Raw genomic sequence first — 58,127 nt, 5'->3', positions numbered from 1 at the left:
AAGGTGAAAGTCTATCCAATGATAGAATCCCTCAAGAGTGTTAATTAAACAGGACAATAATAATCCACTGGTGATTTATAGTGAGGTGGATTACTAGAGCATAGTGGTTGGTCTCTGATAGGCATTTATTGCCTACTTAACCATTTAAGTATAACAAAAAAAAATCATTGTGGGACAAAAGGTGATGAATGTTTCTGCTAAAACAGTCCATTAAGATGATTCATTAACATTACAAAGAGGTCTGCAGCCTGTGTGCCACTCGGAGCCTTTAAAAGTCTGGGAAAGTGAGAGGCATTACCATAGGAAATGCTTTATGCTAAATGTGCACTGATAGAATCTAAAGTCCACTTTCTGCAGATAACATCACTTTTTACATTTTGCACTACAAGGTCTGAGGCTGCTTTGTACTTCTCAATTCCTCGAGAATGTATCTTCCTAACAGAGGAGAGGAGCAATAAAAGTCACAATGCTCTGGCATACATTGGCGTCCCTCACACTTCCCTTTGAACTGATGGGCCTGGAATGCTGAATCGCTGGTTGCACCACTGCGGAATGACATGGGAGCCATGAGTTATAGTCACAACAGCTACAGCTTTATTAAATGCACAGCAAATAAAGCTCCTATAATGAACTTTTCAGGTCAAATAACAGCAGATGCCTGCTGTGTAACAGCAAGGTGGTGTACCAGCCCTGACTGCTACAGGAATTGTAGGAGGGTTAAATCAGCGTGTAAATGCGTCCAAAACAGCAAAATAAAGGCTTCAGTATTTTCCTAACAAATTATTCCTGAAAGTGGAGCTAATGAAGCTTGGTTATTCATGGATTCATTTTGCAGCTCTTACATCTCCCCATTGGAATAACCCCAGGTGTCCTCCACCATATCCCACTCCAATCCCTCCAGCCCCCTTCTTCCCTCACCTCCCCCCTGCAAGAACATATGCAGGCTCCCTTATTCCCTGGGGAATACCCTAGCATGCCTTGGCATCTTCTCCCAGCCATTCCTTGACTTTTGTTTTTGATTTGGCAGCTGAATGAAGCAGTGTTTTCACCAAGGAATATCAGAGCAATGTGCAAATCAGTCGAGAGCCTTGCTGCTGTCAAACACAATGAACAATTGCTGAACTCTGCCTTCTCCCTCAGTGGGAGAATTAATAAGGATTCCTTCCTCTCCTTAGATGCTAATTCTTGCAAAACTGGTAAGGACAACTGGTAAGTGTCTCCAAATCATCTACATAACCTGTGACAAATGTGTCAGCATCTTGGAAACTGGGTCAGACAAATAATTAGATTGTGTAAGTGATTTCCCTAGGGAACCAGACTAAGAGGTGTGATAGGATCTGCACTGACCAGAAGTCAGTAGAATCTTGTTTATAGTGTGTGCAGCACCTGTCCAGACTACCTGCATGGTCTCAAAAACAAGCTGGACCAGGTTCTAGGAGCACAACAAGACACTTGCATCAGACCTAATAAATTCTGCCTCTCAGTAGATAATTATCCTGGTTTATTTCTCAGTCAGCAAATTAGCACAGCTACACCAAATCCTGGGCTGGAGATGACTGAGATAGATTTGTTGTCCCTGCATGGCACGAATTGTCACTTCTAGATACTTCAGTTAAAAGTGAAACACTACAGATACTGAGTCTGGACAAGGGATTGGAGCTGAGGGACACATGTGACATCAAACAGAGCTCCCCCCAATACTGTTCCATATCTTCTAACTGCCTGGGGAGTTGGGCGAGGAACATTTAATACCTGGTGACAAATATTGATTCTTCTAGGAAACAAGACACTGACTGCATTCATGATCTGTGACCAGGTTTTATCACAAAGTGTCCTGCCCTGCACCAACCTCATCTACAGAAATGGGATAACTGTTTCCAAGCAAGGCCATTAACCCAGTAATCAAAAAACCAGCGTCAGACTGGTAAACGTCTTTCAGATGAGCTCTGCTGATAAATGAACAGAGGGTGCTGAGGTGTGGAACTGTGTCTGGTGAAGCTCCCCACCTCTGCAAACTCCTTTAGAGTCCCCTGGGACACTTGCAAGTCTCAGTTCTTAGTCAAGAATGCCCAAGGGTGCCCAGCATGGGGAAGAGCCTCTGTGGGAGGATCAGCCTGGGTGTCAGACAGAAGGAAGGAATACAAACCAGTGGGAGGCTGGCAGGAGCACAGGCTAAACCAGAAAGAGAAGCTGAACATGTGTGTCCAGTGGCTTGATGAGATTCAGAGTGGGAACAAGGATGAAAGGATTGGATTGAAAGATCTGCGTTTGCAAAGCAAAGGAGAAGGGTTGAAATTTCCACCTTTCAACGCATTTTCTGATTTCCCCCCCGACACACTGAATTTAACCTAATTTCAGTAAGAGCTGAGAGACAGTCACTAACATCTTATACTTTGCTCTAGATATTCCTTACAAAGTTTCCACAAATTTACCTGCCAGATTTCATCACCTCAGACCACACTTCACATATGATCTCTTCTTCAACCTACAAAAATACTGAAGGTAAGCACCTCACGTTTGTCAAATACAGAGAAAGATCTCACCTCAGAAAACCTGGCTGAGAATTTTTAGACAAAATGCTTTTGTTCTATCAGAAAATGCTAACTTGAAAAAAAAAAAATTTTTTTGCTGATTTCCATGGAAATACAGTTAGGTAAGTTCTGATATTCCATGAGAAAAATTGTTTTGAATGAGAATGGAGTGAAAATGTGAGGGGTGATTTATAAGACTCCCAAAGCCAGAAATATACCAAAATACATACTAGCACCCTACCAAACACAACAGAATAACTGTCTGTTCTCCATGGAGCCATTTTATTTTATTTTTAAAAGATAAATAAATAAACTAAATAAATAAAATTCCCCAGGCTGAAGAGAAGCTGCCTGATGAAACAGCTGGTGACTAAGTCTCACCTACGAAGCACAGGACTCCAAGCAAGCTCTTTTTCAACCCACTACAGAGCCCAGATTTCAGCCTGACAAAAATAATGTTGAAAACATTATGTCAAATGTCTGCTCCAAATCCCATAAAGCACTCTTTGGACAGGGCCCAAGTAAATACCCTAGCCACTGGATGTTGGCTATTCTGGGATGTCTCATTCTTTCTATTCATGTTTTGTTTTTTAAATCATTCTGTGACAAATCTAAAACAAATGTCAAAACCATTAATTTTTTTATACACTAGATTTTTTTTTCTGTTTCTGGTCAACTCTAATTCTCAGTGCACCACCCTTAACTCTTCAATTCATTTCTTCTCTGCGAACTTGGTCCAACTTGCTGGCCTTTAGAAGAGTGAGAGATACTTAGCTCTTGCATGGGGAAAATTAATTTGATTTGTGCATTCTGTATTGTCCTATATCACTGATTTTTAAAATTACTTCACAGGCCTTTGGGGCCCATAAGCTGCTTTTACAGTGATCCAAAAAGGTAAATAAGACACATTGCTTTGGCATGACATAAAGAATTGGCGGCCACCAAAGTCTGCAAATTAGAAAACATTAAATATCTCTGCTTTATACAGTTATACCTGAGTCCTACTGCTGTTAGGATAGGTTGAAAGCTTGCAATAAGCTTTTATTTGCACTGGGATAAAAAAACTATTAACATTATTAAAAACTAAGTGAATCACAACATTTTTTGGAAGAGAGTAAGAAGAACACTTTGGCTCAGGAGATGCATGTATAACCAGATCCATCACTTTCAAGAGAAAGCAATTTTACAACAGTCAAAGTTAATATAAAGTTCATGTTGTTACTTTTGCCTCATGTACCCATATGAAAACTGGACAAAATTATCATTTTGACTCACTTGTTTTTCATTATTAAAAGTTATCCCATCTTTAATGTGATCTCTAAGCATGTGAGTGGCTAATCAAAAGCTAAATAAAATCTGCTTTATGTGGCATTAAACTGTTAAAAATCCATTTAATTTTTTTTTCTGATTGATTAAAATTTTCAGTAAAAACTGTCTTCAAATGAGTTTTTTTAAGAAAAGATGTGACAAAATGAATACTGTACTTTCATGCTATCACATCGCAGTTACCATATTTAATCCCGAAAACTATCACACTCTGGGTCACGCCTACTTGCGTACAAACAAGAAAAATAAAAAACAGATTCATGGAAACACGGCAATGTGCTCACGGATCTCTGCCGTGCTGCTGAGAAAACAGCATTTTCACAAAAGGCAGGGTCAAGTCTCAGCTGCTCCTCCTCAGAACTGTCCTTTAACAGGAGCATTTTTCTCTACTCCCAGCACAACAACCAGTCAGGAGACAATGAGGCTCTGCAGTTTATGAGCTCCCTTGATGGCCAAAGTGCTCTTCCATACCTACCAAATATAGTAAACAGTAAACGCTCAGCTTTTTGTTCTTGCCTCAAGGCTTAGAAACAACTTGCAAATCCTCTCAATTCGCTTTTTCGTCCCCATTCCTTCCATTAGACTTGCTAACAGTATCTTTCACAAAGATTCTTTTGTTTCTACTGAAAATCTCTTAGAGATTTCTTTGACATTTCTCTTTCTCTCAGTATCCTGTCACAGGGCACTGGACCTTCATCCTGGGACTTACCCAAATCCTTCCTTTTTCCAGGACATACTAAAACCTTCCATCCCACACTTTACAAAGGAAGAGTGAAGGCATTATCCCTAACAAAAAACCAAAACCTTAGAGCTATGAACTGCTGAACTCCTCCCAAAAATGGCAGAGCGTCCTCAGACCCTCATCACATCATGGAATTTTTAAGATTTTCTGAATATTCTTACTTTCCTCCATGATTTAGCCTTTACTCAATATGTACATTATGTGTTAATGGATGTTCTCTCTTCTCCTCCCTCAATTTCTCCCTGCTTCCAAATAAAGCAGTAGTCTATGCTTTAAGTTAGAAATACCCTTATTAAAAATCTGATATTAAAACACAAACCTCAACTTCTTTCAAAAGAAACTGGCATTTCTACTTGCAAATGTAGCCAGTGTAAATTCCCCAACTGTCCAAATTAGGGATGTTTGCTGTCTGACTTGTCATCATTTCCCAATTACAGACAGTAAGATGCTCTGTAAACAGGTTTCTGTTGAAGTGGAAGGTCTCCTGTGCTGTTCTCCTCATGTATTCAGGACATGGAAATAGGGAGAGGAATAATCAGGAAGTGATTCAAAATCTCCATAGCCCTCATCTGTGTGAGGACACTGCCTGTGCTGCACGTATCCTGCAGTTACTCAGCTGGAAGAACAGGAGTTTGGTCCTGTGTGGTTTCAGTTTATCATCATAACTTCAATTTCTGTACACATTAAACAACTGAAACCTTTCCCCTGCTCATGATAAGAGTGCTATTCACGAAGATGGTTTTTACCCCCAAAACAAACGCGAGGATTTTTCTGGAATGTAAAAATCTTAACTTCTCTGGATTTTACATTTTCTGATCTCAACAGACAGAAACTTAACCCAAGGAAATAAGTTAAATTTTTATATGCAACTCTAAATAGTCTATTTTATAGCTCCTTGATTTAAATAAACAAAAAACCAAACATACAAACTGCTTCCTTCTGCTCTTTTCACGACAATCCAAATATTTAGTACTCTTTATAGGATGCTAACTGTGGAAATCCATGCTTTTAAATTATGCTTTTTGGGTGCCTTGAACAACAAAAACAACAGATTCTCTCTTGCGGTCAGACCACCAGAGCGGAGTAAAGTGCAGCAACTGGGAGAGTTTCTGCCCCATGTTCTGCTCTGCTTGTCCTTTTGAAAGGGGGCTCAATGAAGAGCCTTGTTGAGACCTCCGCTGGTGCCACTGTTTATAGAGGGGGTCATTAGGAACAGTTTAGTCAGAACAAAAGGGGTTTTGTTTCTATTGTCCCGCTTGCAGTTTGACGATGTCTTAACTGAAAAATTATCTTAATAGTCTAACAGTATATATTCGCCTATGGGGGTCAGACAACTGCAGAAAGGGCTTTGGATGAATGCTGAAAAGATGCACTTGACAAAGCCAACTCAGTGCACGCTGAGCACCATTTAGGAACCGCATTTGTTCTGACTGAAAACTTAGAAGTGCCAGTCTCGGAAAGATAAACTCCCGCAGCACTGCACTCGGAACTGAAGCCCCTCCACAAAAGGGGCAGCGGTGACACCGAGCGCTCCGCGCCCAGCCCGCGGAGCTCCTGGCTGGGGGCAAACACGGACACCTCCATCTGCTCACACAGTGCGGCACCAACACACACCGGCAGAGGAAACGGGCTCTTCAGGTTGTTTTAAAATCCTCCCGATTCATGATTTTGTGCTGCTGAAGGTCTGGGAGATTGCTTCACGCAGGCACTTGTAATGCGGCAAACCTCCTCCCTGGGCCGGCTGAGCTGGAACCTTCCCCCGGCCCTGCGGAGCTGGGGCCAAGCCCTGCTACCCTGCTCTGCTTGGGAGGGGATTTTTGTGGCCAGGGCTTTGGGGAATCAGATGACACTCCAGCTTCCATCTTCCTTCAGACTGGTTCAGAAACGCTGCTATAAATCACCGCAGATATAAAGAAAGTTATTTTAGAGACAGAACCAGAAACAAAAAAATGCACATTGTGTCTCTGCAGCCCCATGCAGCTTGGAATTGGCAGCTCAAAACTTCCAATTGGAGTGGCTCTAATGTGTATTCAAAATAAACTGTGAAAATAATTGTTCCTATGGAAATGAAATATAAATAAAAGTAGGAGCTGAGACCATATAAGATAATGTTGGACCAAATTCTGTTTCCTGCTTATTGAAATGCACAAGATAAGCCTCGACAGGAGAGAAGCTGCGGGGTGCAGCTGTTGTATATAATCCTGCTTCCTTCAGACCTGTAAAACCAGCAGTCTCCAAAGATCTCTCTGCTCCAGCAACACGAGTTTTATGATTCAGGGGCATGGTACATATGGTTTAGCATACACACCCCAATTTTCCATGCAACCTCCCCTGTTAGGATTACTAATACTTGTGGCATGAGTAGTTTGTACAGCAGCTGTGCAAGGGTTATGCAAGCATTTATGTACACATTGGAATAAAGGCACAAAATAATGGTTCTTTTGAGGTATTACTCTGCACCTGCCTGGAGAGGAAAAGTAAAGCCATCCAAACTCATCCCATTGCGTTCACAGGTTATTTCACACATCAGTTACTTTGTTCCCTTTGAAAAAAATGAATATGTTTTACATGCTTTTTGTTCTGTATAAAAAATAGCAAACATCTCTGCCTTTGGTGAATGCAAAAAGCAGAAAACTGAAAAAGACATAAATATTTGTTAATAAGAAGAATCCTGAATGTCTGTAGGTACAAAGATCACCATGTATTGTAAGAAAATGTAACAGCTAAGCAGATTTTCAGAGGCACATTTCCAAGGTGCTGCAGCACAACTCAAATCTGCTCCCAGCAGTGACGTCCAAGCTCGTGCCCAGCTTAGCTTTTCACAAAAACAAGCCTGAGATCTCAGACGTTCAGATTACAACATTACCAACAAAGGAAATACCTGGGCTCGTGCCAAAAGCGTCAACCAAATCAAGAGTGCACACAATAATTTAATAGTACAAAATTAAATTCCGTTTTCTTCGAGCTGCTTTGGCAATATTGGAGTCTACATTAAACAATATTCCCATGTCTGTATCTATGCTGCAGAAATGGATTAGTTACATGAAGTTTAAAGGGATGATTGAAGTACACTGGTGTAGGTATGCATGCTCATACCAATATATAAACATATATAGAAAATATAGCACATGTCAGCATTCAAATTGTAGATAAATGTAGAATAAATGTAACATTACAAAAGTTTCAGTAACATGAATTCATTTCTAGTGTTCTCTGAAGTAAATAGCAATAAAAGGGTCCCTGTGGTGATCCAGTTTTAGGAAGTGAAGTGCTGAACTGTGAAGGACTGAACTCTGTCCACCTCCCCCAGCTGATGAATATTAAATTCAGTGCCATCCCCCCATTTCATAAATCCCAAAATTCTATTTTAGCTTTCACTGGCATCCTCAGAAGTAATAATGCCTTTTTCACAGCCCAAAACACAGATTTCATTTCTGACTCTCCTCTGATCAGTAGCATTGAGAATTAACACTTAATTTTTATAGCGTGATCCGCATTGTCCAACAGAGCACAGCTCAACTCAAATCTGTTCAAATTCCTGGATTAGAGCTAATATAATGGCTTTATCCATAATGTGATTAACTCCATGTTGGTGAATATGTTCTCAATAATAATGCTGGAATGATGACTAGAATCTTTGATAAGAATGATCCAACACAGTGTAAAAAATACGTGATCTGATTATCCATTCTTATGCAAATACTAATGCCATTATTTTTGCTGTACGAATGTTTTTCATGCAAAGGGCATAGACAAAAAGTTCAAAATTCCCCAAACACATGCTAGTTTAGTGGGACTATTTGGAAAGAGAAAAAAGTTTGCTATAATTTAGGCATTGCACTTTGTTCATGACAAATGAGAGAAGATGCAAAACAGAATGGAAAAGAACCATGGTTAAAGTTAAAAAGAGGACATCAAAGTAGGAAGACAAGGAGCTTGAAACTGATTCAGCAGAAAAGAGGACAAAATGCTTTGTGTCTAATTTTTGAAAAGTCATTAAATGAGTTTCTGAGCAGAACCCACACTTTTTACTGCCCATTTGGTAAAAATGAATGCAAATAGCCAAATTCTGCCCCTGGCATGTGCCTCACATGGGTACATGAGGATGACAAATTCACCAAGCACAAACCTGCACATTTTTGTGCATTTCTTGTTTTTAAATCAGCCCCTTTATTTCTCTCCTAAATACACACTTCCAAATATTCTGTCTGTTTCCACATAAACAAACAAATGGCAGTAGTTGGTACTAAACTCAGGTTAGAGCGTGCGCACAAAGAGATCAAAAAGTTACTCCATTGGTAATGTGGCTTGTGCAGAACCCCAGAAACATTGGGAGTCTGTTTTTATAGAAATTATCTGAAGCAGCAAGTGCCAACAAACAGGGATTACTTCATCACAAGCATTAAGTTTTCCTTCTCAAGAAGAGGAGGCTACACAAAAGAAGTAGAGAAGACTAAGAGGAAAAACTGGTTTCTTAATTGATCCAGGAAGGAGGAGGAAAAAGACAGTGACATGAAGGTGCCAATATTTCAGCAACCTGTGTGGAACTGATCCTACAGGAAGCAGGATAGGGTTTACACAGCAGGCAGGAAAGGAGGGAAGAGAAAGACGTTGTCCATGAAAAAAGGTACAAACTGGATTGCCTTTCTGTTTGAAAGGTATTTGAAATTCAAGCTCAGATCTGAGGGCTGAACCACTGCAGTTTGAGCTGCATCATCCTTTATTGTATCCAGCAGAATAAATGCTGCCCTTTGTTGGGTCCCAAAGCATGAAGGCAAGAGCTGGGGACTTCACATCAAAAAGTTATTCTTTAACAAACTCACCTTCTCATCCCATGCTGCTGGCATGGTTTTGTTATGCTGTTTTAAGTACCCCCCATTGCCAACTATCATGCATTTATTAAAAGATGTACAGGGGCAGCAGGATCATAGAAAATACTGTATAAAAGAGAAAACTTTGCCAAGTGTTCCTATAAAAGCACAGGTTACAGTTGTAACATTGCCCCTCTTTTAAGAGCATATCCTGCATTAAATCAGAATATAGCTAAATATGGCCTAACCCAAACCACTTCGACAAAACAAGAGTGAAATAGTTTCAAACATCACTTTTTCAAGAAATTTGTCAAATCAAATGTTTCAAGGCTTAGTTTTTGTTCTCTGTTCTTTCTCCAGTGACACCTACAACCCCAAGAGCAGTTACCTAAGGTGTTAACGAGTGAGCAGACAAACCTCACACACTTTTCCTTTTATTTCTTTCACAGCACAACACTGAAGTTCAGTCAGTTTTTAAATGGGAGCTACAAGCAATTCCAGTACAAGTAATTTAGGCAGCAGAGACACCTGCTCTCCAGCCCACTGTTCCATCCTTGCAGACTTTTTCATCTCATATCCCTGCCAAAGGCAAGGCTCCTTGTCCTACTGCTGCTTGAAAGGCCAACACTAGCAACTCTGGAAAAACAGTCTACCAGGAACAAAAAAGGAAGTGAAATCAAGTTGTCTGCAGCTGAAAGGGAGAGCAGAGAGATCTCAAATCATCTGTCTGCCCTTCCTACAGCAGCCTGACCCAGACACCCTCTCCTTGCCCCCAGCTGTGCATTCCTGTGGCCTCCCTCGTTCCACCACAACATGGAGTCAGTCAGAACAAGCTGATCCAGCAGAAAATTATTTCAGCAAAAGCAAGTACACAAATGGTTAAAAAAAGAGTATTTTAAAAACAGAATCAGCTTTCTGACCTGTGTGTTGGTACCAGCATTGCAGAGGGGTGGGGTTGCACAGCTGAAGGTCCAGGCTGGGGTGGGATGAGAAAACAAAGATCTTTCTCAGGGGGAGCCTGGCTTTAAATCAGCTTAAATTGATCTAGAAACCACACCCTCACCAAGGAAGAAATTTAGGCAAATTTTGTGGTGAAGAGCAGGTTAGTGCTGCTCCTCAGGAAGTACAAAAGATGTTGGAGAGTTTGATCTTAACTGGGCAGCCAAAATTCGGCTGCTGGGTACTGGTGCTTCCACCCATGGGGAGCGCTGGGAATGCAGCTACATGGCAGATTTTTGAGCAGCACCAGTGAGTGTAGCAAGTGCTTTCTTGTTACCTAAGGTGGATGTAGCTCCACAACCTCTCTGCCCCCTCCATCCTCCCTGAGCTTGGACCATTCCTAAACATGTGTTAGGTCTGAGCTGAGGGCTTAATGCTGGTTCCACCACAATTTCAATAGTGCCATGAGTCATTTCTATGTGATGCCTCAGTTTCCCTGTTATTAAGAGGTGCACATGCATGCATACAAACACATTATATCATTCATCATGGTTCCCATACAGTTTTTTGACTGGCTACCTGCTGTAGCCAGTATTTGAAACATATTTGAAACATAAAGAACTAAAAGAAGTGCTGAATATTAGTTTCCAAAAGAGTTGCAGGATCTGGTGCTGGATACTATCAGATGTTGCTCGTCTGAAAATATTAACGGGACAATCTATCAAAACACTGACCAATCTCCAAAAACACTGACCTGCTTTATCCTCCACCCCTCTTCTTTCTCTTTTGCCCAAGGAATTAATGTCAACATAAACTTAATGTATATATGTATGATTTCTGAGTTTACCTCAGGTTTAATTCAGTGACTGAAATACACCATCCTGGCTTCCCCTTCTTTCCAAGTAAGATTTGGGAAGCATTAGTTTACATTTGTCATCTGATATTATTATTATTATTAATTACTGTTGTAGCAGACATCTACCTGGGCTAATTGGGACTGGAGCTCTGTTACTGTAGATATTGCACCCACTGAGTTGAATTGCTTTAAGAAGCTGACAATCTATTTTAAGGCAATATCCCAAAATGGCATGTACCAGGAGCAGAAGGAAATGGGAAGGCAAAGGTGCAGGGTAATGGAATGGCATAAACCACCCGTGTGGACAGGTCGATAGTTTCATTTCAAGTAAATGTTCCTGGTTTTACCATTCTTAGAGAATATCTCCCCCTTCGGATTTCTAACGCTTCTCCATTAACTCTTCCCACTGCCAGCTGGAAAAAGTGACCCGGGGCTCTGTGCACAGAGACACACATACGTGTCTATGTAGGTGAATATATAATCATCACGTTTTAAATTATTTAATGGAGTTTGTTTTGTCACGGGCAGTCTCTTCTAATCCGAATTAAAAAAAAAAAAAAAAAAAGAGTAGGCAGGAAAAAAAGTGTGTACGCCTGCTTGCGCAGACAGCCGATGTACTCGCATCTATAAAGTCTGTGGGAGTTTGGGCCCCTTCCTTATACATAAACCGCCCTCTCTCCTGGGCTGTCTTCTCCTTAATGACGTTCACGGCAATTTAGGCGCTCGGGACCGGCTCAGCCTCTCGCCGAGCCCGCAGCCTCCACAAACATCCTGAAAAGCAACCTGAGCAGACGTCCCTCCTCGAGGCAGTTCAGGGATTTTCTCTCCCAAGCGGTTTGGAGCGGGCGAGCGAGAGAGAGCGCTTGGGTTTTGCTGCCTGCTCCTCCCACCAGAGACACCCTCCCGCCGCTCCCCGCCGAGCCGCGCCGCTCACACGGCTCCGCCGCGGCGTGCGGGACGCGGGCACAGCGCTCCGCTCCCGCTGCCGCCGCCACCGCCGGGGGAAGCGCCTCGGGCCGCCGCCGCCGCCGCCGCCCCGTCCATGGGCCGGTGCCGCTGATCAGCCCCCGCCGCCGCCGCCGCCGCCCCGGGCCATGAGCGGGCTGCGGCGCCTCCGCGGGGGCTGAGCGCGGGGCCGCCCGTCCGTCCGTCCGTCCGTCCGCGCCCCCCGCGCATGCCGGTGGCGGGGCGCGTCCCGCGGCGGGGCAGCCCCGCGCCCCCCGCGCCGCCCCGCAGCCGCCGCCGCCGCGCCGCGATGCCGGTGGCGGGGCGCGGGCAGCCCGCCTCCTGGCTGCTGGTGCTGGGCGCCGCCGCGCCCGCCCTCTGGCTGCGCTGCGTGCTCGCCGACTTCACGGTGGACAACGAGGTGCACTCCAGCTTCATCCACCGGCGGCTGCGCGGCCCCGAGCGCCGCGAGATGCAGCGGGAGATCCTCTCCATCCTCGGCCTGCCGCACCGCCCGCGGCCGCACCTCCACGGCAAGCACAACTCGGCCCCCATGTTCATGCTGGACCTTTACAATGCCATGTCCGTGGAGGAGGGGGCGGCCGGGGCCGCCGCCGAGGACGGCGAGGGCTTCTCTTACCCCTACAAGCCCATCTTCAGCACCCAGGGGCCGCCTCTGGCCAGCCTGCAGGACAGCAACTTCCTCACCGAAGCTGACATGGTCATGAGCTTCGTCAACTTGGGTGAGTGCCGGTCTCGGCGGGGCTGGGTCCGGGGCAACCGGGCAGGGAACCGCACCAGGGGGAGGCTGGAGCGGGGACCTGGCCCCCGAAGGGAGGACAGAGGCTGGTGGCGCAGGTGGCCCCGGTTGGGAGCTGTTTCCCAGCGGGTCAGGTGGGTGACAGCTCACCTGGGCAAGGAAGGGCAGGTAGCGGCCCTCGGCAGGGTGGCTGCTTTGCCAGGCGGTAATTGAGTGGCATCGACGGGGAGAGGGCTCTGACTTCCCCTCGCAGCATTTGGACAGCCACGAGCCCTCCCCACGCTCCACACACGCCGACACACTGAGGTCTTTGTCGTCTGCTCCCTTTGATAGTTGCTGCGCGTCAGAAATGGGATTTGCAGGTAGGAGTTAAACAGGACGATTAGCCGGTCTGCTCCACATCCCTCCCCGCCAAGGAAGACACGAAACCCAGGCAGGAGCAGGAACGGGTCCCGCACAGCTCCCGCTGCTCCTGCGGGATGCGGAGCCACCGGGGCTGCGGGGACGGATGGTTGGGACGGTTCCCTGCGGCATCCCAGCGCCGCGCTCCCTCGGCCGGAGGGGCTGAGCTGCTCGCACATGTTCTCCTAATGGCTTGGGAGGGATTCCACAGTAAATCCTTATTTACTCCTGCAGCTTTTCCTGTTGACCCCGGTTTATGCCGCTAACTCGCCTCTTTTCACAAGCACATGTGGATGGGTTTATGCAAACGATACAAGAGTTGGCACGCTTTGTATGCGCCTCACTAGGCCTCCCTAATTGGATGCCACGGCCCAATCTGATTTCTATTTGCTCGCTGTAGATTGCACACCCATGTGGACTGACTTGGCCGGGTTTGAGTAAAACATTGTCAGGGTGCGCATTCTATTTTAAATATATAATTATAGACCTGGCTCGCTCTATCCGTTTTTAGACCTCATCATGTGCGGCTCTCAAACCACACACGTACAGATTGGGTGCCTGCAAGTTCAAGGCAGAACCTGAATCGTATTTCCAAAACAAGATCAGCTCAGACTTTGTCCCAAACAAAGGGAAACGCCGAGTGCAAGAGGAGCACACCTCTGGCACATAACCTGCCGGGAAATTACAGACCCCCATCTCCAACAAATCCATTAACACCTTTATGGATGTCACTGTTCTGGACACTTGCACTGTCTGGAACTTCAGAGGCAGCAAAGATTAAATCACCACCTAAACCGCCACCTCTCTAATCCCAGCACTTTAACTAACTTGAAAAGCTCGGCAGCTGCAGAGGCTCTGTGACACACGTTAATAATTATTAGACACGGTAGCCATCCCGGCACAATTCCTGCATGATAAGGAGCCACGGACGCTGTGGGAGAGCTCTAGTTTGCATGAGCTGCGCCTCCTTATTAACTGCCATAAGCTTCACAGTGGGAAGCACGGAATTACATCTGGCCCGGGGGCTGTGCTCTATGAGGGCTGGTGCTTTCCATTTGGAATTACAGTGTTTGTCTAGTCGCTGCTGGATACTTAAGCCGATGAGCAATGATACATTTAAAATCAAATATTTGAGCAGTCAAAAGTACCAATAGCAGTCAAATATTTGACTTTAAAGATAAGGGTGACCTTGCTAACACTGTTCTCTGTGGTTCTTGGGTCCTACACTGAGTGCAAGGAGAGCCCTGAGCAGAAGACAAAAGATGTTCAACTAACAACAGTGAAATTCACTCTTTGCTTTCCATTTCAGTAGAGAGGAAAGAACCCTATGAAACATGTAAGTACATAATGGGAGGGAGTTTAGCTCTGCTCCTCAGGTGTAGTAATTTACTGAATCACCAGTGAAACTGCCGCGCTCCGGTCCCACATTGCCGATGCAAGGAAGAGTCTCCTTGTCAGCTCATGAAAGAGTTATAAGAAAGAATTAATATTTAGGCCACTGATGATTTTGAGTACAAAGGAGTGGAATCGATCCACAAATGTGAAATAAAAGTTACATTTTGGATACGTCTGTGTCTACATGAGAACTTTGTATGGAGCAGGTTTCACCTGTGTAAGCCATAACCCCCGAAAATCGACATCCTGATGCAGTTTGGTGACTGCAATGGATTTATTCATTCATTTCAACCTGCCAGGCTTGTTGTCAGCTTAGAAATGCAAGAGTGTTCTTCATGCAAAATCCTAAATGATTATTTTATTTAATTGCTGTCAGCATGGTCAGGGAGTAGTAAGAGCACAAGCAAAGCCCAGTAGTTTTCAGGCCAGGTGGAATTACGGCCAGCAATGCACATTTTGGAGGTTTATCTGTGCTGTTTTGTTCCCTTGTCAACAGTGCATGCCAGGACGAGTTTAAAAAGGACACAGATCTATAATAGCTTTCTTCATCGCTGTGCACACCTTTCATCCCATTATAGTCATTGCTCTTTCATCTTTATAGGACAAAGGCAGGCTTGTTTATGGAAGTTTTAATGAATTAGAGCAGCCACTCACTCCGTATATAATCAAACACAACACCTGCTTTGAGACGTACAGTTTTCTATGACATTCAGGGAAAATTAGAAGATCTATTGTAGAACTGAATTTTTGTGGAGACTTTCTACAATGATCCCTTTTAAAGCAGAGCTGAATTCCTAAATGCAGACTGTAGTAAACTGTGTCCTACTTTTGTAAGAGATACTCTGTGAGCATTGCATTTCACAGGTAGGCTTTTATTACTATACCAGAGCCATCACAATGAGGAAGTGTCACAGCATAATAAAGTTTCATTTTAGCATGGAGGAAGTAAAAGTGAATAAAGAAATAATACTTTGAAATTTCAGTCAATAAAAAACGGTAATTACAGGCTTCCAAATGCTAATCTACAAAAGCACTTTTTTTGCCTTATTCATATTTTTAATCCATCTAGTTTTACAACTTTAGAGGGAATAATATTTTTTAAAAAACTACATTGCAAGATTTACTGGGCTACATAGTAAAAACCCCAACAACAAACCCCACACACATTGATTTCTATGGAGATACTGTGTATATTTAGTCCAGAAAATTTATGCTGGGTATTGGTAGGGAGGAACCAGAATACAGGTTCTCTGTTTTGAGGGAGCTTTGTATGTAGCAAAGTTTTACTTACTGTAAAATCCCGACAACTAATTAGATTTAGATTTATAACCAGTTAATTTACAGGCTACATTTTGTCTTAGCTTACACCTGTGCTAAGATGAATGGGGAATGGAGTTGTGTCAAGCATGAAGTTATTTGTAAATTAAAAGAGAATTTAGCCACAGTGGTCTGACTAAGTTAGCCAGTTAATTACTGGTTAATTTTGTAAAATTTATTACTATAATTTTAGCATTTGGAATTTAATTTCAGATCCCGTCCAATGCAGTTTACAAACTGATCCATTTTAGGAACTGAAAAAACGCAAAGCATTTTCTGCACAAGTTTAATTTCAGTTTATAAACAGCAGCTAAGGAGTAAACATCCTCTAGATGACTTAGGCCTTCTCTTCTAAAAATAATTGCATAGTCCTTATGCTGGTAAACTTGCCTTGGTAAACAGACTTGCTTAGAATATTCTTAAAAGAGTCGGCACAAGTGATACGCAATTTGTTAATTTGTCTCGTGGTTGATTATAAAATGAACAACGTTGTTTAATCCTGGCAAAAAAAGAAGTGGGGGGGGAATTAGTCATTCTTGGAAGGAGCACTTGAAAGTGGCTTTTGTTAATATAAATCAAGAAGCTGAAGAGCCCCCAAGTTTCCTTTTATTTCATACCATCTGGCTGTCCTTTTTGTTGACAAGTGTTTGGCATAGAGAACCATCTCTTTGCCCTTTAATAACAGGCTTTAACACTGTAGGGTATTAGAAAAAGATTCTATAACAGTTAAAAAATTTCCTTCGGGGAATACTTTATAAAGTGAGCACGGGCTGCAGGCATTTGCAGCTGTAACCTGGCTTGTGTTAAAATTTGGAAGGGGCTGCCTTGCATTCCAGCTCACTACAGGCCTTCATTGGTGTACAGCCAAAGGTTAATATAGATGTCACACAGTTTTTCTTTGGAGAGCCTCAGATATAAGAGTACGAGTACAGCTGTGTTTTTAGTAACCCTTTCATAATCACTTCTTTTAAACCTCATTTTCCTGCTTGTATAAATCAAAGATTTTCAAGGATATTTGACCTGGATTTGAACTTATTTGATCTTCACATATTTCCCACTTGAAACAAAGCAGATTAAAAGTTAGCCCTGGATGCCTGGTCCCGATCACATGGTTTGTCCATACATTAGGCCAAGCCCTTGGCTTTTTTTTTTCCTCTCTTCCACCTAACGATGTTAAAAGCTCTCAAGCCTGAACAGGTACATCCTGTAATTGTTTTGGGCAGTGTGGATATGTGCAGCCCTTGGTGGTGTAACACTGGCTAAGGCAGAAAGCCATATCAAGGTATGAAGGACCATGCAGCAAGTGACCAGCAGGTATTCTCTGAATGTGCAGACCCATTCCAGAGAGAATTTAATTAATTTTCTAATTTCCAGGAGTAAAATAGCAGAGCAGGACAGGAACTATTTACCTCTGCCATGTGGCTTTGCTGGCAGCAGAGAAAGGAGCAGCCAAGGACAGATGTCCTTACGCAAGGAAAAAGGACCTGGAAATTGTCCCCATCCGCTGGCACACAGCAGATTTATCCCAGAGCAGGGTCTTTGCTCTGTTCCCACACAGGCTGTCCTGGGGGGGTGAATCCCCCTCTGTGAGCTGCAGTTTAGAAGCCAAAACACAACAGCTCTCAAAGGGCTTTGAAGGAGACAAGCCTTGATGGCCGGGTCTTGTGATGCCGGTAACGGGAGCTGGGCACCAGTGGAGCGTGCAGGACCTGCTCCCAGTGCCCCCAGTTGTGCCATGCCTGTGTCTCTGTGTGTGTCCCAGCACTCCCCCTGCAAAGGAGCTTTAATGGCCTCTGGACAGGCAGCACAAAACCAGGCACTACATTCCCTGGAAATAAGCCTGAAACACATTTTCGGGTCGGCGGGGAGAGACGTGTGAGAGAAGGTTACACAAGTGGTTGGAAACATTAATTAAAAAAAAAGATTATAACTATTAAAGCCCAGTCAGAGCCGTTGACAGGCTCCTTTTAAATAGGACACTGTGATGTTTTAGTTTAATACATTCTGGCAGTGTCACTGGGGTTAAGGCTAATACTGGGATGTGTGGATCCTGTCATGTTATTGTCAGGAGGAATGCAGGGATTAGGTTTGAGAGTGGCGGTGGGTGAGTGCTGCAGCTGTGTACACTTATTATAAAAGATTTAAGTCCCACTGGTAAAATCAATATATTAAATTGCAAGAGGCCGTGTTTTTAATTAGTTTAAATCAAATATACGGTTAGTGCCATTAGGGCTGCTATCCCTGAACCAAGTGAGGAAATGCTAATATTTATGTGGAAACTGTTAATTCGTGGTTAAAATGATAACACATTTCGTTTTATGCCTCTAAATTGTCCTTACTGGATGAATACCAGTGAGAAGTTGCAATGATGGATGAAGTCGTCTGAGCAAGAACACAAGTAAGCAAATTTTGATAGCGTGCCAGATAAGGAGACTACCTGTTGATATAGAGCATCAAGAGACCATGATATTTTAAACCCTTTCCAGTTCTCCTCTCTAGGGCCTACATCAAAATACTTTTATGAATTAACTACATATATATATCAAAAATATATACCATTACTATGTATAAATAAAATATGCTATTTTATGTATGTATATTTCTTCTCTAAATGGAAGAAACTTCTAAAGAAATGAGAGAGCTGTTTAAATTAGTTTCAGGATGAAGATTTTCCTTCTCAACTGTTTGAAACAAACGAGACTACACACAAGGACTAATCGCATGGATAAAGTTCTGCACATGCTTAAGTTTGGAAAAATGGAAACCCAAGAGAAAATTCTTGGCTAGGTCTTCATTGGTGTAAATTGTCAAATTTCTACTGAAGCTGGCCCTGTGGTCTCATTTATACAACTCTACGTCCAAAGTAATTCCCATAAACTCCCTCTTGATTTACACGAGCACCAATGAGAGCAGAATTGGGCCAAAGAAGTGCCCCTGTGTTGAAATAATGAGCATGCAGTAGTTTCTGCTTGAGCTTCACAGAGTTTTCTCTCCTAATCTTGAAATTGTTTCTGAAGGAAGTCTCCTTTGCTGCAAACAATCAAAACACGAACCAGCTCCTATTAGTCACTGCTTATCATTATTATTAGCCCGATCCGTGTTGTTGAACTACAGCTGAATTCCCATCCTTGCAACAAGCAGAATTTAGCAAATAATGTTTGACAAAAATGTGAAACTGATATTTCTTAATACAAGACATATTTCATATGGAGAAACTTCAGTGCTGAAAGATTCCTGGTATCAAAATATCTGAATCATAGTACAAATAAACAGCGCCTTGTAAAGGCTGCAGGGCCAAATTCCGCGCTGGAGTAATTCCACTGAAGTTAGTGGAGTTGTGCCAGGAGATAAACTGCCATCTAGATTTTTTTGGTGTTGAAGGTTTTGTCAGTAAAAATCTTTGCTACAAAAAAGGTTGCAGGTAGCAAAGATCGAACTGATTCTAATTCAAAAAGCCCTTTTGGAAATCCTTGTTTCATTGATGAGGACCACAAAGTTTGCTGAGCACCCCCCTGTATTTGGGTGTATGTTCTACAATTCCTTTATTTACACGTAAATATACCTGATTTACAGCAGGTTACAGAGAAGCCATCCTGGCTGTGACCCCCACCACACTGTGCCTTGCCCCTTTTTTAAACATTTGTGCCATCTACATCTCAGAGTCAGTGAAAATCCAGACTGAGTGGATTGAATTAATGGCAACTTTGAGACTACAAGTTTTAGTGTAATTGCTTTATTGTTTTGGAACCAAGATGCTTACAATCCAGTTCCTGTGCAAACATGTTTAACGTGTGTTAATGTGTTTCAAAACCAGACCCTCTCCGCAAAACTCTGCTTTTCATTAATTGACATCAGTAGCATGGTACAGTATTTCAAAGCACTGGCCAAATATAAACTGTGTTTCTAATTTCCTTACTTTCCTGTGTTTGGAATGCCAATGTTAATTTGTTCCCATGGAAGAGTGAGAGCTGCCAACCACAGTTTTATATAAATGGCTTTACAGTGCAGGGCTGCCAACATTAAATGATACTTAGGAATTTTCATGACATTTTGTATTTAATGCTCTGTGTGTGTGAGAGAGAGAAATTGAGGGAGATGTATGGCATGTTGAACAGCACAAGCTCTGATGATCAAGGCAAATGTTTGAAGAAATTTATCCTCTGAGAGGAACTGTTACTCAATGTTTCTTCCTGTTTCAGAATTTTTAATAATCTGTCAGATACTACACAGCATATTCCTTGTGCCCAGCAAAAAGCTGTTTTGCAGGGAACTTTGTGGCTAACGATCCAAACAATTCCCCCCAACACCCCCCAATAATTTTAGTTATTTATTAATAGATGAGCAGATGGACTTTAGTTTATGTTGTTCCTCTGATCATTCTGAAGTAGATTGTAAGAATGTGATATTACTCAACGTGAGAAAATGCAAAAGCAAAAAAAGCTGCCACTACTAAGGAAGAGGGGAATTAACTGATTTTAGTTTAAGTGCCAACAGGTAATTTTTCTTTAGCAGAATAGTAGCAGCTAGATAAAATCATTTGCCTTTCTTAAAGAAAATCAAGCATTATCATAATTCTTTAGTGGTATGTCTGCCTTTGTTCACAAACCAAATGTGAAGTTCCCTTTAAACAAAGTTTATTTTAAACTGATAATGGTAAAAATAAGTCTTGTTTATGTATTTCTCCTTTAACTCCTGGAAGATATTCAAAATACAAATTGTTCATGTTTCAGTAGATTCCCCTTAATGAGTGCTATGGTTTATCTCTCCATTTCCCCAGTTTATTGGAACAGGTGCAGTGTCTGCCATCTGTGCCAGCCCCGTGCTATACCAACAAACAAAGTGTTGTTTTGGTTCACTGGATTTAAAAGTCTCCTGAGAGTAAAGAAATGAAAGAGAAAGAATTTAGAAAGTGCCTAGTGAAGGAAAGGCACTTCAAGTAATGTGCTTTGTCACTCAAGTCTTCCCGTAAATTACCTTAAACTATTTCTAAACTGTTTGAAAAATATTATCTGCGGAGGATTAAGTTTCTGTTGCATCTCGGAGGTTCCACACTATTCTTTATCATCCTTATCCTACCACAGTAGCTTCCAAGTTAGAGTGTTTTGTTGTCAGGTTGAATTAAGTTGTACAGGAGTAAAAGCTCCTTTTTTTCTTCTCCTAAAGTGGAAGAACTGTGAATTTTCTTTTTTTTTTTTCTTCTGTGTTTCTGCTTCCACCTCATTTAAGAGATACTGCAAATAGCCATCCAAGTTTAAACAAGATTATGTTGTAATTAGACAGACAAACTCATAATTATTTAAGGGCTAAACCAACAACAACAACCCTTTCAGGTTCATTTTGACAGTGTTTATCCAGTGTATCTGGAAAGGCTTACAATTAAAGTGCCTGAAGGGTGGGGATGAGATTTTTCAGCATGCAGTCAGTGCTATCGGGTCCACCTGGCCTGGGAAACTATGCAGGCTTTGTAGTGGAGAAAATCCCTTAACTTAGATCTTCATGGCAAGCTCTTAAAAGCTACCTTCCTTAAAAAAAACCAACAAAAAAAAAAGGAAAAGGAGGGCAGAGGGAAGGCAGCTTCCCCCTAAGCAATAATTAAAGTGAGCAGGAGCTCTCTCAGTGCTGGGGGAGCAGCAGATGAGCAGATAATTGCACAGAGCATCACCCTGGAAGGTTTTCCCTGCTGCACTGGAGAGCTTTTCAAATGAGCACTGAGTTTGCTGTGCTTCTGCAGCAGCCTCCCCATGCTGGGCTGAATCACAGCTCCTCACAGCCCCACTGGTGTCACCTGAGCTCCTCACAGCCCCACTGATGTCAGCCCAGCATCCTCACTGATGTCACCCCAGCATCCTCACTGATGTCACCCCAGCCCCACTGATGTCGCCCCAGCATCCTCACCCAGCCTGGCCCCAGGCCACCCTGGCAGTGCAGTCAGCAGCCCTGGCAGCCTCTGAGGAGCTGGCATGGTGTGCTGTGCCCAGCCTGGGGGCTGTAAATCAGCCTGAGCCCTGGCCCTGGAGCCCCTGGGCCAAATGCTGCCCTTGGCCACTGCCTTGCCTTGGCGCTGGGGGGGCTCCCCTGGCTTTACCAATTGTTCTTCCCACAGCTCAGGGGCTGTAAAACTTTTTAGAAGAAACCAGAAGAGCTCTGGGAGAAGTGCTAAAAATGCTCATGAAATAATGCAGTATTGGTAGTTGGGAGTTTTAATTCTGATGGGGAGAAGAGTTGTTTCCTGGGTGAGCGCTGGGGATGGGGCTGGCTGTGTTTCCCTGGGTCAGTGCCTGGAACACCCACTGCCTGTACTGAGTCCTTTGGCACCACAAGGGAAAGCAAATTCAGGTTTGTCATTTAAACAGAAGATTAAAAATTACTGTAATTTAGAAATTCTGAATTCTGGTGCTTACATTTGGGTACTGTTCTATTGTATTCATATTTTAACAATTTATTTATATAAGACAATTGTCTGTAATGCCATGAATGATAACCAGTCATCACTAAGAGGAATCCGCTCCTAATTGTATTTGTTCTACCCACAAGCTGCTCTTCCCTTGGTTCTCAAGGTTAAAACTTACTGCTTCTTCCATCACTAGAAATATTCTGAACAATTTAATCGTGCTACTTTTATTTGTTTATTACTCTGCAGTCATTATAATCCCACAGGGACTTTTTAGATGTTAATAAAGAGTACTGCACATCACTTTTCCTGAAGCTTGTGTGGCACTGTAAACATTATGCTGAGTTTAAGTTCCCCTTTCTGACCATATCCTTAAAAAATCCAGCATTTGTTAAGAGAATGGAGGGAATTTTTTCTTTTCTTTTTAACAAAAAGAAATAAAAGAGGAGGGGAAAAAAAGAAGTAACTTTAGCCTCAATCTGCTAGCTACATAAAACAGTAAATGTTTGGTTGAGGCAGGGAAAAACCAGAACTGCTAGAGACTAGTTGTTTCCTTTTGGAGGAAACAATAAATGTGCCCACTTGTATTTTAACAACATTACTACTGGGCCCCCTAATTACACAAATATACTTGTAATAAACTGCAGGAGAGAAGAACTGAAAAAGAATCATTCATCACAGATCTTTCTCCTCAGCTCCAAAAGAAACTTTTGGGTAACTATTCTTAAATCTTGGCCCAGATCTGGAGATGAAGATATTTCAGCACTATGTGATGAATCATTTGTCTCCTGAGACAGGTGAAAAGGAGAAGCAGATCAGACATGTGGTGTAAAACTTCTCTCATTGGTGTGGACACAACTTTGACCTCTGAATACAATAGTTCCTGCAATCCATGGCATGCACTAATAAAATTACCAGAATATTAGAGTCCATACCCACAGAACTCCCTGAGCCTTCTGCTGCGTTAAAGCCCGACCCAGGGAATACAGAAACACACAAAATAACCCAGAACGAGGCAGAGACTCATCCAAGCAAACCCCAAACATTTCTTCAGCAAACAGAAAAACTCATTTTGCTCATTAGTCCGCAGCTGTGAGAGGAGAGCTGCTTCACTGACAGTCCTGCCGAGGAGGGAGGTGAATCTAACCAGCGTGTCTGATGCACTGAGAGTCTCCCTGGCAGGCAGGACAGCGAGCTGGAGGAGGGTGCTCTGTGCTCCTGCTCCTTCAGGGATGCTTTCACAAACCCCCCACACTCACTCACTTCTGGGCTGTTTTTGCCAGTTGCACACAGCGGGATGCGAGCTGCGCTCCCTCCGTTGGTGGCAGCCCCGTGCGAGGACACCAGGGTGTATTTCAACAGCTGATCTTTTACCCCAGAACTGCAGTTGCAAAATTGCGTTTGAAGACACACAAAAACCAAAACAAAACAGAAAATGCTGTTGTTAGGGGCTGACTCAGGAGGCCTGGATGGCCCAGCCCTAGCGAGAGGCTCAGTGTCAGGAATCCAGCAGGGCTATGGTATGCAGGGCTAGGTGCTGCTGATGTCACTGATGGGCTTATCTTGTACCAAAAGAAAATTCCTCTTGTATAAAAGGGATCGTGGGTGGGAATTAAACTGCAAATAAATCTCTGCCTCACCCTCAGATGCCGTTATGCCTGGGGCATGGGCCACCAACGTTTAGAGTGTGAAGGGGACAGACACGTGCCCATGCCCTACACGTGAATATACCATGTTTATCTTCCTGAGGACATTCCTGAAATAGCAGTTTAACCTTGCTGTCACTCTGAGACACTAACATTTTACATCTGCAAACGGGAGTGTATGTGGATGTCAGCAACCCCCAGGCCCTCAATACTCATAGCTCTCAGGGCTGTATAGAGTTAATAAAGCACAAACAGCTGCCTGCCTGTTTCTCAATAAAATAAATGTGTTGCACAGCAAATGTTCCTAGAAAGCAAAAAGCTCCTATGCATAAGCCATGAGTCCCATCACAGGATAAAGGGCAGGGAGAGGACGTGTGGTGCTGGCAGGGAGGGTCATTCCAGGCAGTGACCTCCTCTCCAGGTCCCGGGTCCCAAACCCAGTGCCCCACCTGAGCTCGCCTCTCTTGGCAGCACAGAGAAAACATGATGATCTCAAAGAAAAATGTGAACTAGGTCATGAAGTCACACTTGCATGAGGAAGGGCACTCCACAGCGTCTTTGTAAGCAGTGACTGAAGTTTCTAATGGTTATTTTCCAAAACATCCCTCCAAATACTTCATTTCTGTCTAATAATTATAAACTGTGTTAATACCACTGGACCTCCCACATGCAGAACACCTGAGGAAGAGGCAATGGCTGCAGCAGCCTGGGTGCAAGGAGAGCCCTGCTCTGGCAGGGATTTCCCCTCTGGGGCAGCAGGACCTTTCCCCTCAATAGTTTGCTGTCCCCTAATCTCCCAGCCCTCCTGGCCCAGAGCTGCAGATGTTTGTCAGTGCACAGACAAGCTCCAAAGGCCCAGCTGGTCGTGGTCTTAGGGCACAGCTCAGTGTGTACATTCCAAGCTGAGATTTTGCTGATCACAATCAAAGGCTGAGATCCTTATCTGATGGCCTGTGCCTGATATCTGCTGCTTATTTTGTAATAGCCCACAAACTGCTCTCTCAACAGCACCAGAATCTGGGATTTCAGCTGAGAAAGCCAGCAAGTTGCATGGCTTCAAACTCGGGAAACTGGTTTTTAATTATTTTCCTTTTATCCCAGTAAACCACAAAAAAGGCTGGATTCCCTGCAACTCCTGCTGAGCTCCTCCCAGGGAGCCTGTGCAGGTGTAGGCCCACACTCCTGCAGCATTTGGGGGGATGCTGGAATTGTTGTGGCAATACAATATGAAAGGAGGATTAATTAGATTTATGCTATTTATTTGGGCAGCCGTTCCGTAGATGAAAGGAAGTCTAATGCAGATGAAATGAAAAAGCCCAACGAGGCCAATGTCCAGTCACTTCTCCACTCGTGTCCCTCAGCACAGCTGGTGCAGAAATGGGCACATTCCTTTGGCAAAAATGAGGCATTTGAAGATTCCATCAGCTGAGCTTTCCCTTTCAAGTGTTGCCAGTAGATGCACAACATATACATGTGCTTTTAAAAGACTTTTATTTTGAACTCAAGATGTAAATCTATGGCATTAAGAAAAGCAGAACAATCCTTTATTTAGCTGCACCTGCACCTTAATGCCTAATGAGTTTAGTCTGATGGAATCCAGACCTCAGGAAGGATTATAAATTCTCATTTGATTTCATTTACTTCTAAAATACCTTAAACCAGCTGTACCAGCCCAGAATCCAGCCCTTCTTTCTCTATCAGTTTTCCAAGTGTTGAATCTTTTGCTGTCTTAAGTAACTTTATGCTATATAATGATTCTGCAATAATAATAAAAAACAGAGAACAGCTTGGGAAAAAATCATGTAGTAGAACATAATTAACATATAAGCTTAAAAGCATCAGATTGTGAGCACAACTTTCATAAAGTTCTTTTGGCCCTGGAGGGAAGATTTGGAACTCACTCTCCAGACACCAGAGGTACCTTTAGCCATTTCTGTCTGTTTTGTGTAAACACATCAGAGATGCTCAGGCAGTGTCCTTCCCAAAATTACTGACTCAGGCTGTTTTGTATGAATAGTACCTAATTTATCAAATTATTTAAAAACATATTACTTTGCCCCAGTGTAGATACTGGAGTGCAGGGGGAAAAATTGATCCTGTTACATCTTTGTATGATCAGATCATTGCATTGAACAATTAGTATAACAAGATTTGATTTTAATTTGCATGCCCCCTGCACATGCCAGTTGCAGATTGAGGTGCCTGTGCTCCCAGCAAGCTCCCATTTTCCCTCAAGTCCTTTCCTTGTGGGCTTTTCTCCCCATTTTAGGTTTGCCTGTAGCAGTCTCACATTGCCTCTTATCTCCCCTGCTGAATACACTTTATTTCTGACCAGATCTGCTCAGCCACTTCTCTCTCCTTCCTTGGGCCTGGGGATGTTTCCATTTGCTCAGTGTGATCAAGCAGTCAGGGCAGGCTGCTGTTTTTTGCATCAGTGATGTTTTGAGACCTGCTCAGTCTCAGAGCAGGTTGCAGGAAGCACCTTGGGCCCCATTTGTCAAGTGTCTGGACTGGGGGATTACTTTTCCCAATAAACCTTATTGCCACTTAACTTTTCTCCCTCTTTGTGCTCTGCAACCTCTTCCCCCTTGAGACACCCATCACCCTCCTGCTTTCTCCTCCTCCCTTTTCTGTGCTGTGGCTGCCACCTCAGCCTGATCCTCATCAGGAATCCTCCCCAGACTGCCACTATCTCCGTGACCCTTGGATGCCCTGGCAAAATGTGTGACTCGCAATTCACACCTAAGGCTGGCACAGCTTTCCTGGGAAGTTGGCCTGGCCAGATGCAGCTCCCGGATTCCTCAGCGCCAGGGAAGCAGCCTTGAATTGCAAAGTCAGTGAGCAGTGTGATGTAGCCATCATCTCTCCTCAAAGGGGGAAAAGAAAAATGTCCCCCTGCATCTTCACATACCTCCCACAGCTGCACCCAGAGGATCTGGGGGATGTGTTAGGCAGCAGCATGCCTCTGCCCTCAGGCTGTGTCATTCCACATGGAGCAGACAGAGAAAAGAAAGCAGGAGCAACATGAGCTTCTGCCTGTCCTTCTGCTCACTGCTCAGTTTGGCTGCAGGGCCATTTCCAGAGCAGGGTGTGCAGCAGAGCTGAGGCTGCCTTTGGGTGCTGGGCACTCACCTCAGCCTGCCCTGTGCACCCAGGGTCCCTGCAGGAGCTGCTGCCCAGGTGCAGCCCATCTTCAGGTACAGAGAGACACAACAGCCCTGCTCTGTCAGGGTGAACAGCAGCCTGTGTTAACCCTGCTCCCAGAGCCAGCTCGAGACATCTGTGATGGCCACAGCCCTGCCCAGCTGGGGGGACACAGGATTGGCAGCACCAGCTCAGTCCCCAGCTCACCTCTCTGGAAAACAGCCCCCAACAAGGTTTTGGGAATGGGAGAGCTGGTGGGGTGAATCCCCAGGTCAGCACTGCCCCGAGTTCCCCCTTTGCTGTGAAAGGAGGAAGAGAAACGGGATCTGAGAGCCTGGAGAGGGAGGCCCTGCAGGAGATTTCCTTATAGTGGATTCCAGGAGGATGAAGGTAGAAATAGAGGGAGTCTGTCAAAAGGAACAACTTCATGAACTCCCATTTTTTTTCTTTTCCCTGTCACCCCTCCCCGAATTCTCCATTCCCTCACACCACTCAAATCCCACAGCAATCCTCAGTGCATTACAGCAGCTGCAGATGGATTGCAGCTCCATGTGCTGCTGTGTTTCACGTGACAGGGCTGTGAATAAGGTATTCTGTAGAAACACAACTCTTCCCTGCTTATTTAACTTTGCTTTCCCCAGATACACAGGCAGACACAGCAAACAGCACCAGGAGTCACACCACCATGGGTCTGTTTACTATTAGGAGAGTTTTGTGTTCTCAGAGCAGTCCCACGTGTAAATTTTTCACAATACCTTTCATCTCATCTGGCTCTGCTTTCAGCAGAGAAACCACAGCCTAAGTGGGCACCCATCAGGGCACACTCGGGAAAGAAAATGGATTACCTGTGCTTAACCTGCCCAGAAATTTCATGGATGTTCTTTGAAATGAAATGGCTTTACCATCCAGCATTGCCTCAAAGTGTCTGCAGAGAAATCCCAGCAGGGAATGTCTCTGAATTCAGACAGCAGCATGCACGATTCTCTCCGTCATTTCCTTCCCAGCCACTGTTTCCCCCTTTGCCATCTACCAGACTTGGGAATTTTAACTTGGAGGGCTCCTGGGTGACACATGGGGCGAGAGGATGTGGTGACTCACAGCATCCTCTGGTGCCCACACCACATTCCGTGGTGGCTCCTGGGCAAGCAGGTGGCTCCCGCACCGCCCTGGGTACCACACTGACCCCAGCCCTGGCAGAACACCAATTTAGGAACACCAGGAAGGGAGAAACACCGATTTCTGTCCTGAGCAGCCCTTGCTAGCTGAAGTTTGACTTAGTCAGGAAGAACTTGCTGCTGTTTGGGAGATAATTAAACCCATCTTCCCTCGCCCGGCTGTTTGCACACGCACAATGATACCATTGTTCAGAGTCATGCAACACATATGCAGACATTAAAGTGTTTAATCTTGTACTACAGTATTCCATTATTTTTTGGACATCTGTACATGATAGAAAGGCTACGTATTAAGGGATTTGTTGACAAAGAAATGGCTAATGCTGATACATGTGTGGACTGAAAGGATCTTTCCAAGTTGTGTTCTGCAGTAGTGAGGCTGCTGCTTCCCAGGCCTGAAGCCTGGCACAGATGTGATATGCACTGTTGCTATTACCACTTTGCAATTTATAACAAGGAGTCAGTGTTCAGAAGAATTTTGGAAGCTCCCTGCTGGGTTTGTGGCTAGGTGGTCTCGCTGGCAATACCAGCTCCACGCTGAAAGCTGAACAAATGAAGTGATGGCTAAAGGGAGAATATTAACTCCAGAGGGTTTTTTTTCCCCTTTCGAAGCAAAAATGCTTACCCCAGATCACTTTGCAGAGTGAGCACTAAAGAATTTCCAACCTCTGGGTTTGGGGATAGGGATTGATGGAGCCTGGTTTCCATCTTCTTTGAAATTAGTGCATTAGTCCTGCTCTCCACCCATGGATGGGGCAGGACTTTGCCCTGGCACACACTGAATTTACCATGCAAGAAACAGTTTATCACCTTCTCCTCCCTCTCTCTGGCTGTAAAATGGGTCCCAGAGCAGGGAGCAGTTGGGGACAAGGCATCAGGGCAGGGCTTGGGCAGATGAGCCCAGAGCCCCCCAAATATCTGGGGGTGCTGAGCCTGGGGCTCAAGGACAGGCTGTGTTTTCAGAAGTGGCAGGATGGCTGCAATCCTCGGTGATGAGATCCATTAATGAGTTAGAAAAACCACAGGCTATTTTTCTAGTAAGCTTATGTCATAGATCAGAATCTAGGCTGTATTTGTTTTTCCTTAGGTTTCTCCAAAAACCTGCACTAGCTTCTAGATGACTTGGAGAGCTGTAACTATTCCATGTAAAAGGCATGCCAAATACTGTTTTTATCACTCTTAAAAAAAAAATTTAAAATATATCCCATCACACACCCCAGGACATTTGCTCTACTCCATTTATAGAACTCCCAATTTATATTCTTCAACTATTTCTTCAATTATTTCTGTAACTGCTGCTTTAGCTGCCTAATGTCAGCATGTAAATCATGAAGCCGAGAGAATGAAACAGATGAAAACCAATCACAGAACTTTGCATTCCCAAATTCTTGCCATTATAAATTTCCTGCCACTGCCCCTGTAACTCTTGCTGTCAAGGACAATGAGGAGGGAAACATGTGCCTTCGCAGACTGTGGCCTGGCATGACATTATTGCAATAATCTTTATTATAGTCCCCCTTTTCCTCAGAAAAATATAAGGACTGACCTCACATTTCTTGCTCAATCAGGCACCCTGCTGAGCCCAGTGGGCTCTTTCAGCTGCAGAGACCGCTGGATCCTTCCCCTAATTGGTTTCCTCCTTCTTGAACCTCAGCAATATAAGGAGAAAAGCCCTATATTTCATAAGTGCCACGGTTTTATCCACCAATTTAGAGACAAAGAAGTGCAATTTATAGAGGGAACATTTAATGCCTGTTAATTAGAAGCCCATCAAGAGGTCCCGAATTTGGCATCCCGAAAATTTACGGCTCAATTTCACAACCCCCGGCAGCCCTGAGCCCAGGGGTGGCCGTGCTGGGAGGTCCCTGCTCCTCCTGCCACGCTGCCATGGGGAGCTGGGACAGGGCAGGATCCACCCAGAAGGTCATCTGGGAAAGGGGACATTTTTTTCCATTTTTTGGATGCACATCCCAAGGGAGACAGGAGGGGAGCTCACAGGCTGGTGGGGCTCAGGTGGAGCTGGTGTCCGGGCATCTCTGCACTGACATGATGCAACTGAGCTTCTGAAGCTTTGGCTTCGGTCTCAGGGGGTGACAACGGAGGGAAAGAAAGGCAAATTGTCTTGGAAAACTCAAATAAGACTTTGCAGTGCTGGATGCAGAGGTGTCAGTCAGAGTTTGGAGGCTGAGATCCACCCTGGATCCACCCTGGATCTCAGGACAATGCAGGCAGCCCTCAGCACCTCCCAAGAAACAGTGCCCGTGTCCTGGAGCTCTGCAGCTGCTGGAGAGAAAGCAGATAAAGACTTTGCTCCCCTCTAAACTCACCACACAGGCAGGCTCTGAAAACCTGTTAGACCTTAATGCCAGAGCGTGGCAGAGTTTTTTTGGTGTCCGAATCTCTGAGGGGTTTCTCAGGCAACTGCTGATGGCTCAGCAGCAGCCTGGCTGAGAGGCTGAGGCAAGGGGGTGTTGTCTTTTGGAACCTATTTTCCTTTGACTTATCTTTCAGTCTCAGGAATTCAGGACCTTTAATCTATTTGAGATTAAAGTCCTTAACAAATCCCTTCTGGCCTTTTTTGGGAGTGAAGAAGTTACAGACACCCTACTGCACATTCCTTCTGGTGCCTTTTTCCATTGTAAATGAGAAACAAGTAGCTCTAATTGTTGCAAGCACTGCAATAAACGAGACAACTGCTCTCAAAGTGCCTTATAAAAACAATTAACATATTATCAGGTGAAAGCGCTAACAAGAAAATTTAAGTTTTTACTTGTTTATATATTCAAAGTATATTCTAAGTGCATCACCCAAATGTGCCAGGGAGGAAGAGGTGTGGAATTACCAAAGCTTTCCCAGTTTGGCAACCTGAGAACAGAGTCTCTTCATGTGATGTTGAGTTTCTTTCTGAAAAGCAGTTTTTTGCATCTTCAGAAAACAAGAGAGTAAAAATACCTAAGCAAGGAGATTGGCCTCCTGTGAAATCCATTGAAATTAGTGAAAATATTTCTATTGACTTGCCTGACATTTAGATAAGCTCTTTAATTCTTCAATAATAATAATAATAATAATAATTTTTAACACAGTCATTCTTGGGAAAAGGTCCTGCTGTGATTCACTAGTCCTTTGCTCAACACCTGGGGCTGGTGGCTGGCACGGTGCTGCTGTGCTGGGATGTGTGGGGAGAAATAAAAGCACTGCAAGCTGTGCCTGACCATAATCCTTGTGTCACGAGCCAGGCTGGCCACCAGCAGTCCCTGACACCACCCCAAAGGTCCAGCCAGGTTTGCAGAATTACCTCAGGGTGGCTTTGCCCTTGCCAGCAGAGATTTACAAAGGGGCTGCAAAGAGTTGGAGTTAGTTTATTTCTAACCTCAACATACTTTGCTGTGAAAATGACCAAAGGTGGGATCAGCTGAAGTTTCCAGCTTGATGCTGATGTGTCATTTGCTTTGGGAAGTTTGGCCTCCTGGGGTGCTGAATCAGGGCCTCAAGGTTTTCTGTCCAACATTATTGTTTTGGTACTGACTTTGTATTGCTGCAAGTTCTAAACATCACCAGCCACACTGTTTCATCCCTGTCTGCTAATGTTTTTAAGTTCAGTATCTTCAGCACATGCCAGAACAAGCACCCAGTATTTGTTGACATTTTATCTCCAGCTTTCCCATATTTTTGGATCTGATAGCTGGCTCTTCACACCTGAGCACAGGTACCCATCCTGTTTGCTTTTAACCATCCCTGTCAGTTGCACAACTGTGTCCTGCCCCCTCTTGCATCACCATCAGGCCACAACAGAGCCTTGGAGACACAAAGGACTTCAGAGAGCTGGGAGCCCTCTCTGTGTCAGATAGAGCAGCGCTCAGATCCTGCTCAGATAGGCAAGGCCAGGCTTTCAGAGGTGCTGATCTGACTTGCATGTTTGTGACAGGTGTGGCCAAGCCACTGATAACCACCAGCATGAGATATTCCTTGTTTTGGCTGCATCTCCTTAACTGTTCCCCCACGATTTTTGATGTCTTGCTTATTTTCCCATGCATCTGATGTCCTCCTCCATCCCACAGCTCCCAGCTCCCATTGTCTCCACCTTTCCCAAGGACTGTGCCAGAGGGAGTGTCTGATGATCCTCATCCACCACAGCTCCAATTAACTGCCACACTCACCATGCCAAGGGTTATTTTACACCAGCAATTTTTTGAGCCCTGTGTTAAATTAGGCCAAATTAAGTTAGAATTCGTCTGCAGCGGTTGTGCCTCCAAAATGCAATACTGCTTCTAAGAATGAGGAGAGGCTCACCTGGGAGTGACTTTGGACTGTTTTTTAAGGAGAGGAAATGCCCTGTTTTCCCACAGTCAAGGCACACATTCTGTTTCATAGCAGAATTATTTTTCAAGGGTGTTCTTCCTTTTCCTATTTTACAACCTTTGATTGCACATCCAGAGCTTTGGCTTCCTCTCCAAGCAGCTGCCTTGCCAAGGCATTTGAATTGTGAGCTGGAATTTCCAATGTTTGAAATTAGCATCTGGGCTAAAACCATCCACCAAAGCCTTTGGGTAGTAGATTTGTGAGAACTGTGAGCCTGGGACAAAGATGAGTTGAAGTTCTGTGGGCAGAAGGGCTATGGAGCATATCCAGCAAATATTCAAAATGCTTGATGTGTTTTAAGGGAGCATTTAACATTGATTTAACATTAATGGCGAACAAACAGCTGAGATGAAGTCCTTCAAGGTTCTTCTTATGGTCGTTGTGTCAATAGGGATTGTGGATTTTATAAATCTAATGGAGGAACTGCAGTCACATCCAAAGATGCAAAGAATTGCATCTCTGCAAGATGCAAAACCACAGTCACATCCAAAGAATCGCTGCAGCAATTCTCTTGACTGTTTCAGTGAACACTTAAAATACCTCTATTCCCCCTTGCCTTTTTTTTTAAGCTCTGCCCCCATTCTCCCCCTTCCAACTCCTCAGGTAATTAACTGGAAACGACCCAGTTGCAGCATTGTCAGGGGTCTAACACCCATCAAACCCAGGAAACTCAGGCTCCTTGAATGCTCCCCTGCTTACCCCGTGCTGTTGTGCTAAAGGTATTACAGGGGTCTGCAAACAGTGCCTGATCAGATATACTGTACCACATGTTCCCAAATACCAACACACAGCAGCATGACTTGGGGATAGGATTTCAGCCTTCATAATGAAGAGTCTTGCTTTTATGAGTTCGAGTCAGGCCCTTAACGTTATTTTAACATAGATTTTGGTGTTTAATTATGTAATAAGATTTACTGCAGTCATCTAACAGATGTTGATTCAGGGTCAGTGTTTCTCATAAATTAGTTCTGAAAGGATTTGTTACTTCTGGGTCAGCAGATAGGTCCAGAGTGCAAAGAAAAAGGGGAAAAACAATAAACACTGAGTTGAAGGGTTTCTTGGGATTCTTTCTTCAGTTACATATCCACATATTTTCATGATCTTAATGACTATAGCCACAGGAATGTTTGCTTTAACACTAAAGATGGCTCAGGCCAAAACCCTATATCCAAACATCTGCAAAGCATGGGAAAGTTCAAACTTTGGGGCTCTTTATTTTATGACCCTGGCTGTTAATTTTTCATACTAACACGACACATTTTTTCTAGGGCTCAGCAGTGGGAATTGCTGTGAACTTTAGCAGCACCCCAAAAAGTTTCATCTTCATGTGCTTGTTGTCAGACCTTGTGTATAAATGCAGTTAAAGGCCAGTGTTGGTTGATGTGGTTGTCATCACACACGTTCTGAAAAACTGCACCCACCTTCCTCTGGAAATTCAGCCTTCCTATGTCTTTGGAAGCAAATCATGTTTGTACATCCTACTGCTAACAGCTGCAACTAAACCCACACAGCATTATACTCATTCTTCTACATTTGTGGTTAAAGGAGGGATTCCATATTAAAGCATTTTTCGTTCCATTTTAATTTAGTTGCAGATAAATTCCCTTAAAATTGAAATTATGCTCTTTATATCTTATTCTGCTAGGAGTACTTTGGAGGAAAGGGATTGAGGCTCATTTAATAGTGTTGCTAGCACGTCCAGGGCAGTTGTAGCCTGCCAAGTCTTTCACAAACACTGGTGAATATTCACAATATTCCTCCACATCAGGGTATGAGACACTAAATGTTGTCCCTGAGGTGTTTTAGTAGAGGTGCAACAGAGACCGCTCAGCACATAAAACCATTTGCTAAACTTAACCACCTTTGCCTTGGAAAGTTTAGAGGTTTCATACCTAAAAAACTCCTCTAAGACGAATCCCAGCCATGAGTAAGAGCTCTGAAGCATTTCCCTGAGCAGCAATCACACAGTGGCAAACTGGACTCCTCACAGAGGGGATGTGAGAGAGGAGGAAGAGTCCATGGCCAGCGGCTGAGGCTCAGCCAGCAGAGCAGCGCTGAACCTGCTCCGTGCTTGGACACAGCCCCGCTCCCAGAGCCTGCCCACGCTCCCTCCCTGCCATGGGGACACCCTGCCCAGGGCTGGGCTGTGTCTGCACCGTGCAGAGCTGTCAATTTAAACAGCACTTGCCAGACCCGGGCTTGAAACTCCTCTTTTTTCAGGAGTAATTCCCTTTAAGTCAATGGATTTACACAATGGATTTGCTGCTGCCAGAAGAAAATCAGGCCTGTAGGAAGACACACATTCCTCGCCAAGGAAATCTCAGAGCTAACTACTTGAATTGTGCAGTCGAGCTGCAGAGAGGTCAAGTGGACAGACGACAGGACAGGGACATATAGGAAGTCCCTGGTTCAAACCTCAGCTCTTAAAATGTCATGCGTGGTGACCTTGGGCGAGTCGGTTCATCCCCTTACAGCTCCATTTCCCCCTTCTCCTTTGTCTGACTTGTCTGTTTAATTTGGAATTTCTTCCAAGAAGGGTGCCTTGGCTCATGTGCTGGGCTGGGGCACTGACACCTCTCCTCCCCCTTGCTGGAGGACTGGCTTGAAGTCTTTGTTTCCTCCCCACACTGACCCCCTGCTTCCGTGGCACAGGCAGGGTCACAGGGACCACCAGCTGTCCATCAGGGGACAGGCAGGCCTGTCACCCCGTGGGACAGCACACATCCCAACACCGGCCTGGGAGGGTCTGGCACTTGTTATTTCACAGTCAGGGTTGGGAGGTGGAAGGAAATCCTCGCTTTGAACAGTTTCTTCACAGCCCTGATCACTAAAGACCCTTTAAAATGAAAGCTTTGACCCTACAGAGCAGAGCCGTGAGCTCGTGATGAGTTCAGCTGGCACCAAATGTGGGGCACTGGCATGAAAAGCCTCAAGGGCTGGAATTTGTGTCTGCAGTGTGTGGGTATGTGTGTGGCTGTCAGGAGCAGAGCCAGGCCAAGAACCAGCTCTCCTGAAAAGCCCCATCTGTTTGTCTCCGCTCCTTCCCACAGCAGCTCGGTCGTTATCGGTGGCAAATGTCCAGAGTCACTTGTCAAGCACAAAGCTGCCAAAAATCATTAAAACACAATGGCCCCCTGTGCCAGCCAACTGTAAAACCGTTCCAAAGGGAGCCTGATAAACTCATATACGCCCATAATAGCCCAGATAGAGGCAGGTATTTCCTCTGTGCCTTAGAGACCTGAGCAGCCCCTGCGATGCTGGGATCAGATATTCGCGCCCTTTTCTGCTCGGAGCGTGTTTGCTGGCGAGGGGAAGGGGACAAAGCAGGTGCCTGATGGGCTGTGTTCTGTTCCAGTGGAGCACGACAGAGAGTTCCACCACCAGCGCTGCCACTACCGGGAGTTCAGGTTCGATCTCTCGCGGATCCCCGAGGGGGAGGCGGTGACGGCGGCCGAGTTCAGGATCTACAAGGATTTCATCCGCGAGCGCTTCGACAACGAGACCTTCCAGATCAGCGTCTACCAGGTCCTGCAGGAGCACCCGGGAAGGTGAGGCACCGCAGGGACGCCCTGCTGGGGGCACAGCTCCCCGTTCCTGCTCTCAGAGAGCGCCGTGCCATCAGCACCAGGGGCTGGGCTTGGCACTGGGGCGTGCAGAGGGTCCCAGTGATGCTGCACAGCGGCTCCTGAGCGTTGTGACGTGGGCACAAGTGCCCTGGGAGCCTCCCCGTGGCCCAGGGAGCATCCCCAGCGCTCCTGCTCTGGCCTCTGGGAGCACTCAGTGGCCTGGCTGTGTGCTCGTGCAGAAGAAGTATCATAAACCAGGAATATCTCAAGATTTCTGGAAGTCGTCCCCCCTTCCTCCTGCCTCTGATGGATCCTGAGGTGGCAAACCCAATGCTTCCTTTGGAATTGTAGCTTAATTACTAGCCCTTATTATCAAAGGCATTTGAGCTCCCTAATTAACAAAGACAGATGACACCATGCTTTTTATATTGACTGATTGTTTTGCATGTGCAAAACTACAAGATGAGCTATTAAATCCCTTCCAAGCAATTATTAATGTATGCCAAGCTCCCTGACAAATCCTCCAGGGAACTTGAATAAGAACATATGTTCAATTTTCTCATCTGGTTTTAGTTCTAATTAATCAGCAATCCCAAACCACTTATCAAAGGCACTTAGTTTCATTTGCACAGATTTCTTTCACATAGAAATCCTACCAAAAGCGAGATTGCATTTATTGATGTGAAAAGTATTTACAATCACATTCTAGTCAGAAGTTATTCTTTAGGTCTACTAAATATGGGCTAATAATACTACAGTCCTAATTTAGGTTTATGAAAAGAGAAACACTAGGGATTTCAAAAGTGGAAAGTCCAGAAGGATAAGAAAAAAAAGTAAAATCAGGACTCTGGCTTTATAGTTTTATAAGAGCTAATAAAAATGCAGAAAAAAAATGAAATATGTCAGGAAACCTTGTCCACTTTTTTTTTAATGGTGAGAATTTCTGCCGGCTTTGCTGGATGGTAAAAATATTTAACCACTGGTGCGTTTTCTTCCACATCTGAAATTCTGATTTTATAGCTTAAAACTCATGGTTCTCCTGGCATTTCTAATGATGCAATTATTTGCAGTGTTTAGGGGCTGTGCTAAAAGTAATCTATTTTTATCAAACAGTGGTAATTCAAACTGTGCATTTTAACCAGGTCTTCCTTAAAGGAGAAGGCAACAAGGCAGAGCTGTGACAGGACCCATCAGATGTCCTGCTCACCCAGAGCATTTCAGTTTATTCCCTCTCAGGCCGTTCCAGAGACAGCAGCCTCCCTTTGCTGTATTTCTTGAGTGGGTTATTTAGGTGCCAGCCTGCAGGGATGACCTTCCAGTCTTGGGAAGAGCAGAAACTGTAGATGTGCTGGCAGAGGAGGAAGCACCAACCTGTGTGCCAGGGCACTGGGGAGCTGCCAGGAACCTGTTCTGGAGTAAAAGACCTTCCTCCTCAGATGCCAGGGAAGTTCCCCCTCGGGTCTTGATGAGTGAGGTGCCCACCAGGAATCTTACTGGCAGAGTCAGAATGAGATCTGATATCTTAATTTTACCATGGTGCACCCAAAAGGTTGTTACAGCTTTGTTTAGAGAGGATGGGAAGGTACTGCTGGAGAGCAGCAAATGCTTCTGCAAACTCCCTCCTCCACTAATTCCTATTCCTAAAGGAAAAAAAATGTATGCAAAGGGTGGGCATGTACATCAACCACTGTCTGGAAGAGGTGAGGAATCTTGCTAATTATACAGATGTTCCAGCCACAAGACTAGATGCAATTTTACTGCATCATATTCACCACAGCAACACTATTTTTAATGAGTGTTCATGCATATTCCCCTTTTGCATACATTTTGGCACAGGCTATGGCGAGTTTTGAACAGTTTGTCCTGAAAAAATATTCCCGTTGGTTTGGATTGACCAAAGGTAAAAATATTGTCACTACCATTTGTAAAAATATTTGCTCTTTTTCTGCATTTTTCCACTGACATTTTCCACCCGGCTCTGTCACAGCCCAGTCATCCAAGTCAGTGTGTCATTGGGCAAGTGGAGAAAGAAAACAAACTCTCTCCAGTGTTGATCAAAAAACACCCATTGACTTTGATGCTTCCTTGGCTGTTTGTCTCATCCCCAGCTCTGGAAAGTCAGCCCCATCTGACGTTGTTAGCAACAGGAGCAAAACAAAGCCAAACCCTCCCCTCCACGCAGGAGGGAAACCTCGGGTTTCCTTCTGCCAGGGCTCTCCTGACACAGGAGCACTGCTGGAATTGCCTTTTGAGACCTGAACCTGAAATTCTCCAGGCTGTGCAGCAGCTCCTGCCAGGCTGCCGGGGCAGCTCAGCATCCTCGCACACACGGCAGAGAGCAGGGCAGCTCCCAGAGAGCTCAGCCTGAGGGGCACTGCAGAGATTTTCCTCTGTGAGATGTGCTGAAGGCAGGATTTTCAGTTAAACCACAGAACAGCCTCTGGTTTGGAGGGTGTGATGGTGCCCTCAGCTCACAGAAAGCAGAGGTATGAGCAGTTCAGCAGTTAATGACTTCACGAGTTCAGACAGGTTGGAGGTATCTAACCAGCAACATCTCTTGTGTGCACTTCATTGTCAGTGAAAAATACAGGCTTAGGTGTTTCCAGAGCAACAGCTGGAAACCCCAGCAGGCTGCTCCTGAAATCCTGCCCCTCAACAGCTCAAGTGTTTGCAGGGCAGAACCTCTCCCCCATCCACCTGCTCAAACTAACAACCCTGGCAGCAAAAATGAGGGCCCAGCCCTTCCTTTGCAGCAGATGAGATGCCACTAGACTTTGGACTGCCAGAAATTACATCTCTGTCAGGCTGAAGGTATTATTACAGGTGTTTGTAGGAAATCAGGCTAAGTGATCAAATATCTCGCTTTTCCAAATCTCTCCTTGCAGGGCAAGATGTTGGCATCGAAGTGCCAACATCTCCTCGATAAAAAGGCGTGCACAGCATTCTTTAGGCACACAGCACCAGTTATTCACTTCAGGCAAACAAGTACATTCATGAACAAAAATGTCCCAAATATCACGAACACTGATGGTGTTTTAACTGGTATAACATGCCTCAAAGCTTTCAAGTGCGTAGCTCAAAGTCCAGTGACTCATGTCCAGCTTCTGTTTGGGCTTCATGGCTCACTCACCCCAAAGCCTGGGAAGGTGTTTGACCAAGCCAGTGCCTGACATGAGCAGGGGAGAGCAGCAGGACATCCAGCCCAGGTTTGAGGTGACAAACCCTCCTCAGTGGGAGCTGAAGGTGGCCATTGGGAGCCAGGGGGCTGCTCGAGTCTGCTCCCCCTGGAAAAGGAGGGAGAGTCAAGCAGATCCCAGTGCTCAGTCGGGGCATCCTCCTCAGTTCATTAACCTGAAGCTGCAGAAAAAAATGCAGACTGTAGAGCTGCTTTTCTGTCTGCACCTTTTGAAGCTGAAATCCCAGAAACCTCATCCCAGAGTTACATCTCCTATTTTGTTGGACCCAGCTCTTGCACTGCAGAGTGAATCCCAACCCCTTTGAAGTTGATGGGAGTTTTGTTACTGGAGAGAATAAACCCAGGTACTTGACCAGCCTTTGGTAATTGAAATGTAGCTGTTACATGTTCACTTTGTGGCCATTATGGATTTCACAGGCTTCAAAGGCAGTGATTTAAATGCTCATGTTACCAGCCCTGCAAAAAAATCAGATCTTGCAGGATGCATTCCTGGGTTTGACTTGCAGCTGGAACCCTTTAGCTTGAGCTTCAACTACACCACTGCTGCAGCAGATCAAACCTGAGCCCCTCTCCAGACCCCTTTCTGCCATTCACTGGAGTCTGGTTCCATGCTGTGGGTTGAAACATGTAATTCTAGTACCTAAGAAAGGCTTAGGCCCACCCAACCCATAAAGCAGATGTGCCTTCTTTGTGGGGTGTTTTAAAGTACCAATGTGATCATTCTGAGATGGTGCAGCACAGCACAGTTGGATTTAATGATGTGCCCCAGCACCATGACGGTATCTACAAATACTGACAATAAATTTGATTTTTTGGTGACTTATCTACAACTCAGTCATTTATCTCTCAGCAAGTAACAAGGGAACTTGAGCATAGAGATCCTGCAAATCTCCAAGAACAGAGCTGTATCTGGTTTTCTCCTTCAGACGATTCCTAAAATCCACTGCAACCTGCAAAACCTTTGACAAATCTTAAACTTAGCAAGGTACAGCTCTTCACAGGCACTTGAGGAGCTGCAGGAGGCATTTTGCATCCCCCAGTGGGTCCCTGCTGGGGAAGTGATGCACTGATGAACAGCCCTTCAATGCTGAGCAGAAACAGCTGTACAGAAGGTGTCAGAGATATGTGTAAAACCTCATTTCTCTCAGCACTGTTTTTACAACAGGCTTCAAGTTTAGGAAACATGTTGCATCTCAGTAACAGACTCCCATTGCCACTTTTAATCAGCCTTTGAGATTTAGATCTTACCCTTTTCCAACACTGTCTAAGAAAGGCAACACAGCTACTTGAAGCACACAAACCAGAATTAAGAATCTGCCGCAATTTTAAAGTGAATTTAATTTTCCCCCTAGATTCAGTAGAATTTACACAGACCTGTTTCGCTACCAGTACAGCCAGTTTTCAGGCCAGTCCTTGAAAAACACCTCTGGCAAACTGAATCCTGCTGTGGACATCCCTTCACCTGGCAGAGCCCCTGAGCTGTGTTTGGCTGGTGGCTCCTGCCTGGGGAGAGCTTTTATCAGTGGGGAGGGTTTTTATCAGTGGGGAGGGTTTTTATCAGTGGGGAGAGCTTTTATCAGTGGGGAGGGAGAGGGAAGGATAAGCAGGGGATCCCAGGCACAGGGAAGGGAAGGTGTGGGAGGAGGGCTGCATCAGGTCTATGTACAGAGGGTGTTGCAAACGTGCCAGGGAGAGGCCCAGGGAGATCCTGGGGCCCTCTAAAAGTAGGAAAGTCTGAAAAATATTTTCCTAAGCTTGTCTTTGGACAGCTGCAGCTGACTTTAAGCAATGACACCAAGCAAGCTGGAATCTGGATACGGCAGGTTTTTAATCCAAACAGATGTCTTCTAACCCCACATCTCGTCTCACCCTCCCTGGATGCCCTTTTTGCCTTCTCCTCCCTCCACCTGCTCAAACCTGGATGTGAATAACCCCTTCCCCCCATGCCAGCTCTGTCCTTGGGCTGCCTGCTGGAAAACTTGCTCTGTGCCTGTGACCCAAACAGCCCCTCTAGGGTTAGAACATGAGTCCAGAGGAGAGGATTGTGCTCCTGCCTTAGACACTGGGGTTCACATGCTGAATCAATGAGAACTCAACATATCCATGCCTCAAGTGTTTCCTACTCTAAAACAGAAGCAGGAGGGTTAACCCACATTTGTAAAGCCATCCAAAGGCTGTTGCAAGGTGCCTCTGTATGGATTCTGTTTAAAGCACTGATACTGGAATTCCTGCAGGTAGAGGGAGGGATCAGAGCAGCCCAGCTGCCAGGGGTGCTCTTTGGGCTGAGGGATTCCCTGTCCCTGATGCAGGCAGGGGCAGCAGGAGCTGCTGCTGTGAGCCTGGGGGCTGCTTCCAGCACAGAGTGCTGCCTGGTCACAGAAATCACCTTGTCTTACAGTGTAATGGAAATTGCCAAGAGTCACCTTCACTGCCTGTCCTTTTTCCCATTTATTTTTATCCCACTTGGAAGTGCTCATTAGTGTTTACTACCACTTGTAAGCAGCAGCTAGAAATAACAGGGCTGACGAGCAGGATGGGGACAGTGAGTGAAGAAAACAGACGTAAAAGCAGGGACTGTTTGGCAGGAGGACTGTCCTAAAATAGTGTAGACCTTACAGCATTATAGTCTATAAATGCAGAGCTTTATCTCCTGTTCCCTTGCCAGTGCAGAATTTCTGCCTCTCGTGTTTTCATCCATGCTCTCCTTGTGCCCCAACTCACCAGGGCAGGTGGTTGGGGCAGATGCAGCACTTCTCATTTTTGGGTATATTTCTAGTGTTTATGCCTTCAAACTAAGCTGCATCCCAGGGACTGAAAAAGTACCCCAGCAAAAAGCAAAGAAGCCATACATACTATTTTCATAAAGCTTTGTGGTTGTTAATTCTCTCTCTTATTTTAGAATTGCCATGTTGCAAAAATTCCCTTTATCCCACACCTTCCCTTCCCTGTCTTATTCTCTTATTTCTGTGCTCACTCCCACAATCCTCACTTCTTCCAGCCCTTTTCCCTTCACTAAATATTTGTGATCCCTTTCCTTACCACCACCAGCCCTTTGGCAGGTCAGCCCTTCCACCTCCATAGCTCCAGCTGCTTCCCAGACACGACCTCACATGCATCCTGCCCAGCCACCCTCACGCTGCAGTGCTTGTTACTCAGCCCTGAGCCCAGAAAACAAGTTCACTCAGGAAGTTTCACAGACCACACAGCACTTGCATGACCTGTAGACAAATTTTTGGGAGTGCTTTCTAACAGGAGGTGACTCTCCTGTCTGGCATCCAGGGTGAGACACTACCAAAGACACCAGCAGGCAAATGCCAACCTCCTGTCTTCAGATCAGGCTCCACTGAGAGCCTGGTGCTTGAGACAGGCGAGCAGAAAGCCCCAAATTTTATCATTGCTAAAAGCTCTGACACTCCCGCTGATGTCAGTCCTTTGAACACTGAGCCATTTTGATGTGGTCTCAACAGAACATACTTGTGGTCTGGATCCAGACTTTGTAATTTATGTAACTCTAATCTAGACATTAACATTTCCATGTCCCAGCTTAATTTTTCTGTTAAAGGAGGATCATGTGCCTTTCCTATCTCTTGCTCTGGAAAAAGAGCAAGCACAGTTTCTTGCGTGCACTGAAATTTTAAATTGAAGGAACTGAATGCAGGGCCAGGGAACCAAGGGGGTTTTTTGCCTCCTTGCTGCAGAGCCATCCTTCACACTGCTCCAGGAACATGCTCTGTGAGTACACAGCTGGAAGGTGAGGTACAGGAGTGAGATGTGCACTAGAAACCTTTTCTCTTTGGGCTCAGATCTTTATCTCTCAGCTAAAACCCAAAGCAGCCACATTAGTTAGATTTAACCAGCAATATCTTCTGTGACAAGTCATTAGATGGGAGCCCTCAGAATAAATGTTGTTTAAGTCTCAGCAGAACAACATTTCTTTGCTGTGTTTACTGTGTCTTGTCCAACAAGGATATCTCGAGGGCTGGCTGCCTATTAGCTGGTGATTTAATGCTGTTTGCCTGCCTTTGGAGAGCAGGACATTCCACTTAAAGGAGGTTTTCTTTTTCATCTGAACAGGAGCCACATCTCAGGAGCCTGTGCTTGCAACACCAGTGAGGTTCTGCATCCCACCCCTGGCCACTGCTGGTGGGCCAGGGCAGAAAGCACGAACCCAGGAGTGCTTGAACTCCTCCAAAGGGCATCTGACACGGGGCTTTTTTGGGGTCCAAATGTTCCAAGTGTGCGTGGGAAGGACATTTCCCTTCAGTGGGTCCCTTTGATCTCTCTCACTTCGGGCTTCCCCTCCAGGCCTATTGTTTGCACATTGCTGTAACTACAGGAAAACAAATGTATTATACAATTTCCCAGACTGACTCACCCTGGTACTTGATGCCTCATGTAGTCTGCTTACCCTGATTGCATCATGTCAGCATGGGAAGCTTAAAGGCTGTTTTTTTCTGAGTAATAATACTGCAGCTGAGCAGTAGCTAAAACCTAAAAAAAAAATTTATCATGATTGCTACTATCACCAACCTGCAAACAACAAGGGGAGAAAACCAAGCCAGCCAAGTCCCTGCTAACTAAACCTTGTGTGAATCATGAGTTCCAGTCAGGGGCCATGCTTAAATAATGGACTATGTGAATAGAACACCCTTGACTCCTGGAAACTTGGCCTCAGCCACTGGAACGGGCCAATCCATGCAACTGCCTCGTCCCTGGCTCCTCTGGGACGTGTTTGGTTCAGTGTGTTGTAAACAGGGAAGGGTGGGAGGTGTCCTGCACTCACTGTGGGAACGGGGCCACTGCTCCTGGGTGGGGATGGAACCCCCGGAGATTTGTGCCCTGGTTGGAGTTCAAGCCTCTCGCATTGCTGTAACTAATGTGACACGGGTTTCCCGTCCTGTTTAACCCCAGATTTCCTGGGAACAAAGCTGACTGAGCTCCCAACATCTGCCTTGAGCATTGCCCTTCCTGAGCCACCCCCTCTGGCTCCCCAACATCCCTGAGCACTCCCACAGAATCCCCTCTGCCTTAGCAAGGAGGTGCTGCAGCAGGTCCAGCTCTGATGTGGGGCTTCTTCCACAAACTGGAGCTTTGCTTAAAAGCAAGCACTGATTGCAGCCTCTGCAGCACCATTCAGCCACGGGGTACCCAAACCTCTCCTGCTTTAGGGAGGAAACACAGGATCCTCTTCCTGCACACCCTGGGCCATGTGCTCACCTGCTCTGCAGGAACTCATTTCAGAAATTTAATTTTGTGCAAGCCAGCACAGTCAGAGGGGGGTGGTGACACCCCTTGGCTCACAGAAGGAAGCATCATCTCTTACACACTCTGGCCCACTAAGGTTGAAAGGAGAGATAAATGATAAAAGCATTGCAAAAACCCCTCCATTCCTGCTCTGTGTGGGACAAAAGCTTCTAATTTCTTGGTATGCCAAAGGGAAAAGAATCACTAAAAGCTGTGAGTCAAAAGCCCTTATGCCAACAGCTCTTCTCAGATTCATTTCTGATCACTGGATGCTCCATGCAAACAAGAGGCACTGTGTAAGCCAAGCTGAATATACATATTTGCACTGACAAATCCATAGTGACCAAATTCAGAAGGCCTTTTAAAGCTTTGAGGATGTGATTAAAGGGTTTTTCGAGTATAGTTCTTCATTCAAAAGGATATAATTACACTTGAACAAGTTATCATGTTTGTTCACTGTAGGCACGAAAGCAGCTCTTACAGGACTTGTCTAGACACTTCCACCATGTGTCTTTGTTCTTCTTTTAAAGTAATTTTTTATAAAAGAACTGCAACAGCATCCAATTTTTAATCTGAGTTTTTTCTGCTTCTTTTCTCATAAGAGAAAACTCCTTCCATTACAGAACCTGTATTTTCTCAAATTTTAATTTTTCAGAAATTTGCCAGGAAGCATGTTGTAAATCTGAAATAATTTCACCTTTTTCGAAAGAACAGAATCTCTCTATTTAGGATATTTTCTACATTACTATTTTCTGATATTACTTCTTCAGCTAGAGTAACCCAGCAGCGGCCTTTGAAAAAAAACCCAAGAAATGAATTGAAAAAAGATGGTGACCCACAGCAGTGCAGAGGGTTATTGCCTCAATCAGTGATCTGTAACCTCAGATGAGCAAATTTTAAAAAAACCTATTACATATGATAATGTATGCACACCATTGTTCCAGCTGGCTCTCACCAACACTGCAGTTATGCATAAAAGTCAGGAAATTATGTGTGGAAAGGCTAATGAGCAGCATTGTCTGCCCAATTACCGGATTTGCATATGCAAACAGTAATTCTGCAGATCTGGGCCTGGCAAGAGTTTTTTGAAGTTGCATCAGGAGCTCAAGGTTAACAGCAAAGTGACCCCAAACCAGCTCAGCTCTGCTTCAGCCCATCCTCCCTTTTTTGAAGAGAAGTTTCACCTGAGGGTGGTTGGAGGGGAGCACAAACCAGCGCTGAAATCCCAACCCCATGCACTGCCCAAAGGACGTTTGTTCCACTCCAGTGGAAACCCTGGCTAACTGGGAATTCTGCTTCTGTGTTTCAGGGATTCAGATTTGTTCCTGCTGGACTCCAGGACCATCTGGGCTGCAGAGGAAGGGTGGCTGGTGTTCGACATCACCGCGACCAGCAACCACTGGGTGGTGAATCCCCAGCACAACCTTGGTCTGCAGCTCTCAGTGGAAGGCATTGATGGTGAGTGTCACAGCCCAGCAGAAATCAGGGGCTCTGCTTCGTGATTCACAGCCAGGGGAGGCACTAAATATCACAGGCTGTAAATACAGCAGGGCTTTGATGCAATACTTTATGCTCGGGCAATCCTCAAGGGTTTAAGTTAAGTAAAATATCAAAGTAAATCAACCCCCAAGCTTTCTGTGTATCTGCTGGTACATGATCTGTAATCATGAAGCAAATACAGGCTATTTAAAATAAAAATCATACAAAATAAATGAACTGAGAGCCGTTTTCCCCTCACCCTGGCCAGGTAGCCTTGTAGGGCTTCTCCAGGACAGTGTCAGCTGTCCTTTGGCATGTTTGATTTGTGGCTGACAGGGCACAGCTCTGGCCTCAGCAAAAGGATCACAAAACCATAACTTGGATTTAGCAGCAGCACTCAGTAGCTTGGGACAGAATAATCCTGGATGTCACCTCTGCATTGCACAGCAGCACCCAGACACCCCTCGACAGCAACAAGGAGAAACATTTGATTTCCCACTGCCACCCTCTCCTTGTCTTATCTGTAAATAATTGATTTAATTCTACAGAGAAACCTACTAATTGTCTTTTACCAAAAAATCAAATTATTTTGGAGCCCAAAATGAAGGATGATGATGAAATCATGATGATTTTCATGGATGATTATCAAAGTTTTGTACAAAGCTGTCAGGTATGGTGGCGGCAAGATGCAGCAATAAGCAAAATGCCTCTAAACATTTGTTTCTCTCAGCTGAGGTATATCTGGAACTCTGTCAGCATTTCATACAAGGCATTTTTATTTCAAGCTAATAACCTTCCAGTGGGAATTTAGTGTTCCTATGGGCTGAGTTTTATGGCTCCTTTTATAGGATCACTCCAAATTATAGGTTGGTGAACTTGAAGAAACCCCTCTAAAGAATGCAGGAAAACCTAATGCTGAGCTGATTTGGGGCAAAACAATTGCATGTAGGACCAGTTAAAGTAACTTTTGCACACAGATATAGAATGAAGTTAGCTGTGCTGAGCTGCTCTGGCCAGAAGCAGCTTTGCCTGTTAAGTCCAGGTCTTTGGAGGGTGGATGGCATTCCCAGGAGTCATCCTGGCTGCTGCCAGGATAAAGCCAGGATAAAGCCAGGATAAAACCAGGATAAAACCAGGACAAAACCAGGACAAAACCCTGACTAGTCTGTTGTGCTCGCAGGACAGAGCATCAACCCCAAGCTGGCGGGGCTGATCGGGCGGCAGGGCCCCCAGAACAAGCAGCCCTTCACTGTGGCCTTCTTCAAGGCCACCGAGGTGCACCTGCGCAGCATCCGCTCCACGGGCGGCAAGCAGAGGAGCCAGAACAGATCCAAAACGCCCAAGAACCAGGAGGCATTCCGGGTCTCCAACATTGCAGGTACAGCACGGCCGCCCGGGGCCACCGCTCCGGCTCTGGGACGGTGTGGGAAGGGTTTCACCCCTGTTTGCTGTCCCTTTGGGCCACACCACTGGTTTGGGGTTGGGGTTGTTCTGAAAATGTCAGGGAAAAGAATGTGTGTTTGAAGCCATGTTGGGTTGAGGGATTTCTTAAGTCAAATTTTATAAATACCCCAATTCAAATTTTAAAAATACCCCAAAATACCCTAACCGGAAAAACTCCTTTTCTCCCGTATGAAATAAATTCTCATTTTGAAATGGAAGAGAGTTACGTTAAAACAATCAGTAAAAAGTGATCAGTGTATCTGAATCCAGATTTTCATGCTCATTTTCAGGGCTTGTGATTTGAAGTTTAGCCCCTAAAAAGCACAGTAGTCCCAAAATTCTTGCATAGAAGAGGAAAACCCATTCGTTCTCTGGATAACCACGGCTATTCTGGGGGGAGCCATGCTTCCTAATTTGGAAGAAAACTCCATCAGGCATTTGAAATAGAAATGTGGCTTAATTATGTGATACCTCAGAGGAACGGGCCCTTGATGAGGATCCCAGCAGGAGCCACAGCTCAGGGCTGGCTCTGCTGAGGCAGCAGCAAATTCCAGATGCTTCTGGGAGTGCCTCACTGAGTGGAAGGAGAGCTTGTGAGGAGCAGAAGGAAAAGGGAAGCAGAGCTTCCAATCACATTTTTATAGAATCATTAAGGTTGGAAAAGACCTCCAAGATCATGAAATCCAACCTTTGACCAGCTCCCACCTTGTCAACCAGCCCAGAGCACTGAGTGCCACCTCCAGTCCCTTGAACACCTCCAGAGATGGGGATCCCACTGCATTCCTGGCAGCTCCTTCCAGCTCCTGACCACCCTGTCAGTGGTGAAATTCTTCCTGAGCCATCCTTTCTGCTTGGGCCTTCAACTCAGGCTATGTGTCCAGGATGGACAAAACTTTAAAACTGCACTGATTCTCCTTTGATGTATAGGCAATAATCAGAGTGATCTGTGTGTTGCTATTAGGAGGTCAGAGGAAGTCCAGGGGAAAAAGAAATTAAGATAAAAACCCTATTTTCCCAGGCCAATTGGCTTTGCACAAAAAAAGCCAGAAGTGCATTTCATATATGTTGAACCCAGCCATTATTATATGGCTAAAACACCTAAAAAACCATCTGTAAGTGCACCAGAGGAGCAGCAATGCCTCACTCCCTGCTGAGGGAGCTGGGGCAGCCCGAGCTCATGGCCACCATTGTCCCCTCACAGAGAACAGCAGCAGTGACCAGCGACAGGCCTGCAAGAAACACGAGCTCTACGTCAGCTTCAGGGACCTGGGGTGGCAGGTAAGGACTGGGGGTGGCAGGTGGGACTGGGCTGCCCTGGCACAACTGCAGCAGGGAGGTCCAGCCACCGACAGATTTTTTATTTTAAACCCTGAAGGGGAAAAAATATTGTTTACAGCCTCTTTAGCGTGCTTAAGGGCTTCTGCTAAGTTGGGTATACAAATGTTTAGTGCGAGGCTGGCTGGGAGCTCAACACTCAGGTCCTTTTGAGGGGCTGTGGCCCTGCAGAAGGCATGGCCGTGCCTCCATTTTCATCTATATTTTTTTTAGATCTGGTTAAAGCCATTTTCCTTCTGTCTGCATTGTGTTGCTGGGTGAAGTGATCCTCGTGGGCAGGCAGGGCACTGCTGAAGGGTTAAACAACTGAGCCCAGATGTTCAGCTGCTCTGTGGGCACATCTGCAGGGTGGGGTGTGTCCCTGCAGGAAGAGCAGGCTCTTCAGAGGCCTGTAGAGAGCTTTAGAAAGGCCAGGGGGGCAGATTTTTATTTATTTTGCAGGCCACTGTAACTGTGTGTATGATTTAGATTTCTGTGCTGGCTGGCTTTTTGTTTCACTGCAATTCTGTCCTTCTCCACAATCCAATGGCTCCAATCCACTCAAGGACTGGATCATCGCTCCGGAGGGCTACGCTGCCTATTACTGTGAAGGAGAATGTGCTTTCCCCCTGAACTCCTACATGAATGCTACAAACCATGCCATTGTACAGACACTGGTAGGTGCACCCTGTCTCCTAGCACAGGCTTGCATCTGACAGCTGCTGCTCAGAAATCAATTTCTGCACCCCAGGGTCTCTGAGCCAGCAGGGGCAGGAGGATCTGCCTTGGCTCTCAGGTGCCTGCAGCACCTGGACCCACGTGCCTGACTCAGAACCTGGCCAGAAATGAGCCTGTCTTTGCTGCAGGCAGTGGCAGGCTCTCTCTGGGTTGGTGATAGACACTACTGGGGCTTTGGTCCCACTGCATGGGGAGGAGGGAGCCAGACACGAGACCCAGCATCTCTTGGGGGAGCTCTGTCAGCATCTCTTGGGGGACCTCTGTAAGGATCCTCTCCGTGCTGCCACCAAAAGTGGATTTGGGGCAGGCTGAGAACCAGTGGATCCCAAAGTTACACAGCTCAGCCACTGCCTGAGCGAGGGTATGGGACAGGCAGGAGGTTGCCCAGGAAAGAGGGATGTGGGGGGAGGAGAGGGGAGAAGTAAACCTTACCATTCCTCTATTTTCTTTCCCCAGGTTCACTTTATAAACCCAGAGACTGTGCCGAAGCCCTGCTGCGCTCCTACACAACTCAACGCCATCTCAGTGCTCTATTTTGATGACAGCTCCAATGTTATCTTAAAAAAATACAGGAACATGGTGGTACGAGCATGTGGCTGCCACTAGATTTGTAGGACAGAGGAAGCAGACAGAAAAAGAAGTTATTTGTAAAGAGTGGGTTTGTGTGGCTGTGTGGGGTTGGGGGAAAGGTTGGTGCTCCAGCCATGGGTTTTAAAAAGTCCCAAACCATTTTAGGACCAGGCCTCTGAAAGTTCAGACAATGGAACAGTTTCTGGATCTGAAGAGGCATTTGAACACATTTTGTTTTAGTTTATTACAGACAATGAGCTTGTAAACTGAAACAAGCCAGAGAAACCGTTTAAAACCAAATCTGCTTACAAAATTGGCTCCTACAGTACATACTTTTGCAAATGAGTCTTTCTGGAGATTGCAAACTCACCAGTGTTGACTGTGAGTAAAACAGTAATAATCTATCCAAGGTGAGACTGTGCTGTGACTAATAAGTGTGTGTAGTTCCTGTAACACGGTTTGCAATAAAATAAGTGAACAAAATATACCTGGAGTGAACAGGTATTTTGTTAGAGAATTATTGCTTCCATCCCTCTGCTTCAATTTCATAGGCAAAACCAAGGATGAATTACATGCAACTTCCAGTTTTAAACTACAGTAGCAAAAGCTGGATGTGGATTGACACAAATTCAAAGGACAGATTAGGCTAAGGAAAAAAAAATAATCAATTGGCAAGCAAAAGAGCTGAAGAAAATGCTTCAAAGAGTGAGAATTTTGGGCTGTACTTTTTTCTATCAACAAGGAAGGAGATTTCCTCTAGCAGGTATTTCAATTTGCTATGAACCTGAAACAGGAAAGCAGCAAAATGCTGAGAAACAGGGATTAAACCTGATGTTTAGCTGGGGTGCCCTAAGCAGTTCCTGTAAGAGCTGTAACTGAAGATCCTGCTGCTGTGTGGAAAATGTCCACTGACTTCCCTGAGGGAGCAAGTTCCAGCCCTTTTCCAAGAACCTGGAGACTCAAGTCAGAAGGTGCTGTGAGCTGGGATGCACACCCAGCCCCACACAGACTGGGAACAGGCTGGGAAACCTTCCTTGCTGGGGCCAGTGCTTCTGATAAACCCCCTGGGTTTATCAGGCTTCACCTCAAAAGACCCCACAACAATCCCCTTCAAGGGCCACCAAGAAGCTGGAACCAAGAGCGAGAAAATGTCCCCTCAAGGCTTTTCTTTTTCCTTCTTTTAAAGTCACAGGTTACACAAACATCACACTTAAGTAATTAAGGCTCAATTAAAGTTGTTGCAAAGAAGAATACAGAGTTGCAGTAACCAATCACAAACCAATTCCCCACTTTGGCATGCACCAAAGTAGGATTGGTATAAATTTCAGCAGGGAGATAAAAAGAAAATGATGCCCAATAAAACACCCTGTCCAGCACACCCAGCTCTAAATCTCCAAACTTCAGAAAGCTAAACCTCCAACAGGAGGGTCCAGGACATGATAAATCCCTGGAGATGGGGCTCTGCTCAGTGAGCAGATGGGGCCATGCAGCCACAGTAGGGACTTGGCTCCACGTCCTGCCTTAGAGGAGAGTTAGAGAAAGAAGATAAATGAAATTCTGGACTTCACTCGCTGCTCCTCTCCCTTTAAGTCACAGATCAAATCCAGACCAGATGCCTCACTTTAAAAAGAATAAGCAAAGGAAGAAAAAACCCCTACTGTCTATGAAATAAATTGGAAACTTGTTTCTGATGGCCTAATTCTCATCTCATTTCAGTCAATTGGTGTTTTCCCAGCAGTTTTCTCAGTAGCAGGATTAGGCTGATGGGGAAGGGGAAAAACATACAGCGTTGGTAGGTTTTGGATGGGGGCCTTGGTGAGCAGCTGCCCCCTTGCCAGATGTGCCTGGCACCCCCCTAGACCTCTCCAACATCTGCAGGAGCAGCCTGGCTGCAGCAGGGAGGGCTGCAGCAAACCTCCCCACGGGGAGGCTTTGGGCACACACAGCCAGCCACATGGCAGGACAAGAGCTGAAGCCAAAAATGCCCCTCTCACGGAGCCTGCAGACAGCACCATCCCCCAGAGCCAGCCAAACCTGCCCTCGGTGCATCCCTGCTTAGGGTGAGGAATTGAAATCACACAGAGGGGAAGCATCTTTTGGCATTGCATAGATATACACACCAGTGCTCCTGCAAACCTCCTGAAGGAAGTGAAGGTGCTGCCTAGAAAGCTAAAAGCTAATCATGCCTGAGCTTCCACTATTTAGTAGTCCAGGATTAGTTTTCTCTTGGGTGTTTCAGTGTTGGTGGTCACTGCCTTGGTGTATTGCATTTTTAACTTGGACCACGGTGTCTTGCTGTATGGGACTCATATATTAAATATTATGTGGGGATTGTTTCTGTTTTGGTTTTTTGTTGTTGTCTTTAAGCATAATAACAGGATTTCTGTTGCTAGGCTCAACATCAGCTTCACTGTTTGTACATTTTTGTGTAAATAGTTGTCACAAGCGGAAGAAGAATTATTTATTTCCATCTCTGAATTCCTTTTCAATCACATGCAGGAAAAATGATTCTGGGTTCCTAAACACATTTGTTTCCTTATTTAAGAAGATATTTATTAACAGTTGGCAAAAACGCATACACATTTCTGGTTCTTTTCATAGAGCAGTTGTCAGAAGCCTTTTTGTACAAACTAGTAAAATAAATCATTGCAACTTTACAAAAGATACCCCAATGACATTGTGTATCTGTGTGGTTATTCTCCTTTTATTCAAAGAACCCTTCTGGCTGGACAAGGTTTCATCTTGGGTCTCTGTTTTCATGCAGCTCAGTCTCTATGTACGGGCAAAACTGTCACATGTCATTATTTGGGGCAGCTCCTTTGGTCCAAATGCAACGGGGAGGGAAGAACAGCAAAAATATGGATGTGTTTTGCAGTCTGTGCTGCAAAGATCCATGATTGAATTATAGTGCAGCTGTCAGCAGCTGTTTCAAAGAAGCAGGGGGTAAATTAGTTCTGTTTACTGCTAACATAGTTCAGAGATTTAGTCATCCCAATAAAATTATAGAGGCACAAGAAAGGAAGAAAGAAACTCCAAAGAAACATCAGCCAAGAAGCTGACATTTTCTAATTTAGATTGTTTTAGCATATTTGAGAGATGCTGCTGGCATGAGGTTTCCTACTGTGGATACCACACTGCATTGCTATGGAGGCAGCTGAAAAAAATAATGGTCTAAATCCCTCTATTAACTCAGCATTATATCTTCAGGGCACAGCAGCAATTTTGGGGTTCTTGTTTTCTTTGAACTGTGAGCAGAGTTGTGCCAGCTTACATAGATATATTTGCTGGGCCAGAGGATTAAATCATCGGCATTTGGGAGTTAATCTGCCATCTTCCACGAGCAATTACAGATTCATAAGTGAATTTGCTTTGTGCACTGCTCTGAGAGCCCAGTAAAGCATCAGTGGAAAGACTTTTGCTGATGTAAAACAAGACCCACTCAGCTTTTGGAGGCCTGGACTAAATTTAGAAGGAGGATCCTCTGGTATTTCTCATTATGGTCCCAATTCTCTTCATTTAGGTGTAAGGCAGGGGTGGTGCCAGCAATGGAGAGAAAGAATGAAATAAATATTTTAACTTTGCAGGCCCAGTCCTGCAGCCAACAGCAGCTTTACCACTGAGTTCAACGCGTCCAGCCATGAAATATCTGCTGGTTTCCAGCTCTGCCACAAATACACACAACTTGCTGGATGTGCTTTGGAGCAGCTTTCCCAGCCTAGGAGCCAAAACTCCATTCCCAAGCTGGTTGCAGCCTCCCCTTGGTCTGCAGCACTCCTGTGGCTTTGTCTCCTCATCTACTGTTCTGGAAGAGGAATTCTTGACATGAATACATCCACTGCCATAAACTGGCAGGGCCATAAAACCCTGGTGAATGAGCTTCCAAGCAGCTAGATTTATCTGAGTAATGACATTTTAAAGCACATTTAAAACATTTTATAGAACAGTTATTCTAGCTTCCTTTCAGGCCAAACTTTGAGGATGTTATGTTTGCTTAATTGAGCTGTTTCAGATCTGTTCCAGTACTGACAAAAAAATCCTTTTGTCCCTATGCAGGAAACTGCCTCTGTTGCTGCCAGCGTTCATATAATAAAAAATAATGATTTAAATAAGCCTTAGTGCAGTTTTAAGATTCCTGATTGTTATGGAAGTGTCAGCTGTAAAGCCTAAAACCAGAGAGGGCCAGCAGGGCTTGCAAAACCCAGCTCAGGGCATGGCCAGGGGCTGCAGGATTCCCTCTGCTGCTGGATTCATCCTTCAGCAATGGGAACGGATACTTGTGGATAAAAATCCCCACAGACTCATCCTGTGAGTTCAGAGTTCACCTCCTCTGTATGCTTCCATCCAAAAACCCTGCTTGCTGACTTCCACTGCTGCCACAAACACATTATTCTGGGTATCCAACCTTCCTTCAGAGAGAAATTCTGCCCAATTAAGCTGAAAGGAACCAGTTTGAAGTTTTTATTTATCAGGTAATGATTGACAAGACCTCAAGGCAAAAAACTAGGAGCACTTTATACTGCAGTCACTCATTACCCAAGTACAAAAGCAACAGAAATGGGTTATTATGGCCACTTTGAGTTACTCTGTTTTAAATAAAAATATCTATTCCCTTTTTCTGCTTAATGCTGTGGAATTCACATTCCTAAATCAGCAGCTGAGAAAGACCAGAAGTTTAGGATAGCAGGTTTAACACACTGATTTGTTTCCTAGCTGGCTTTCCAAGGGTCCATTTACCAAGCAATGAGAACAGACTTTTTAATTTTAAAATTTGGAAAGTTGTGTCTTGGTATTGTGAGGTTTACCACCTTGGGATAAATCTGCTATTTTCTCCAACAGAATCCTTGTGCACGAATTAATTCCATAAATGAAGACAGCACAATCTTTAAACAGTTTAAGTTTGGCTTTGCATTTAAAAGGAAAATGGGACAAGCTATAGACAGATTGATCAGCTTCACACTTTTTCCCCCAGTGAAAGGTACTGGGGACTGTTGGGGGGAAAAGGGAGCTCAGCCTCAGTCCCATAAACCCTTAGCAAGGCAACTTTGCACTTGAGCAGCTTTTGCAGATGTGGTTAAGCATTTAACCATTTGCAGGCTGGAGCTCTACCTGTGGCTGCTTGAATTAACCTCACCCTCAAAGAGCTGCCTTGCTTGTCTGCAATAAAACCCCATCCCAGGGCAGGCAGCAGTAATTTGGGGAGTGGAGCAGCCGTGCCTGGGGTGAGTGGCTGTGCCCAGTGCCTGTAATTAAAACCACTCTCAGGGCTGGGGTGGCTCCGGAGCAGCAGCTCTGTGCTGCTGATAACCTGGGCCTCATGGGCTTATTTTAAGAAGCTCTTAAGAAGAAAGGAGGGGATGCCAGGAGCTCAGTGGGCCTGGTGTGCTTTAGTGTGTCAGCACCTGGGGCTCCAGCCCGGCGTGTTGGGGCTGTGCTCGATTCCAGAGCAGCGCTGCGGGTTTGTCACTGCGGTTGTGCGGAGCACAAAGGGTCACAGAAGCTCTTTGGACCTGGCTCCCCTCCTTCCCTTCCCTGATCTCTCCACCAAGGTCCAGAGTGGACAGGAGCCCCAGGAGAGGCCAGGCACTGGTGGTGACACAGCCAGGTGACCTCTGGCTTGGCTGATGGGGGGGAACTGCTGCAGGCTGCTGGATTTACCCCCGTGCCATTTGCTGCTGCTGTGTCAGGTGCTTCGTATAAAATACGTGGAAGCAGAGACATTGAGTGTCTGGATTCAGTTATGAGGGGTCAGAGCTCAAAGATATCATTTCTCAGGTCCCAACAATTTAAGTCATTTTGCTCAGTGTTTAAAACAAGCTGCAGACAAGAGCAGAGCAATCAGTGGCTCTACATCTTCTGCCTCAGACTTTAAAAAGAGAGATTTGGGCAGCTGCTTAATGAGAACAAATTCCTCATTTTAGCTTCTATCTTAGGCTACATAGTAAGCACACAAGAAAGGAGAACAAACCAACATAGCAGCTGATCCAAAACTGACACGTGGGGAGCTTTGCTTCCGATTTGTTTATCCATTTCTCACAGTCATCTACTGCCACTGCTGACCTGGATTTGGCTCCTGAAGTGAGAAACCAGCTCTTAAATCCACTGAAATGAGCTGTTCTTCCTTAACAGGGAATGACCTGGCTGAACTGCAGCTTTAGGAGTTAATTACTCCAAGGTTAATTACTCCAAAGATAGATTTCCTGACACCTCAGGGGTAAGTTTTAGAGGAGACAGAAAGTAGAGGTAGGGCCAGGTCTTTGTGAGAAGAAAGAAAGCAGCTGCTGCATTTGAAATTGTACAACCAAGTTCTGAAATCCACCTTGCAGGGTTCCCTGGAAACCCAGCCAGGGGTTCTGGGGGGAAGGAGCACGACCCTCACAGAGACTGGGCCACCATCAACTCGGAGAAACTTTAACCAGGAGATCTCTTCCCCCTAACATCAAGGCAGACTTTTTTTATTCTAAATCAGAAAAATGCACAAGTGATTCCAAGTTCAGCCCATGAGTTGTTTTGGTTTCACATGACTACTGAGAAATCAACTGTAAAAGCTGGTGCAGTTACACAGACACATACCATGCACAGAATGTGAACTGTAAATACTGGCAGGGAGTCTGCTTTAAGAAGCTGCAGTTAATGTTGTGTCAGAACAGCCCTTGGAACCCCCATTTCCAGAGGTTTATAGTGCAGGGGGTGGGGAGGGAATAAATCTGATTTTGCTGGAGCTTTGCCTACGACTTCTCAGCCATAAAGCCTTTATTTATGGCTGTTACACAGCATGAAGGATTCAATTTGTTCTTTGTTATGAATTTCAGTGGATCATGTAACTGTTTATTTCCAGATATTAAAAAAAAAAATAAAAAAAAAAAGGTATTTTTGGTTTGCAGGAAAAAGCAAAGCTCCTCCTAGTCTGCATCAGTGGGGATTGCTCAGACCACACTTGATAGAGACAGGGGGTCCCCAAAGCCCTGAAACTTCTTCCTTGACCAGGAAGAAATTTCCTTCCTCCAGCCCCCTCAGAGAGCTGCTGGAGGCACTTCTTCATGGGAGTAGGTGGAAAAGCATAACCAATTCAAGGCACAAACTGGATCAGCTCTTCACAGCTTTGAGAGATTTCCTGCTTCTAGTAGCAGCTGAGAACAAGATGCTCAATAAAAATAAAAAAAAAAAGAAAAAATCACAGCCAAAAAGAGACACTGTGTGTCTCCAGTGACTCAGTGCACTTTGCAGTGGCAATGTGGAGTCACAGTGACAGCCCTATTAATTAACACTTGCTGAGCACTCCCTCTTCAAAGGGTTTTTATTGATGGCAGTTGAAAAGGAAGATGCTTCTATTTTGCATTCATTTATTTCATGTTTCTCATCTGGCTCAAGAGCAAGCCTTGAGAAACCTGTTTTTTGGGCAAGAGGTAAGAGCCTCAAGTTAAAAGGAGATGGAGGCTCCTTCCTGGGAGCTGGGGGAGATTGACAGCAAATCAAGCCCACAGGTCAAATATTATGTTCTCCAGATGGGAGTGACAGTCTTTAAGGAAGCAGATCTGGTTTTCTGCTGCAGCACCTCTCAGAAAATGAAAATAAAAACATCTCTGCTGGCCCTGCAGGATACTGGAGTGGCTTTTGCTTCCTTTCCAGACCGTGTGTCAGACATGCCCTGGTGTCTCCTCGAGTGTCCTCCTTTATCAACAGAGGTGGAAGACCAGGGAGGAATCAGGTCTGTGCCTCACCTGCCTCCTCTTGGAATTCCCTCAGCAAATGGAGAGGTGGGACAGGTCCCAAGGGCTGTCACCATCCATGTCACACCCTGGCACACCAGAGACTGCATTTACTGCTCCTACATCTTAAAA

At 45.1% G+C, this 58,127-nt stretch overlaps 1 protein-coding gene across 1 annotated transcript; it reads left to right on the top strand.

The window, feature by feature from the left end:
- Positions 1–11,960: 11,960 nt before the first annotated feature.
- BMP7 (bone morphogenetic protein 7) lies at positions 11,961–52,953 on the top strand. Its single transcript, XM_084218033.1, has 7 exons — positions 11,961–12,893; positions 36,095–36,287; positions 46,055–46,203; positions 47,405–47,602; positions 48,869–48,945; positions 49,548–49,658; positions 50,176–52,953. The coding sequence occupies exons 1-7, from the start codon at positions 12,380–12,382 to the stop codon at positions 50,323–50,325; spliced, it is 1,392 nt and encodes a 463-aa protein (XP_084074159.1). The 5' UTR covers positions 11,961–12,379; the 3' UTR covers positions 50,326–52,953.
- The last annotated feature ends 5,174 nt before the right edge of the window (positions 52,954–58,127 follow it).

Source organism: Fringilla coelebs (assembly GCF_963513975.1).
Source record: "Fringilla coelebs genome assembly, chromosome: 18".
NCBI lineage: Eukaryota > Metazoa > Chordata > Aves > Passeriformes > Fringillidae > Fringilla > Fringilla coelebs.
The sequence above is the reverse complement of the archived record's forward strand: the minus strand, read 5'-3'. Positions and strand labels throughout refer to the sequence as shown.

What these genes read in the sequence shown, in the direction of transcription:
- BMP7 (XM_084218033.1), top strand. Translation starts at nt 12,380, where the DNA reads ATGCCGGTGGCGGGGCGCGTCCCGCGGCGGGGCAGCCCCGCGCCCCCC. An exon ending in CATGAGCTTCGTCAACTTGG is followed by an intron (nt 12,894 to 36,094) that starts GTGAGTGCCGGT and finishes GTTCTGTTCCAG; the next exon opens with TGGAGCACGACAGAGAGTTC. An exon ending in CTCAGTGGAAGGCATTGATG is followed by an intron (nt 46,204 to 47,404) that starts GTGAGTGTCACA and finishes TTGTGCTCGCAG; the next exon opens with GACAGAGCATCAACCCCAAG.